A 72,089-nucleotide genomic window follows, 5' to 3' on the forward strand; every position below is an offset into this window, starting at 1 on the left:
CTTTATTTTCTCTTTTCTTAGGAGAAGTAACAGTGGTTTCTTGCCCTTTAATCTTGGAAGTTGGGGAGGAGAATCACTATTCACCACTGGCTTCTCAAAATACAAATTTCCTTCATTAAATTCCCTCTCTTTTAAGTTCTGAGATTGGTCTTTGTGTTCCTGGTAACTCTGACTGAAATATTATGGACATTTCAAACACGGTCTTTGAGTTATAGACAGAAGTTGCAACACTAGACACAGTGCTCAATGTCTAGGCAAAGCTTCATTTGTATCAAGAGTCTGTTGAACTAACTTAACTCAGCATTTCAGAGGTCTACTCACTGTTCTGTTGTTGTTGAGCTACAGTTGTGGCAGTGGCTTCTTGATTCTAATTTTCAAATATACAGATGGCAGCTAAGGCAATATGTTCTCAAACTCACTGTTTCCAGTGGTGACCTCTGATTTTGTAAACACTTTCACTTGCTGCTTAAAAAAAAACAAAACAAAACATTAAAGCCTAAAATGGAGTCTCCCTGTACTAAACCCTAATTAATACAAACTGAGTGTTTAAAAATATACAATTAAGCTCAGGTTAAGATACATTTTACATTACATTTTAAAACAGTTTACATTTTTATCTGATCCATTTTGAACTATAATTTTTAAGGAAACTATTGTTTAAATTTTAGAAAATTTATGAAAAAATATTTTTCTTACAATATAAATTTTCTTCTCTTAAAAATAGTTTCAAGCTATTTATAGCCCTTCAAGAGTTTCATAAAGCTTGGATTGATTAAACAGATAAAAACTAAACCCTTATTTAAAAGGCAATTTCAAGCAGTTATGTTGTCATGAATTTAAAATTATATTGTTAAAACAACTTTTCTCAAGGGTATCCAATAACCTTGGATACCAAACAACCAAATATCAAACAACATGAAGGGTTTAAAGTTTAAATAAAATCCAATTTCTCTTAGAAAGTTTTTTTCCTCTGTTGTGTGGGATCCCAGAATTAAAATGTTAATACATATTATTGTATTTTTATTTGTATTTTAATCCAGCAAACATTTCTTTTAATCACAGTGGTGTTACCAGTAGTACTATGTGATCTGGAAAGCTGAGCTGTCTTGTTGATCTGAATTAGTAAAATTTCTTAATGCTAATTATTATCATATCCAGCAGATCATAAACACCATATAGTATATATTACTAACCAAAGAGTAGTGAAGGACAAAGTTACAATGTGTAGAAAATAAAAATGAGACATGGTAATTTTGAAGGAGATGGATTTAGCTTCTAAGTTTCTTTATATGAACATATAAAGAAATATATAAGTATATATATGAAAGAGAAAGAGGCACTATCTACCTATCTAGAGAGAGAAGCCTATATATATGGATAGATATAGATACAAATAATAGATATAAATATAGATATATGGAGAGAGATTCTTTAGTATTCTTGGAATGTGTATTTTATGTAAATTTAATAATGCAAAGCATATATTCACTCCATTGTAATAAGTCACTTGCATCTTCACAAAAATTGATAAATTTTAATTACTATAGCAATTAAGGGGATCTTAGAAAATACTTATAATGAGCTGAAGTCATATGTTTTGTTGTCACCCTAGAGCTTTAAGGCACCTGCCATATGTTGTCTTTAATAATTGCTACAGTTGCCTTCTGTGTGCAACACAAATACTTATTAAGTTATAGTGGTTTACATGATACATTCCATTGTAACTAATATATGTTTGAAAAATTCCTGTTTTTCTTTTCTCATTTTATTTAAAAATATGCTCCTCTTCCCTCCAAAAAACAAGGATCAAAGGAATATTCAAAGAAAATCATATGGGAAATAATGTAAGCAAACAAAAGCAACCATACTGAAGTGGGGATCAGAAAACCTGGAAATTAAAAAGCTTCGATTGTTTCTTCCTTTACTTCAAGTAGACTAATAGAGATGAATTCTTCTTAAATACATCATAAGCATGACTTGCAGTGGAAAAGTGAAATGAAAAGAAGACTACATTTTATACAAATATAAAGTATAAAATGAAATACAAGTTTAAACTTTCTCTTCTTTCAAGATAGTTTTGAAAGCAAAGAGACATTAATAAATTGCATGATGTCTCTGATGGTCAAGAGAAATACAATGAACGTCTCTTGTAACAGAGCTCCAGAAGCTGTGGAGAAAAAGGATGACACATCCTATTTCTTTTGCTCTCAAATTCTTCTGCCTAGGACATCCATCCTCTCTCCTTGCTTTTGCACTTATCCTAGGACATAGATACTAACAAAAGGAAAGGGTAAGTGGTGAATTCCTTTAGAACCACTTGATAGAGATGAGTTTAGGGGTAACCTTTAGTTTTCTCTAGGTATTAGTGATCCTTTTATATGTGAACTGACTTGCTCAAGATCCTATTTTCTAAGATTCTCTGAATTCTGTGGGAGCAGAAGCTCCCTTCTAGTCAGGTTGAATGGAACTAAAGTTTTAAAAGAATAAAGAAGATGGAATTACATTTAAATTAATTTGAGCCATGTCCTCTAACTAACTCTCTCCACACTGCCACCACAACAAAACATGAGTAAACCAGAATTTTCTTCTGAAATTTTATGCAATTTTGTAGATTTTCTTTAAAAACTGTGAAGATGAACTGCATCTTGAATTATCTCCTTTTTCTTTTCCTTAAGGCTCTTATGCATTGAAAATATCCCTCTACCTTTCAGAGGAGATTTTGATTGACTAGTTACAATTTTTTGCATTTCCAAAGTGGATTACACATTAGCTAGGAGAGAACATACACACTGTAAGCTTGGACTACATTTCAATTTCGTTATAAATTAATTATTGGGTAAAGTTTTTAAAAAGATGGTCACCTAGAGCAAAGGCAGATGCTTAGATCCTTACTACTAATGTAATGCCCTTATCCACCAGAATTGTTATGGGGCCCACAATCTATCTGTGATGCTGAACTCATGAAATAAGGATGTGCTATGTCTAATGACTTCTTTTCTACGTATGCCACTGCCCTATATATACTCACTACTTACATCTTACATATTTCTGGGCATTGACTTTCTCATGTTTTCTGAATTGTGATCAGCATCCGTATGGTCATATTTTTATCTGGAGTGGAGCAGAGGAACAGAGTCTATGCCTAGAAAGTTATGTATCAGTCTGCAAAACCCCAAAATGCAGGAGAGTCTCTTTCCCCCGAGAGCTCCTCCCAACTCTGAGGTAAAACCCTTTTATCTAGGCATTTTTCATGCCAAGTTTTGTCTGAAGAAGACAGTCACAAAACTATTTCCCCAGAATTCAAGGCTTGGCTTTGGTGGGGAGTCTTATATTCCAGCAATGTGGTCTATATAATAATTTATTTTTTAATAATTAGGTATCAATTATTTGATTTATATTGAAATAAATAACTTTTCTCTGACAAGTTTTGTATTGTCTGTTCCTTTTGAGCACCATCAGGGACTTAATAGGTTTTCAAAAACAACTGGTTTTAACAGTATAAAATCATACTTTTTAGATAATATAATTACCAAATAGTATTTAAAAACGTTACAAATATTTTGTACATCTGAAATTAACAGTGAATTCCCATATATTATAAACTTCTAAATAGTAATTTCCTAGACAATTATCTTTCAATTTTAACAGATTATTTTTCTTTGTCTTTGATGAGAAAATTAAAACATTTTTCCCTATGCTCATTGTTACCCAGAAGGAATATCTATATATGACTAAATATTCTCATTAAATGCTATAATTGTCTAAGAAACTGTTTTATATACAAAACTGCTCTTATCTACTCAAATTTTTTTAAAAAATTATACTAACATTCATCAGAATGTATCTTTAGAAATATAATTTGATAAACCTTAATATACTTTGAAAACAGAAGCAAATCTTCACAATCTTTCCAGATAATATAATTTCATTCGAAAGGGTTTATTTTAAGGAGAGCTGAGCCTTGAAGAAAGAATTTAGCTATGACTATTTCAAGATCAATGATACATTCGTAGGAGAGAGCTATTGTTAATTTTCACTTTCAGCACTCCTCAGACGTGGCAATAGATAGTTGCCAATTATACCCATGAGGTGTATTAAACCCAAAACTAATTTAGGAAACGACCAATTAAAAAAACCTAAAACTAACAACAATTATAGAAGTGTGACCCTGGAATAGAACTAACAGTTCAGATAAAGATTCATGCCTATACCTATTTCTAAATTATTGAAGATGGATTGTGTAACCTGTAGAAAAGACTGGTTAACATTCTAGAAAAAGAATTATAAATTTATATCCCAATTGGAAATCATACACTGGTATTCATTCTAACTGTATTAAAATTTTTAATGTAAAAATAAAACTAAGAGAATTAGATGTAAAATAAATATATATTAATTAATCTTGTATGGTAAATTTGTAAAAATAATATAAACGATGAAACTCTTGAAAGTTAACAATTTTATTATTACATGGAAGTTAAATTCTAAATTCATATTTTGCCCAGTTTTGCTCAGAGTAAAATATGATTTTAGAATTTAACTTCCATACCCTGATCAAACCATAATTCAAAAAGTCATGTACCAATATGTTCATTGCAGCTCTATTTACAATAGCCAGGACATGGAAGCAACCTAAGTGTCCATCCACAGATGAATGGATAAAGAAGATGTGGCACATATATACAATGGAATATTACTCAGCCATAAAAAGAAATGAAATTGAGTCATTTGTAGTGAGGTGAATGGACTTAGAGTCTGTCATACAGAGTGAAGCTAAGTCAGAAAGAGAAAAACAAATACCATATGCTAACACATATATATGGAATCTAAGAAAAAAAAAATAAGGTCATGAAGAACCTAGGGGTCAGACGGGAATAAAGACACAGACATACTAGAGAATGGACTTGAGGATACTGGGAGGGGGAAGGGTAAGCTGTGACAAAGTGAGAGAGTGGCATGGACATATATACACTACTAAACGTAAAATAGATAGCTAGTGGGAAGCAGCCGCATAGCACAGGGAGATCAGCTCGGTGGTTTGTGACCACCTAGAGGGGTGGGATAGGGAGGGTGGGAGGGAGGGAGATGCAAGAGGGAAGAGATATGCAAACGTATGTATATGTATAACTGATTCACTTTGTTATAAAGCAGAAACTAACACACCATTGTAAAGCAATTATACTCCAATAAAGATGTTAAAAATAAATAAATTAATTAATTAATTAAATAAAATAAAATCATATTTTGCAGGACTAAAAACACTATAAATTAAAATCAAACTACAAAGCAAAAACGTTCAACATGGACTTCCCTGGTGGCGCAGTGATTAAGAATCCGCCTGCCAATGCAAGGGACACGGGTTTGAGCCCTAGTCCAGGAAGATCCCACATGCTGCAGAGCAACTAAGCCCATGCGCCACAACTACTGAAACCCGTGGGCCTAGAGCCCATGCTCCACAACAAGAGAAGCCACCACAATGAGAAGCCCGTGCACTGCAGTGAAGAGTAACCCCCTCTCGCTACAACTAGAGAAAGCCCATGCACAGCAATGAAGACCCAACAGAGCCAAAAATAAATAAATAATAAAATAAAATAAAAACACTTTCACCATGCCCTAGAGACAAAGTTTTCATATACATATTTAACATGTAAAGATAATGGTAATATAAATTAGAAAATAAAAATGTTATTGATCCAATAAAATAATATAATAATATAATAAAATAATATAATATAATTTCAAGTTATGAAATAAACTTTTAACATAATCTTTTATGTTAAAAGGTTATTATATATATTGGTAAAATACTCAAATTTGCCGATAATAAAACAATTGCAAATTAAAAAGCAAGAGCCAAAAGGTTCTCACTTTGCAGAAAGTGAGACAATGGTGTTTCAAGAAATCAGAACAACCAAGGAACTCTATCTTATCCTTCTTACTAGTGCTAAATACAGAAAGTCTGGAAGCAGCACCTGTTTATTTCAGAGTTTATCCCTTCTATTCACGCAGTGCATTAGTAAGGATACAACCTGAATGAAACTACCAGGAAAAACACTACAGTCTACACCTGTTAGCTCCATAGCAGGTAAGACATGTACTCTGGGTAGCAGTAGAAAGGCAGGCCAGGGCCCTCCTCCTGGGGCCAGAGGGCAGTTCTGAGGATTCCATTCCTTCCCATAACTGGGGCTAGTGTTACTGGTGCAGCCAGCCGTGTCCTGGGGCCCAGGGGACAGGCATGGCCCCACAGACGCCATCTTGCCCCCAGCTCTTCTCTTCCCTGCGTTTTCACGACAGTCCCAACCTGGGCTCTGAGCCCCCATCCAGCCACCAGACAGGTCCCCCAGGGCCAATCACATTGGTCATCCGTCGGCAGACCCTCAAGGACTACCAACGGCCGAAGACCCCTCCCCAGCTGGCAGCCATGCCCACTGACTTGTGACCTCATCCCTGGTCCCCGCCCTTGTCACCATCCCCCACGTTCAGGGGCCCTTGCTGCCCCTCCCCACAACCCCCATTTTATTTCTCTGAAGCCTCCCGTTCTCCATGGTCTCGGGCTGTGTGGCACCACCCACTCTGCCTTGCCCTGGGAGGCCCGTTCAGCTGACCTGCCCGAGGGCTTCTCATCCCCTCTGCAGCCCGAGGCTCCCAGCGAGCCAGGCGTTTCCTCTACCATGCGCAGTACAGCCAAAGTGGCAGATGACCGAAAACGTTTTTTTCTACAAACCAAGCATACACAGTATGTAGCGGAAAGCGTTGAGGGACGTGCAAAAATGAGTGGGTAGATGGGAGCAGAGCCCTGGACTTACCTGGGATCACCTCCAGGGCACTGCTGGTGGATTGGGGTGGAGCAGGCGACACAGCTCTGGGGGAGGAGCCGCCTGCGCCAGTACTAGAGGCCACACAGGAACTCAAACCACTGCCAACACCCTCTCCACCCCCGCCCCCCTCCCCAGGTGGCTCTGTGCAAAGACACACAAAAGAAAAGAAAAAAAAAAAAAAAGCAATCACTTCTAGAGTAGATCACTCATGGGCAGGACCCTGTGGGGCTCCTGGGCACAAAAGCCTTCCTGTGTCCCCCATTTCTTTGATTATAGGAAATAGGCTTCACTCAGCCTCTATGACCTTCCCTGAGTTCCAAGGGGCAGGTTCAAACAGTTGTTAATTGGGGAAGGCAGGGGATGTGAGGCAAGGGAGGAACAGTCAAGAAAAATAATAGTGCAGGCTTGGGGCAGGGTCCTGGTTTCCCATCCAGGGATACATGCAGCAATATCTTTGTGCTGTTTTGCAGCTACTGAACGCCCCACCAGCTGAGAGAAGTTAATGATTAACCACGGTGTGCTGCCCACAAGCCTCCCACAGGCACGGAGACCCCAGACCTGTTGGAACCAGAAAGCTGGTGATGCTGACTCCCCCTTACCTCACCACCAACCCGTCAGAAGAATGTCAGGAGCTGATCACACCCTCTTAGAACCTTTACCATAAAACGTCTCACTACCCCCTCCCAAATGGTACACACAGTCTTGAGGGCATTAGCCCGCTATGTCCCCCTTTCCCTGGCAAAGCAATAAAGCTATTGTTTTCTACTTGACCCAAAACTCTGTCTCTAAGATTTAATTCCGTGTCAGGGTACAGAGTCCAGATTCGGCTTCAATCATTAAAAAGAGTGTGGTAAGTTCATTCCAAAAAGTCATATGCTCTCCACAAGATTCCTCTTTTAATTTTCTCTGAAAATATAGAATAGTAAAATTTAATAGTTGGACAGAGTAGTGATTCCCTCAGTTCTTAGGATCTTTATCACAATACTACCATGCTAATATATCCTGTTTCCTCTTCCATAGGAAATGGCAGTGGAAGCAGGATATTGTAAACCCCCAGGCAAGTGGGATGCGTAGGGAATAGTTGGACTTCCACACATATTATGCCATGAGTGCAGTTTTGTGTATAGGCTGTATAATGGAGTAACTCAGTAGCTGCATCATTCAAACTAAACACTAAAGACTTTTTCTAATCCACATCCTCCTTCCTAAATCAAGTATCAGAGTCATCCTAAATCAAGTGTCAGTCTTCCCTTCATCTTTTTTTTTTCCTTAAAAAAAAATCAGTTTTCACACATATAAAAATTCCCAGAAATTCACCGGGTTTTTACTCTCAGGTGCTATTTTCCAGGTGTCTCCATTTTTAAACAAAGTTAATCTCAACTAAAAAAAAAAGAAGAAAAGAAATAAATAAATACATACATGGAATGGCAAAGAAAACATTCAAAGAAATGAGTATCCTATACAAGTATTCACATACATACATGTGTATTAGGTGCAAAAATTTCACACTTATGAAAGAATGCAGAATTTTTATCTTCTTTATTTTATAGTGTAATTTAAATTATTCTTTTAACCTGATATCATAAGAGACATTCCAATTCCCAAAGCTTTGACATCTGTTCTCTTTGTAAACCTTTGCCCAATGTTTTTATTAACTCAATTTAATGGAATCTTTTTTATGGTGACCTTAAGAATTTAATAACTCCTCAATGCAAGGACAATACCACCTGCAGGCTCCACTAGGATTAAACAATGGTAGTTCAATATGTCTGCTGGAACACATTAAAGACAAAAAGGGGCGGGGGGAAGCAGCTACACAAATCAGTCATTTCCCTCTGACCGACAAGTGCCGCTACTGTTCATGATGGTCAGTCCCAGACACATGTAGAAAATGTCTGTGGTTGCTAAGGCAATAGGCAGCTCACTTGCATCTCCTTAATAATATTAATCTAACTTTGATCATGTCAGATAGGCTAGCGATCTTCAATTCCAAAGTGTCTCTCTTCCTGACAGATGCTCTGCATATCTTACAGATACGATCAATATGTTATTAGTCAACAACCTGACGCTAGCCCATGAATTAATCCCTTTCTGTCAACCTAGCAGTTTCTAGTCTTTTGTAACCTCATCCTCAGTATGGATGGGACCCAGCTTAAACCAATTAAGGTAAAATTAACTTTTTTCCTTGTGCTAATCTCTATCTATGTTAATTTGAATCTCTGTGGACAGCTGCTCCAAGCAAATAATTTTATGCTTGACCTTTTTACGTGCAAGATTAAAGTGGTATAGATGTATGCATGGGACATCAATGAGCTGTCTCTATTTTCACCCCCCCCCTTAACATCCTAGTAGTGTTAGAAAAAAATTCGACTGAATACAGAGGATTGCTAAATGACAGTGATATATTTATTTGGGTTGCAAAAAGGACTCTGTCACTTTAGCTTTGTGTTTAGTATATGCAGTACCTTTGTCTTTTTGAAAGGTAAATTAATAATAAGTGGTGACAGTACTATGCGCAGCACTGTAGTTTTGACAAGCAAAGGATGTTAACAGTTATAATACGCAAAACCAATCATTTATATTCCTGGTACTTATGTGATACAGTGACACTATCTGCTAAGAAATAAAGCACTGATTGGAAAGATTAGCTTTTTCTGAGTCAAGACATTAAAGTTAGGCTTTCTCTATCACTTGACCAATGTAAAGATTATATTAGGATAGTATAGCAAGCTTTATTCTTAAGAACCTAGCAAGTTTAGCTTTGAGCATCAGTGACTATCCTGTTTTAAAGACTGCAGATCTACTAATCCCCAGGCCAACAATCGAAAGAAGTTTGTCTCCTGGGCAATATTATTTCCATTTAATATCCTTTCCTTCCTCTTCTAGCACACCCCACTCTCACCCCTTAGCTGGCTTTGGTCGCTATCTAACCTCTTTTAAGGCATTTAGGGGAATCTTGCTTTCCTCTCCAAATAAAACCTGTTCTGAGGAAAAGATAAATGACAAGTCATTTTCACTTCTGTGTGAATTTTAAAAGAAATAAATTTCCTCCTCCAGCTCTGTGAGAATAAAGTCTTTGACCCTGCTACTGAGAAGTGGAATATTGATAAGGAAGCAATTGAAATATTTTTACTTCAACAAACTCTGGATATTGGTTTTTGTTCACAAGTTATTATTGCATAGGAAGCAGAGTCTACAAATTGAAAAAAGGTCGGCTAAAACTAATGAAATAGTAATTCATTTTATATTTTCTATCATTTGCAGAATCCAGATGTATATATATATAACCTATATGTTTGTAGAAAGTGTTCTGATAAAATAGCAAACATCTATATACTTTGGCTATCTACATTTTTATAAGTGACATTTGCTTTTATTTATTCTGCTTCGAATTCATTGGGATGCCCAAATATTAAACATTTTCTCATCAGTTCTGGAGTCTTCTGTCATTTTCCCTGTAAGTAGAGAGTTTCCCCATCCTCTAACTCTTTCCTTCTAAAATTCCATATAGGTGTGTTGAGTAGTTTCACTCTCCCAAGCCCCTTAATTTGTTTTTCACATTTTTCTGTCTCCTTTTTCCTCTAGACCCTCTGTATGTTCTTCTGCTATGTGGCAGAAGATCTCTACAAGAAAATGCACTCTGTGTTGGGGCTCAGAGCCCCCAGGTTCAGCCTCTGTGGGGACCCTGTGGGGCTGAGCTACACTGAGGGAGGCAGGTCCAGGCCGCCAGCTCCCCTCCTAGCTGCCCACAGAGGTGGACAATTTTTTATGACACTTTTTTTCTTTCTCATATTGTGTCTTTCAAGTAACAGCTACATTGTTTCTTCAAACAAAATAAACATATTTATTTCATGTCCTGTGTCTAATAAACTACAATATGTTAAGTATATGTGTATTTGCTGCCTACTATTTCTGCTGGCTAAAATTCATTGTTCTTTGCTTCCTTGTGTGCTTTGTGATTCTAGAGCTCATGGGACTGTGAGATTTATTTTGGTTTTTGTATGAAGGAATGAATCTTGTATAAAGAATTATTTTGGTTCCTCCAGAAATAAATTTTTGTTTCACCAAGTTTAGACCACAAATTCAAATGAGGGTCATAAAGTTATGAATCCCCAGCGAAGACTTTCTCCCTTCCTCCAAGGGCCCAGTTGAGATATTTTTTGTTGTTGTTCTTTCTTTACATATGTCCAATGTATTTCTATTTCATCCTTACAAGGAGAATGTAATATGTGGGTTCCAGCTACATGTAAATTGTTTCCTATTAGATTCCCCACAAGTTTTCCTAACCCAAGACTTTACCTTCTGTCCTTTGATTCCCATAGAGTCCTCAAAAATTGTAACTTGTGTAAGTATAGAATTAATCTCAGCTAATCTGTAGCAAACTCATACTTACTTCCAGAAGTGCCTGGAGGCTTTGTGTGACCCTAGGCCAAACTTAACTATTTTGTACTAACTAATGATTAGTGTAGTTCTGTGCTGGGATTTGAGACAAACCAGGAGGCAAGTTGCACCCGCTTATCAGCATTGTTTATAGAAAATGAACAGATTGATGGTTTGCACCTCGTTTCTGTTTGTTTCTCTTGGCTTTTGCTGTTACATTAACAGAGGAGTGTAAAAGCCCTCCTCCTTCAGTGAAGCAAAGATGCCAAGACCTAGGTACAGTCTCCCTCCCCACCGTGTAGTGATTAACAATCTGATGACAAAGTGTGAGTTGTATAATTAAGAAAGGACTCTGGGAGCTGTATATATAAGTCTTGGACCAGTCTGATGTTTGCCTGTGCTTTTCTTTCCCCTGCTGTACCATATATTTTACCTTAGTGAGTATATACCCCATGGAGTATTATGAATCCTTTCAATTATCTGACCCTGTGTAATTGCTGCTCAAACATTTGGCAGATGCCCTCAAGGCAAAACCACCTTCAGAACATTCTCGCCTCCTGCTCAAGTCCCAGGTTTCCTGATCTCTTTTTTTTTAGCCTCCTGGAATTTCTTATTTTCTTGCCAGAACAGCTTTCTATTTTTAAATATTTTTAAAATATTTTACTGAGTGGTTTTAGCTGCTTTCAGCTTTTAGGATGTCTGATATGTCATACTGACTGAAATGAAAGTCAGTGAAAATTAATATAGAAAGAGAGAAATTCTAACTAAAGGAGATACCACCTAGTATTTTCTCTTCAGAATATTAAGAATTGTTTCTACTGAAATAAATTGCCAAATGCTCATTTTGCATACCAGCATTACCATCACTACCATACACATACATGCACACACACACAACTACTTAGCATTATGTATATGTGTATACAATTTATGTATAGAATAAATTAATAATTTTAAATGTTGGGGAATTTACAATGTTCCCAAAATAATTTTTCAACTTTGTTGATGTTGCCAGATAGTCCATTATTAGTATGTTTTACTTTGGCCTTAAATATTATCCCATACAAAATGACAAATTACCATAAAAGAGATTAAACCTTATGCATAATTGTCATCCTAAAGTGAATGAATGAATATATCATCATTTTTTTTTACTGATTAACAAGTTGTAATGAGAAAAGAAGCGGGAAATGATGAGTTCATTGGTAAGCCAGAAGTAGTCCTATAGGAACAGAGAAGTATGCTAGCACAGAAAAGGGGAAATAAGAAGAATCTAGGGGACCAAAGGCAAAGTTGATCATGTGCGTTTAGTTCTGGCCCAATATCCCCTGATAACCTGTGAAGAGTGTCATTGTTCCACCTAACACTCTTTCGTTGGCCAGGTTGTATCTATTTGGCAAAGTAAAGGGAAGAGGTACCTTGTTGCCTATGTGTGTCTTACCTGCTTGGCTTCCTTTTAATTAGCACCTGCCCCTTGTCTGAGTGGTGGGTGCCGGAGCCTCAGTGAGTGCTCCACAACTGAGCAGCTATGATGAGGCAGCCTCTTTCAAAAAGATTCTAAGCTTCATTTCTGAGCTTAGGAGATTTTAGCTGGTTTCATTTGTAGAAAATCTACAAATAAACCTTTCACCTGAAAAAAGATGAAAGACATTTCACACAGAGAAATCATCCAGGGATCCAAACAAGGAGACAGCTGGAGATAGACTACTTAAAAATCTGTTCTGCTGGTTCTGATAACTTAAAAGAAGGATAAAAATGTCTGTATAGAGCTGAGAGAGGGTGAAATAAGGCACACAGTTTAGTGACTTCTTTCCATTGGCTTTTAGTCCTTCTAGTTAGCTGAAGAGGCTATTTTGTTCTGTGAGAAATACATTGCTGTGAACTAAAAAAATAAATGACGATAATGATTCAAGAGCAATATTCAATCTTAATTGAATGTCTGGTAAAATACTAAGTCTGCCAAAATATTTTTAGGGTTCAGACAAAACTAGCTAATATCTTAAATTAAAATAGAAAACAATTAACACACTTGTTTCCAGTTTAAGTTTAGTGGTAAAATGGGAATGAATGTTGTCTATCAGTGGAGATTTACATATAACAGCTACTTTACACTATTCTTATAATCTCAGTAAAAAAAGTGTCAGTATTTATAACAATAATAGTAACTCTCTTAACCTCATTTTCTGGGCGGTGGGCAGTGGAAGGCATAGGAGCATCAGATGATTATTATTTCATGTTCAGATACATTCCCATGCCCCCCATAACAGTTCCATATCTCAAGAAAGTGCACACTCTGGAGGCGCTTTTCAGTGGGTGCTCAGATATCTAGAGTTCTCTCCAAGTACAAAGATACCAGGCCTATATAAATTAGACTAACTCTGAATGCCCTGGAAATCTAATATCCTGATTGCTTCATTCATGTCACTCAAGACTTCACTGATGTTAACCTTGTGGGAGATACCACTAGAAATTAAAACTGAGCAGAACTTGAAATAGCAGGGATTAGCACAACCGTAGGTGACTGAGATTCATGAACCGTATTACATGTCTTAGAAGGAAAGAGTGTAGCAATCAGGATCTTAATGGTAAAAATCAGTATGAGCTGTCAGATTCTGACTTTTTAAAGTTGAGCTAAAATCACAATTGTAATTTGCAGGAGTTGTAGCAGGCAAATATCAAAAGGGGTCAGCAAAGAGCTGTCTGGTCTGGTGAAAGCATTCAATTTGAAAAGTGGAGAAAGAGGAGGAAATTAATTTAATGTGGATTAATTTACATGAAAAATGCTATTCCAAACAGGTATCAAATCACATCCAAGGTGACCCCTGACCTTTTGGATGTTATTTTGTCCCTGTTTTCTCCCTATCTCTCTGAACATTTCTCCTCAGTTTTCTTGTCTGGATCTTTTATTTCTATATGTGCCCCTTAAATATTTCTTTTCCAGAGTTCTGGCCTTGGCCTGATTTATTCTTGCTTTTCATATTCTCCATCTCTTTATTTTAATCTATATCCTTTCATCCACTCCCATAGTGATAATTACAAACAATATGCCAACAGACCCCCTGTTAGCATATAAGATAGCTTTAGTGCCAATTAGAAAATGTTGTCATTTCTTGCCAGATGGATTTCAAATAGCTATCCCTGCCTTCAGCATAAAAAGTCTCCTTTTCCTCCAGGCTGATGCAGTCCCTACTGGGGTTGAGAATGTCTTGGTCAAACTAATGGCTGTTTTTTACTATCTTTCAACCAGACATTTACAAGGAAAATACAGTTTCTTCTCTTTGCTATGTCTGGTGCACACTTTCCAGTCCTTACCTTGTCTTTTCAGTATTTGAAAATACTTACCTCTTCTTCCTCAAAATGTTCTATATCAGCTTTAGGGCAGTGTTCTGTCCAGTTTGTTTCTTTTACTACTTTTCAGCTCTGTGTGTGTGTGTGTGCGTGTGCATGTGTGTGTGTGTGTGTGTAGTTTCAATATTCTTTCTATGATAAATAAATATTGGCATTAGAGAGGGGGTCAGCTCTCAGTCTTCCTACTTTTCTCTCTACATCCTCTACACAGATGCTGTCACATCCATGGCTTTAAGAAAGTTCTATATGTTGAAGACTCCCTAGATTTATACTTATATCCACATAGATGATGTCTTCCCTTAGAGGTCACTTGGGCACTTAAAAATAAGCATGATCAAAATATAATGTACACCTGCTTCCCTAACCATGATAATTCTTGGGCTGTATCCATAACTATAAGTAACAGAATCATCTACCCACTTACACAAGCCTGAATATTGGAACTCATTCCTAATTCCTTCCTCTACCTCTCCTTCTTTCATCCCTCACAAAAAGCTAATCCCCTTCCCTCATTTATCTTCCAAAATACTAATACCTTCTCCAATCCTCTCTATTGCTGTTAGAATTACTGTCTTATTAGATCACTACAATAACACTTATAATAATCTGTTCTACTCTACTTTTGGCTATTCCACCACAGCCTTCTATAGTGTGTCTGGTCAGTTCACTATCCTATGCATTTCTTTTTAGCTGCTCTACAAAATCTACGTAGAAATGTATAATATTCTTAAAGTCTGTTATTTGCTCTTCAACTATAGTTCTAGCTACATCTCTAACTTCTCTGTCTCCCATACACTGTCTCCAGCTGTAGTAATAAAAATGTTTCAATAAAAATAAAACCATAATAACTGCAAATATTTACTAAGCATTTACTATGTGCCAAATATTGCAGTTTCCTAAATAAAGGAAACTCTCTCATCTCTTGTCTTTGTGCTGGCTACACTTTCTCTCTAGAATGACTTTGCATTCTGTTTCTTTACCAAAGCCTGTCCTTCAAACAAGGTGCCAGCTCTCCCTAAATTAGGTGCATCTTGTCTGTACTCTCAAGGTATGTTATTCATAATGTCTTAAAATCACAAAGATATACAGACAAAACCATTATATAGAATTCAAAATGGTTAACGTTTTTAAAATATTTTTGTTTTTGAGCACACAGGGTGCACATTGTAGCTTCATGTATGGTGGGAAGTGGGGAGAGTAAGTGTGGGTCCGGATGGAGGGGCAGGGAGAGATTGGGCTAGGATGCACTGAGCATTCAGGGGCAGTTCAGAGGAAGGCAGAATCAGGCTCAAGCCACCGATGCCCTGACCACTTTTCCTAGAAGAAGCCAGACCTGGAGAGAACTCTGAAGTTGTACAGACCAGCAAAGGAGTCCTGGAATGAGAAACACCTGGGTCCCCTGAGTGCCAGAGACCCCTCATCCCAGAGGGGGAGTCTGGCTCACATCACCTATCAAACCGACCCCAATTTGATGCCTCAATCAAGTCACAGTGCAGCAGTGCCTCACCCAGTAATCAAGCCAGGTGTGGAGAATCAGGCTGTGGCCCAAGGGCTATGCAGGGGTAGGACCTCCCAAGGTCAGAAATAGTGAACTTTGCATTCTTGGGAAGGAAGTCAAATGTCTTCCAGGAGGCCAAAGGACTAGTGCAGCAACACAGGCTTCTGGAGTGGCCCCTGGGTTATAGATTTAAAGTTAAACCATCTATTTACAATTTATGCAGCCAAAGCATTTGATATACAGAATTATATCATCCACATTTAGCACACACATTTAAAGACCTCTAAATATAATTGAGACTAAAATATCTATAGATAATTAATGAGAAATGGAGGGGTTATTTTTGGTTTCTTTGTTTATTTATTTATTTATTTATTTTTTGCCTTTAGAGACTTGTCCTTAATTATCTTTAAGGTTCTTTTAGCAATGTAGTGATAAATACTATATTTAACATTTTGATAATATTAATTATGTATTCACTCTATTATCTTTGGGGAGATTACTGACATCTTGCAACCAGGCATTATTGGAATCAAAATAGCAGTTTTGAGTCTATAGTTGTCCTGACTACATATTTTCACTAAGGATTTTTAAAATGAAATGTAAATCCTAACTTTTTCTCTAGTCAGTTCCATTTTAACTGTCAAATTAAATTTAGAACAATAAGCCTAGCTCTTAAGCATGTGATTCAGATATGCTCCTAGCATCAATACCATAGGCAAGTTTTCTCAGCTTCATATGGAGAAAAGATGTGACACCTAAGATCTTGTCTTGAATTTCTATAACATTGAAACATGCAACAATCAAAGGAAAGGAGAGAAGTTATTAATCATATTCATTTTGAGGCGAAAGCTTTGAATATGGAAGAGTTTCTAACTTTTCTTTATATGTTTCAAACCTTTAATACTGTGTAACCCAATTTTGAGCAGGTACAAGCCACTCTGGAACACGGTTTCAACGTTGCTTTTCTTTTGTGGAAAGGTAATCTGACTATAGTATCTGACTATAGTAAGACAAATTATATCAACATTCATCCAAAGGAACTTAAAAAGAAACCCGCCCTCTATTCCATCAATAGTATTTAACTTCCTACTTCTTAAATCCTGGCTTTAGGTTTATTCTTTTTTAAACTGGATCCTGTCTGGATGCCTTTTCCTATGTATACTTTTGGCAGATATTTACTTGTCTGCTTTTCCTTCCATGTTTCAGTTCAGCTTCCAGGTGTTATCCTTGGCCTTCAGTCATACCATCTTGTGTCAAATTTCTAAGAGATCTTTTACTTATAATCCAGAAATTAAAGGAATTCGCTTTCAATCACACATACCTAAACTAGGAATAAAGACTTCAACTTTGTTAACAAAATTTATTAGGAATATATCTGCTTTTATTTTGTAAAAGATAATATTGAAAAATTTTAAATCATATTAAAAGCAAATAGATTAAATCCATTTATTCCAATAACAAGAACTAATGAGTTACTTGAGAAGAGATTTTAAATCATCTTTACTTTAAAAAAGAGATTGGAGTCAAGAAGAGGAGGAACTCAGAATGATCTGTGAGTCCATGAACTCAGAATGCGTGTGCAGGGAAGCCAAGCTGAGCAAAGCAGAGGGTCCTTTTTCAGAAAAATCGGACCCAATCATGGGACAATGCTGAAGCAAGGCCAGTTTGGTTCAGAAAAGAATTTGAGGACCTTTTACTTTCAAAACATATTTCATTTTCATTCATTTCAAATTTTATATTGAAATTATATGTCGAAATGACTGTATCTGCCACTAGTCTACTCTACAAGCATAGGAAATATGTGGTTTTTTTGTTTGTTTTCAATTATTGTATCACCAACATCTAGGTCATGGTTTGGCAGGTGGTAGGTTCTAAAGACAAGTTGAAGAATGAATGGTAGAGAAGAGGCATGGAAATCAGTTAGTGAGTCCTACTATGTGCAGTCTGTATTAGATAGAATATATGTCAGCTTGACAACTGAGTCAGCAAAGATTTGGCACCATGAGGTTACGTGACATTTAATAATCAGAGTCCTGGTTTCATCTGACATTAGCCTACATAAATGGTGACAAAGACGGTTCACATTATTTTCTATGTGACTTGAAACTTTATTTGGTTTGTAATAAATTATAAAAAAATCATTTTTACTGCACCACCTTGCTAAACATATAAATAAAACTTTTATGAAAATTCAGTACTATGATCCTTTTTATATATTCTTTGATGTAGACATGAGATCATTACAAGAAAGGAATAAGCAACAGGATTTAAAATCACCTAAACCTAATAATAATAAATTCCCCTATGAACTCACTGAATCTACTCCATTTGTACACTTAGTATCTGTACAAAATAGTTGACACTCCTTATTCATTTATTCACTCATTAATTCACTGATTCATTTATTCAATGAAAATATGTTTATTATTATTATATATCATTGTGGCAATTGCATTATGTTCATTTTGGGTTGAATTATTGAAAGGGCTCATGTGATTACTGAAAAGGCTCATGTGACCACACAGAATGGCTTTTATTAAAGCCTCCAGTGAGGCTTTACTAAAGGCAATATGTACGATAGAGCAGGAGAAACAAAACACAAGCAAACATCTAGGAGGTCCCAGACATTCAGACAAAGATTTTCAGGGTTTTTCAGGGTCTTCTCGCATTCTCTTAGCACATGCTTCATCTCAACATCACAAACCTTGAAGATATCTGTAACATATCTTGGCATCAGGGAAGCTGAGGCTAAACTTTACTGAGGGCTGTTTGTTTTGTTTTTGTTTTTGTTTTAATACTCCATTAGTCACATAGCAAAACTAGATTGTGTAACTGGTTAAATCAGTTACACATTATCGAGCTACACATTTCTATAAACAATGTTGTAATGGCTCCAGTGGAGTTTTAGGGCTTTAAGGAGCACAAAATAAATCACTAATATAACATTTCATTCCTATCTTGGTCAAGAGTTAGTAAGCTCTTTGGTGGCACAGAGCCACCACAGATCAGCTGCAAGTTAACAGTATCTTAGACACTCTTCTTTCCCTGGAAATTGGAGGTTGAATTGCACTTTTTTCTCTGTGTAAGCACCAGAGTACTGACTAAGGTAAAGGAAAAGGCTCCTCTTTGATTCCCGAGGGAAAAGAGTGCCAATAGAGTCAAGGTAAGCAGTTTGATGCATGTTACTTTTATCTGGGTAGTATGATTTTTATCCTTCCAAAGCCACTTTTCGCCATTGTCCACCCTGCTCTGTCTGCTGAAGGCTGCTCTCTGTGGACTGCAACTCTGGGGTCAGTTGGCTTCTAGTGGAGTTTGGCCAGTGAGAGCCAAGTCATTCCTCTCATATAGGACACTCTTCCCCCACTACACTGACTTTTTCCATGATTTACTTTAACCAAAATAGTTTATAATTTCTCCTTAGAAATTATTTCTTCTAGGAAGCATATCCTGTCCTCCAATAATTACATGGTCTTCCTTATCTGTGTGATCACACAATACTTTATACATCCCCATCAAAATATTTAAAATATTGTACATTTTTTGTTTTTGTTTTTGTCCTAATTCCCCATTAAACTTTTCAATGGAAGAAAATATATGTTTTATATATTTATTATTTTTTCAAAAACTTATTTCTGTGTCTAAAGCATAGTGGACACTAAATAAATATTTATTGAACCGAATAGTTAACTAAAGGATAAATAAAATTGTTAAAGACATTCATTTGAGTTCCAAGTCCACTGGCTTAAATACTTAAGGAAAACTTTAAGGGGCTGAGATATAGGAATGTATTCTCTTAGGTACTGATTATATACAAATTTGAGGCTATCACACTTTCTTTATGCTCTCCATTAGTCCATTAACATGGACTAATGTGTTTTTTACATTGCATTATAATATGATTTAAGGTTAAGATTTTTTCTATTCTTATTTGATTTTCTCCCAATAGTTTATCATTTCCATAACTTGAATTACCAATCACAAGCTCACTTCCACTGTTATGAGTTTAATACTTAATACCTGCACCCTTGACTTTTCCTTTCATGTGAAGGAACTTTCAGTTGATCAATGTTTGGTCTCTTTCTGCCTAAAATAGGAGGAGTAACTTATATGATTGATGTTTTGGAAAAACAACTGGGTTTGCATTGCTTCCTTCATTTTGGGATCTGTTTACTCAAAGAAGAAATACATTCTCATATCCTTTTAGCCATATGATAAGCTTAGCAGGGTAGACATTCATGGGGAAAACCCATGGACTTCAACTACTGCTAAATAATGGGAGGCTATCTGTTTCTATTTTTTAAAATTATTATTCAAATAACCATTGTACTTGTATAATTAGGTTATATCCTTACATTTTGATATCAAAAGGTGACTCCTATTTCAACTGGTTTCAAATTTAGGCAGAAAATATAGGGTTTATTTATTCAGACGCCTAGACACTCCAAGAATTTCAACCATTTTACCTCCAGCCCAGACGTTTCTTCTGAGATTCATGCACAAACGTACAACTGAGAACTGAATAACTACATTTTGATATTTCAAAGATGCATCAAACTCAACACTTTAAAATTTTTGTGCCTCTATACCTCATAGTGCATATAAAATCCATTTAAAAGAAGTTAACTGAACATTTGATATGTAAGAAAAGAAACCAACCACTGATTATTAATTCAAGTGTGGTCTTTGTGCCTGCTGATTCTCTTTCCATTACACTGAGGTACTCTGAATTATAGGTGGCAAAATTAACATCATTAGTCTGATTGGTCCTTCATTTGGACAATCTTAAAAGATAGGCAGACTTTGAATGGTTTAAAATATCCTTCCTGGTCGGACTCCTTTTTCTCTCCTATGTCTCCTCTCAGCTCTTCTGCTTGCCAGTCTGCATTCCAACCACACAGGTCTTTGTGTTCCAGATGAACTGTGTCATCCACAGAACTTTGCCTCTGATATTTCCAGGTTCTTCTCTCCACTTTTATGCCTGACTAAATGCCATTTACCCATTTAGAATTATCATATTTGCTGTGTTCCTTTTAGAATTAAGAGGTTTAGAATTATCATATTTGTTGTGTTCCTCCTGGAATCTTCCTTTATCTTTGCTTTGGATAGGAACTGCAGCTACACCCATACATTTAATAAACTGTTTTAAACTTCTTGATGCACTAATTTTAGTAAATGCAGTTTTCCAATTTTTAAATCTGTGTCAAGATGATGACGGGGTCTATGTCTTCTTTAATATTATATTCCCAGCCCTAACATTACTTTAATCATATATAAAGGTAAATAGAGTAAGGAGTGACCAAATAATTTTTTAAAGTCTCTCTTAAATTTCCCAACGTAAAGCTAACTAATAATTACCATAAATAGTTGGAATCAAGAGACATAAATTTTATTATCCCTCTAATTATATTTTATTTTTCTTTTGGCAATTTCTTTGCTTATTCTAAAAATAAAGATCACTGATCTGGTCTCATTGAAAACACTACTGGGTAAACAAAATAAATAACCACAACTAGTATAATTTCACACGTGACAAAATAATCTCTTTATTATCAATATATTTTAAAGGGAATATTTATATTAAGAATAATACAGAGATGGACCTTAAATTCCTGAAGAGTGAAGAAAACACTATTTAAAACATAATATAGGGGTTATGATGCTTTCCTAGAAAAAGGATTATTAAGTTAATATATAAATGATGGAAAAAAAATAAGATTCAGTGAAATATTAATAGTTGTCCAAAGGAAGTGTCAAATGATAGGAAATTTTTATCTTATTGATGGATATAGAGCATTGTAAAAGCTTAATCAAATAATTTATGAGTAAGTATACACAATGCTGGAAAATAAATATTCTCTACAGTGATATGAATGCCCTGGTCACTTATTATCTCATATATTAGGGATAATATAGCAGGATCTACACATGGCATAGAGAGAAAATTTCACAAGATAAACTAATTCCTCTGCTTCAGTCTCATGCTCACTGAATCCTGTGAATTACTAATTGAGTTCTTAAGCCACTAAATATTGAAGCAGATGTGGTCCAGTTTGAATCTATGGAAAGAAATATATCTAATAAAATTAATCTTAATACTCAAATACCCTTCTGGATTATAGATCAACCTGATTATTCCTAGGTGAACTATTAAACTTGAGTCTGTGACCTACCTCCTGCTGTCTCCCCAAGAATCTGCCTGAGCTGCTGAAAACCCACTTTTACATACCAGAATTCTAACAACACTGCATATGAACAGAAATAATGTTATCTTAACTCAGTATACAAGCTGGTAGCATAGCTCATACTTTAATTCCTTCTTATGAAAAAGTAAAAATATGAAATTCACTTGAAATAATATGTGTTTGCAAATTTCAAATAAATGTATTTTTTGAAAAACCCACAGAAAACAAATTTAGAAGACCTAATGCATATGTCCCACAAACAAAGTAGAAAAGATATTGCATGGTAGATGCATTAGGCCATTTTTGTATTTTAGAGCATAGTTATATACATGAAAAAAAGCATTAATTTTCTTTCTAGTGTTCTAGTGTAAAATATGTTCTGACCCCTTGTAGTTTCGTAACTGGAATGACTTCTCTATGAAGTAATATATATTTCTTCATTCGAATTCAACTAAAGTATTTTATGACAACTACAAGCTGGAATAACATAATCGAAATTAATCATAGTAATGCTAGAAAGTAAATGCATTGGTGGCAGATGTTCATATGAAATAATTTTTGGTACTGGTTTCTTGTAGAATATTGAGCAAAATGCAATGTTATAATAAGAAAATTTCCAGTATGAACTGAATTTCACAAAATAAAGCATTTTATATAGTTTTTATCTTGTATTTTGTACTACTCTTAAATTTGGAATTTTTATAAGATGATACATCTGCTTAACCAAGTAAGATTTTTGCCACATTCCCCTTAATTTTATAGTCATAGCTCTCCTCACTATGCTTTTTCCTGTCCATCAGGAAATAACCCATTGTTCTCTATGAGCCACTAAAGTAGGACTTTTGTTAGCAGGGTACAATTTCTCCATAAATAAGATCACTTTATGAGGTGAGAAGCATGTAAAATTCTGTTGGTATCTTAGTGTGGAGAGAGACTGAAATGCATAAAAACATCAGTAAAGCCGGGAATCCTTCATGTAGTCCTGAAGGCCCTACTGTGTCTGCAGTAATCAAATTACTGAGATATGTGAGATAGAATATTACCTGCTTTAAGAAAACTGGAAAATTTTCCTACTTTTGCAAAGCTATATTTATTCAAGTCATATAACTGACTTCATGATACAGTTATATTCTTGTAATATAGATGCTGAAAAGTATGTGATCGTGACTGATATTTGTGTTCTAAATTCTTTCAGAACAATTTGTCCCTTAAACCTTTCTGCCCTTATAATATCTCATATAGTTTTAGTCTCTGTCAATGTTCACAGAGGTTTGATGATGGTGAGAGATTTATTTTTTAAGGTCCTTTTGACATATGAGGATGCAAAGGGAAAGAGGAAGAATGCTACTTTGTTCCACATAGGACACAAGGCTGAAAGGTTCAAATTGTATTGATATTCATGAAGCAAAACAACCAACTCTTATTTTTGAAATATTGAACGTAAACTTACAGACTGCCAACAAACACATGAAAAGATGCTCGACATCACTAATCATTAGAGAAATGTAAATCAAAACCACAATGAGGTATCACCTCACACTGGTCAGAATGGCCATTATCAAAAATCTACAAACAATAAATGAGGGTGTGGAGAAAAGGGAACCCTCTTGCACTGTTGGTGGGAATGTAAATTGATACAGCCACTATGGAAAACAGTATGGAGGTTCCTTAAAAAACTAAAAATAGAACTATCAGATGACTGAGCAATCCCACTACTGGACATATACCCTGAGAAAACCATAATTCAAAAAGAGACATGTACCACAATGTTCACTGCAGCACTATTTACAATAGACAGGACATGGAAGAAACCTAAATGTCCATCAACAGATGAATGGATAAAGAAAATTTGGCAGATATATACAATGGAATATTACTCATCCATAAAAAGGAACAAAATTGAGTTATTTGTAATGAGGTGGATGGACCTAGAGTCTGTCATACAAAGTGAAGTAAGTCAGAAAGAGAAAAACAAATGCCGTACGCAAACGCACATATATGGAATCTAAGAAAACGGTACTGAACCTAGTGGCAGGGCAGGAATAAAGACACAGACATACAGAACAGACTTGGGGACACAGTTGGGGGGTGGGGAGAGGAAGCTGGGATGAAGTGAGAGGGTAACACTGACATATATACACTACCAAATTAAAATGGATGGCTAGTGGGAAGCTGCTGCATAACACAGAGAGATCATCTCGGTGCTTTGCGACGACCTAGAGGGATGGGATAGGGAGGGTGAGAGGGAGGCTCAAGAGGGAGTGGATATGGGGATATATGTACACATATAGCTGATTCACTTTGTTGTACAACAGAAACTAACACAACATTGTAAAGCAATTATACTCCAATAAAGACATTAAAAAAAAGATTTTAAAAAATGTTCCATTTTACATTTCAAAGAGATTACTAACTAAGTGATTAATTAACTAAAATGCATTCAGACTGTAGAACAATGGCCAGGAGAAGGTTGTTATTTGAGTTAAGAAAATACCTATTGGTATTTTAACATAGGCCAGTGTTGCTGAAAAGGTCAAGCTCCCTAGATGCATGTGACTTCCAGATGTCTTCTCTCGAAGGGTGTAGCAAAGCTACAGAGCTGAATAATAGGCTTTCCTTTCTCTTTGGGAGCTAATTTGATAAGAATTTTTTAAATTGTAGATGTTTGTAGTGTAATGCTCAGATATTTTGTTAAAAATTTTTAGTCCCATTGACACTCCAGTGTCTATACTCTCTTTTCCACATTTCAGATCATGCACAAACTATATCTATCAAATTAAATTCTTTGTGAAACATATCTTCTGCTTTAATTCCAGTTATTTTGGACTCCTCAGCTTCTTCTGTTCATCACATGATTGTTTTCTCTTCCTGAGTGTAAACTCATCCATCCCTCTTTCTTCTTTAAGTATTTCCTGGCCAGCCATCTGAATAGTGACACACTTTATCTGTGCTCCTATAGTACCTGAATATACTCTATGCATTTTTTTTTTTTTTTGCGGTATGCGGGCCTCTCACTGTTGTGGCCTCCCCCGTTGCGGAGCACAGGCTCCGGACGCGCAGGCTCCGGACGCGCAGGCTCAGCGGCCATGGCTCACGGGCCCAGCCGCTCCGCGGCATATGGGATCCTCCCAGACCGGGGCACGAACCCGTATCCCCTGCATCAGCAGGCGGACTCTCAACCACTTGCGCCACCAGGGAGGCCCTACTCTATGCATTTTTATTCTTGATTCATTTATGTCACTCTATCCCAGATTATAAATTCCTTGATAATAAAATGATCATGCATCATTGTACTTGTATTTTCTCAGGAATTAACATAATGCCTGGCATGTAGTATGTGCTCACAAAATGATTAACTGTTCAATAAAGTGCATCTACCTATCTGCTTACTCAAGTCTTATCTGTCCTACAAGAAACATATAACCACCATTGCCAAGAAAAACCTTCATACAGAGTTATCTCCTTTAACTCATTCAACTCCTGAATAGATTAACATATCAAAATAAAAAATAATACTAATTATAATACTAATGTTAACAAAACTATTCTGAAAGAGACAATAGCACTAACAGTAATACAATTTTTGGCATGTATTGATTAACATGTATTATACAGTGTGCTAAGTGCGAGAAAATAAGTGATCTGTCCAAGGCAATACAGCTTGGGCTGAGGCACATTAGAAAGTGAATCTGTTCAAAGATGCGAATGTGCATTTGCATGTCCAGTCACGTAAGTTAGTTCACACGTCTGGTGTAAATTGTCACGTGTGCACGTCCTCTACAAGTGGTCGTGTTTTTGTGTACTTTACTATACAGTACTGTATAGAGTATGGTAGTATAGCATTTTTATTTCAAACCCAGGATGTCCAGAAGCAAGAGTAAAAGCAGTGGGATGTAGCTGGTACTGTACTGTACTTTTCAAGGTACCGTACTGTAAGATTAAGAATGTTTTATTTATTTTTTGTGTTTGTTTTCATGTATTATTTGTGTGAAATGTATTATAAACCTATTACAGTACAGTACTATATAGCCAATTGTGTTAGTTGGGTACATAGGCTAACTTTGTTGGACTCACAAATGCACTCTCAGAACGGAACTCATTTGTAGGTAGGGGACTTGTGTTTTAAGATCATTATGAACGTTGATTATCTAACTGGCAAAAATGTTAAAACACAAATTTAGACTGAATTTTTAAGCAGATACAAAATGATATATATTCTGTAATATAATTCTCTTCAATAATTTTAAAAGTCAAAATTTGTGTCTAAAAATGTAGGTATTTTAATTATTTGGGGTTTAAATTTCATTATATTTCTTGCCTTTGAAAGTTTCTTGCCTAGAAACTTTGAAGATACGTGTTCTAAAAGTTATTTATAGAACCATTCCATTTAATATAAAATAAGGAAAATTATGTTTCTTCATTGACAGTAAGAATATGGCAAGTGTATATGCATTTATTTCAGTTTAGATCTATGTTTCAAGCATTTTCCCAGTGCCTAGGAGTCTAAACTTTCTCCTAGTCACACTGTAGAATTTGAAGTCTTTTTTTTTCCCTTACATGGCTTTTAAATATTGCCAGTTTCAACTCTTTAACCTCAAGTTTAATCAAAAAGTTAGAAAAAAGGAAAACCCAAATATTTCTAGTGTGCATATGTTAGTTTATGAGTCAAAAAAACTAAAACTATAAACATGAACATATTATGAAAGTTCACCAAATTTCTGGATCTATAAACTCTCTTTCACTTTAGGATCAAAATCGAAGGTATTAACAGTATCAATATATCAGTATCAATATATCAGACAATCCACCTAACAGTATATTTTGCATACATAACTGCAGCAGTATCATAAGGATAAAGTGGTCTTCTCTGGGTCACTCACATGGAGAATCTATTATCTTTACTTTAATGGTGCAGAATAGAGAATGATTATAAAAAATACTGCTTATATTTTGGAAACTCCTTTAAAATGGATTCTCCATTTCTTTGGGTGTTGTTTCACCTTCTTTTCAAAAATTTAATATTTGTTGAGAGACATGATTAATGCACAAAGAAGTCCGGAATTTTCAGTAAATATGGGACCCATTATAGTACCTCCCTCAGGAAAATGCTGAAGAAATCAGCCAGCACGCCAAGTACACTTGATCCTTCTGTGGCAAAATCAAGATGAAGAGACTAGCTGTGGGCATCTGGCATCGTGATTCCTGCATGAAATGATAGCTGGTGATGCTCGGACCTATAACACCACTTCTGCTGTCACAGTAAAGTCGTCCATCAGAAGACTGAAGGAACTGAAGGACCAGTAGAAGTGCCACCATTTGAACTTTTCTAGCCTATAATACTGGGTTAATTTATGCAACAAAAAGTTAATATTGTTACACAGAAATTAAAATAAAAAGGTACTAAGAACTGGGTGATTATAGGAAAAGGTAAACTTACAAAAAAAAAATTCAAACCACCCCCAAATTTACTTCTACTTAACTAATTCTGTTTAACTCTAATGTTTAAATAATATATATGTTTCATAATCTACTCTATTTTACAGAAAGAACAAGGGTTTTATGAACCACACACAAGAAAAGAGACACAAATGTAATAAGAAAAAGTAATTTAAGTAAAAATTAGCTACTTGTTATTTAGAAAAAAAATTTTTAATTTAAGATATTATTGTATAAGTTCAAAAATAAAAGAAGTTTCACAACAAACATGATGTGAAAATCATATCTCATTATGAAACATTTGCAGAAACTGTAATGATTAAATATAAACATTGCAGTGCTAAAACGGTAATAAGCATCACCAGTTTAAAGAATTGTGTCATTAAACCACATTTTGAGGTTCATTATTATTTCACCTGTAAGGAAATTGTGCTATTTCAGAAACCATCCACTTTGTTCCCCATCATTACTTACTAGGGATGTCAAAGAAAATATTAATTACCAACAGTTTCATGTGTTATGCATTGAGATATCACAGAGGGTGGACTGTGAAATGTTGAATAATGGCCCATCAAAGATGTCCACAACCTAATCCCCCAAACCTTAAATACCTTACCTTCCATGGCAAAAAGAACTTTGTGGATGTGATAAGATTAAGGATCTTGACATGGGAACATTGTTCTGGATTATATGAGTGAGGCCGATTTAATCACAAGGGTCTTTATAAGAAGGCAATAAGAGGGTCAGACACAGATGGCATTGTGATGACAGAAGAGTAAAGATTTGAAGATGTTATATTTCTGGCATTGAAGGTGGATAAAGAGGCCATGAACCAAGGAATACAGGTTCCCTTTAGAGCTAGAAAAGGCAAGAAAATCAATTCTCCCCTAGATCCTTCAGAAGGAATGTAGCCCTTCTGACCCATTTTAGGACTTCTCATCTTGAGAACTGTAAAAAAAAAAAAAAACTATAAAAGAATAAACGTGTTGTTTTAAGCCACTAAGTTTATAGTAATTTGTTACAGCAGCAATAGGAAACCTGTACATCTCCCTTCTGCTAAAGACTACTTCCAACGATCTTGATGCTAAAGGCATTCCAACTATGTTCCTGATTCAAAATTAGTTTCCTAGGAAACCTGAAAATTAGCAGTGCTCTGAGGAAGCAAAATCTAACGTGGAACCTTTCCAGGAGGAACACACAACAAATGTGCATAGTGATGTTTTCCCCATTACTGCTCCAATGATAACTACAACCTTATATTTAGTTAATTATGCACTTCAGAAAGGAGTGTTTTCAAGTATTTCAAAGACACAGGATCCAACTCGACACTGATACCCATAGACACAAAGTGTTTTCAAGTCCTTTTACATAGATGGAGGATGCATAGGGACTAGGTAATTAAAGGAGACTTGGTTCAGTTAAAACTCACAGTGGGTTCACTTGAGACATAAACTCTAAATGTATAATTGGAAGAGACATATTTGATAATTATTATAACCCCTACATTGGGCCCTTGGCCAGGGGAAAAAGAGCTAGTACAGTACAAATTGGCAGGTAAAAGCTTTTGCTACTGAAATTTTGGCCAAGAGAATGTAATAAAACCTATTTTGTATCTGATGGGAAATAATTCTCCATAACTCTCTCATCTTTCTTTATGCCCACATATTAGCACTCAATTCTCAGGTTCATTTACATTCCAGAAGATAGAGACTGTCTCTTCCCCTCCCAGGTATCTGCTTACTTACATTACAGGGTAGTAAGAATGAAGTCTCACTCTAGAAGGAAATATAGGCAGGTTTTCCAGTACCCCTCTTATAGGAATGGGTAATTTCTAAGCTCAGCTGTGACACGGCCCCACTATGTGCATAGCATCCACATGGACTCCCATCCACATCGCCCCAGTGGAATTTGTGGGTCAAAGGGAACCTATGTCACCTGCTACACCATGAGTAGTAAGATGTCTAAATTTATCTGACTTGTCTCCTTACTAGCTGAATCTATGGAAGTGTGACCAGCCATACTAGTGACTGCCACCACACTTTTATTAGGGAATGTATGATTGTTTTACAGTAGTCTAACACACATTCCAATGATGGTTTGCCTTTCCTGACTACAAGAACTTAACCAGCACCATCAGCCAAAGACTTATAGAAAGTTATATCCACTGACACAGACTCCTTCATAATATTCCCTGTTATACAAAGTCCCTCATAATGTAAAAGACCTATTTTCCAGCAAAAAAAAAAAAAAAAAAAGGTGCTGCAGTGGACACATGAATCTGAGGTTTGTTGGCTCTATCACATTCAGTGCCACCCAGAACACTGTGCTGATAGAATGCAAAAATGATCTCTTGAAGATTCAGCTGAGCTATCCTTTTGGAGATCATGACATGCAAAGATAGAGTACTATTCTCCAGGACACTGTATGCACCTTGTATTAATGATAATGATATGATGCTGTTTCCCCAGGAAGCAGGAAGTAAGGGTTGGGGTAGGGGTGTCTCTGTTTATTATCATACTCAGTGATCCATTTCAGGGAATGTGTGCTGTATATCACCAGAACACTGAACTCTGGTGATTTAGAGAGTCCAGTCCCAGATAGAGAATTCCTCCACCAGGGGCACAGCAAGTGTCCCTCTAAATTTTAATGGGCCATTTGATCATTTAAAGCAAGGGGAAAAAAATACCATCCTGGCAGGCAGGCTGTTAGTACACAATAGGGACAGGGAAAACTTTGGTACTCTGATGATGTATTGGGTTGGTTGGCCAAAAAGTTTGTTCAGGTTTTTCCATTAGATGTTTGAAAAACCCGAACGAACTTTTTGGCCAATACTTATCTCTTGGAACTCCTTTGTCTTATTTTCATGGTAAATGGGCAAGCATTTCAGCTATGGACTGAGAAGGACCTAATGATCAGAGATTCAGAGCACTCGGGGGTGAGGTTCTAGATCATGCCATCAGGGAAGTCACCTAAACCAGCAGCAATGTTGGCCTAGGGTTTAGAGATTTTAGAATGGATAATACAAGAGGCAAAGAATCTCAAGTGTGGCCTTGAGAACAGGTTTAGGGTTCTCACTAAATTTCTCCTTGTATGTTTATTCAAGAAAAGAGACTGACCAGAACACTGGAGGCGATATTTCCAGGACTTCTTGTATGAAGCAAATGAATTCATGAATCATGAAACATGGACTGAAGTTGATGCATTGGTGCACCACCAAGAACTTCCCTCTGGCACTGAGATATTCATTTCCCCAGCTATTGTGAGTAAGTGATGCTAATATCCTTAGCTGAATCCCTCTCCGGACACTGTCTTCAGTAGAAGAGAGCTGCTTTACTCAAGGACACACTCCTATTTCAGAAGCTGCCACATCCAAAGACTAGTTCACGTAGCGTAGGAACCTTGAGAATGATTCCTTCAGAGATGGATAAAGATGAAAGGCCATACCAGCTCTAGAACTCCCAGTGCTATGGTGAGGTCAAATCTGCCCACTTTAGTGACTCTACATGGGTTGATCCCAAGGGTACTTCCAATAGACTTTCTACATAAAAATCTCTATCTCTGGATATTCTATAAAGAAATTGACATAAGACAAGTATGAAAAACCTGTGAAAGCCATGGCATAATTTGTCAGAATATCAAATGATACTTATTACAGACTCTATTGTACGTTCTCTATTACATACTCCATTGTACATTCTCTATTTCCTAATGATGATGTATTTATATATCAGAGACTCTTGTTTGAAGCACCAATGGTTTTCTGAATTACCAATTAGTATGACAACTACTGCCACAGACTCCACTCTTCCCCTGAGCAAATTACCTGTCCTTTTATAGCAGTAACCCAAAGAACTGAAGTGTAAAACTGACAAACCAATTTTTCACATGAATTTGCAGAGACTCCAGCCAAAAGTAAGACAGAGGTAGAAGAAATATTGTTCACACAAGAGAGAAATGGATTTTCTGCTTTGACTGCTTACAAGAACTTGAGATGATAAATGAACTGATGACAATAGTGACTCTTATTTTCAGGAAAAATGTCTTTATGTTTCATTTATCTGGTTATCGAAATACAGAGAATATTTTAATAGTATTCAAGAATCCACTTGTAAAAAATTGGTAATGTTCCCTCCATCCTACCTATATTCCACAAATAATATATGATATAATGAAGAATCTCACAGATACATTTTTAGTGTTTAACTAAAGGATATTATTTTATCCTTCATTCTTGACATATTTGTATCTTTATAGGATTTTTCCTTGACATACTACCTTGATAAATTTTCCTTATAGGATTACTCATTTTTATTTATCTGATTTTCATTTGCCTTTATGTTAATTGTTTTCATGTGCATTTAGTTGTTTGTACTTATAAGTTTCATAATATACATTTTTTTGTGGTACTATTACTTTAACAAAGAAGACAAGAATTTTTAAACTTGGGACCTGGCACTTCCTTTAACACTGATGACTTGGTGGCCTGGATTATTATTATTTCCTATTTACTTCACACATCTACACAGTATTGAAGTTCTGTGCTTTTGCTCACTTACATCTTCCACTTGAAACTTTTCTTCACTAGCCCATAAATTCATGTCTGCTTTTCTGGTAAATTATCTTGTCAAGAACTTACTGACACATCTACATTGTATACTTTATTATTTATAAATAAAATAAATCCTCTTTCAGCAACTTTCCACCATGTTTGCAATTATACATTTTTACTCTATGTAATTTTTTTCTTTAAAAAAATGTAAAAAATAAATAATAAAAACTATCTGGCCAAATTGTTTATATTTTTCATAATAATTTCTATCACTTTCAGTTTTTAATATCTTCTCACCCAAACATTTGAGACATATAGCTTTTCTTTTAATTACATTTGCTGATTTTAAAATGTAATCTTCAATCAAATTAAAATTTATTTTAAAAGATGTGAAATTATTTAAATTAATTCATTTTTTTCAAATTTCAAGCAAATATTTTCAATGTTATTTTATAAATATTATCACTCACTCCCATTAATTTGACATTCCTACTTTATTATTTGTTAAATTCTTTTATATTTTAAAATCTGTTTGAGGGAGGTTATCTGTTCAATTCCTCTGTTTGTTCATGTTATTAAGGGTTTTTAAAAATCGTGTGGTTTAACTCCAAAACACCATGAGGTTGAAACTCAAATGACTTTAAGCAGCTAATTATTGGCATAAGTTTTCTCTTCTATAAAATGTGATAACAATATTTATAGTTAAATCTTACTGTGAGAATGAAATGTAAGCTTATATCATGCCCACCACTAGAAACTGGAAATGATAATTCCTTACTGTTTATCCATTCATGCGTTTATTTAACAGAATACAAATTTATTTAGCTCCTGTTTTATTTCAGACACTCTGCTGAGCATTAGAATATATTAATGAAAGCAATTTTTGAAAGAAATAGCCTCTGCTCCCCAAGATGTCAGAGTATCTTGACAGAGGAGGACAAACAGACATGTTACTACTTGATACATGCTAAGATAGGTGGATGTTCATGTGTTAAATTAATGAAAAGGAGTCTAAATAACCCAATTTGTGGATCTCCAAAAGGGTGTGACCTGAGAGAAGTGATGCTTGAGTTGTGACATGTGTATTCTGATCAGCAGTACACTGTTAACCTAAGGGGCCTAATTCTAAGGCATACTGTTAATGCTCTGATAGTAAAACCTAGGTGCATTCATATGAAAAAAAATGAGATTTTTTACAAGCATCCTGGATTTTGAAACATAGTTCACAATTGTCCTTAGATCTGGTGATTAATTAACATTATCCTTCTTTACTGCCATCAGTTACTCTTCAGGACCACCATTTTTACTAAATCTTTAAACAGCATCTCAGTCGTTGCACTGACACTACCTGCTAGAAACAGCTAGAATGGCCAGTATTCTGTCAGGTTTTGACAGTTTGGTAGGAAATGGTAAGAATAATTTTTTATAAATTTCTTTGCTATCTTCTCCTATTCTGTTTTCTATTTGCATTCATTAATAGTTGTTTCAAGTAAAATTAATATCCAGCATCAGGTTTTATTGAAATTACATTCATCTCTAAATAATTTAACATGAGGTGATATCTTTATAATGTTCAATCTTCTCATTCTAGAAATCTCTTTATTGCTTTACTCAAGCCTTTAATATTTTCCAGGGACTATTTGTGGATTAACTATTTGAGTACCATATATTTTATATTATAATATTTTCTCAAATATTTATGCTTTTCATTGTTGTTATTGTGAGCAGGTTCTGCTTCAACATAATCTACTTGCTGATGAGGGTTGGTTGTAAGTTGCAATGATACAAGAGGCTGAATTATCAGAGAAGACTCACAGAAATCATAGATCTTACCCCAAACCAAACTTTACTAATGTTTAGTGAGAAATAAAAGTAAAAATCACCCAGAGGTGTATAAGCATCTGCTTTTGGAAGGCACCAAATTATCAGATGCAACTTCCAAAAAGCCCCTTCAACGCATTGGGACACATCTTGGTTTTGGAGTACAAGACATTGTAAGTGTAGGGCAAGCTCAGAGGACATACTTAAGGTTGGGGCTTCATAGTTTATATTTTTGGTTTCCAAAAAGCTCTATCCCATAAATCCACATATTCCAGGTTATTTAAACTAAGCAACCCAAATGGATTAAATATGCCTCGCTAAAAATGTTTTCTTATAAAATTTCTTATAAGTTTCTTATAAAAATATAAGAACTCCCTCAAGTAACTTACTGCTATCATATCACATCCAAATGTTCATGGGGGAGTCTGAAAGGGGTGTTTCTTTTTTAGTTGAATTGTTAATAAGTATATACTTTCATCACTCAGAAAATAATATAACGGATACCCATATAATAATATGGAGGAGTAAGGCAAGCTTTATCATTAACATTTTATTTCTTTAAAACAAATATGGCAATGTTTCAGTATTGTTTAAATTTGAGGGCTGACTACATGATTATATGTTGCATTATTTTTTTCCATACTAGCAAAATACTTTTATTATTTTATAATGATAAAACAGGAAAGTAAAGATTTCTTTTTGGTGTATACCAGAGTTAAGGGAAGTGGAAGAATAAGGGAATTAATAGGACATTTTTGTACTTTGATGACAGTAAAAAGTTAACAATACCAGCTGTTTGACATAAAACTTATAGCCCCCCAGAACACATATATAAAGGATTATAGTTTTAAAATCTATAAAAGTAAAATATATATAGTCAGAAGTTCTAATGCTTATTCCATCTTTAATATAAAGTTGTAAGCATTTATTTACACAAAGCAAGTGTGTATAACAAAAGTCCAAGCACCTTTTTCTTTGGAGCATGGCTCCTGAAATATGGAGATTTGCACTGAAGCGAAGTTGTCTCCTTCCCTGACTACCCAAAAACCAGATTCATTAATAAAGCCACAGGCAGCTCCCTGGGGGGAATCCAAGCATCACATTTTATTGCTTTGACACTGCAGCAAGTGAGAAGCCTGCTGTCTGTCTAGGTGGCCGCTGGACTAAGGCAGGGGCAGCCCTCCCTACAAGGGGGAGGCCGAGACACCAGCACCTGGGGATAGAGGTGACCAGCAGCCAGAGGGAGACCAGGAGAGGAACAAGGACCCACCACCAGCCTCTGGCCCCCTATTTTTGGTAGAGAACTCGCTGAAGTCATCCTCTTCCCCTTCAGATCAGGGAGCTCACCGAGAGGGTGGAGTCTTCACTGGCTTTATGATTCATTCCCTTCTTTGAGAGTTATATTCAGTAACTGGGGAAGGCAGGGAGGGTGTTTAAAGGGGAAATGGCCCAAACACTACCCGTGGTGGCAAATGGCTATTAGAGAAGAAGATCTGAGGGTCCAAGTACCCCCATGAAAGGCACTGCTGGTGCAAAATAGTTACCAATGTGTGTATAAGTTTTCGTCCCCTCAAAGTCACTCAAGCTGGTTGTGTGAACATTTTCATTGGCTCAATTCTTTACATATGATACTCCTTGAATTATCCATTTTGAGGCTCCAGGGAAATAAAAATTGGGTTGTTGTTTTGCCAGAGACCACTCTGCATATATGCCACTCTTTTCAGTGTACTATTTTCTCTTGGGCACCCCATTTAACAGGGTCTCACCTTGTGCTTACCATTTTGATTTCATTATATCGAAGTGCTGTGTCTTCATTTCCCACAAACAGCCCACAGGTAATACTTAGTTGTGGACTCTTAGCTTAGTCAAGACTTAAAAAGCCAGAGACCTTAAAAGAGAAATCCACTTGAATCTTTAGAAAGGATGTATCAGTGTCACAAAGCAATTCTCTTTAAAAAGTGCAAGTCATCTGACAAGGAAGTGGCAGAAGTAGTAAAACAAAGTGGAATTCCTTCCTCTGGCCTGGCCTGCATCCTCCCTGCCAAACAGGGCACACCTAGTTTTCTCCTTCCCACAAACCTTTGCTTTCTGGGGAGGGGATACCCAGCTCCTTACTATGCTAGTGTTCCTTAGGGAATTCTAATGACTCTTTTCCTCTCCCATCTAGTAAATCAGTGGCTTGAGGTTTTTCATTTGGGCTGGAGAGAGAAAGAAGGGGAGGCAGAAAGAAAGGTTATGGGAAATGAGGACAGGGTGCAGGAAAGACATCTGTGCATTACTCAACAATGGTCACCTTCCTAACACATTAAATATGAGTTTTCAGGTAAACTGCAAAAGGCAGGAAGTTACAACAAAAGAGGACACAGGAATTCCAATTATTTCATTTCAGCATTTGGCCTGGGGGCCGCCTGGGGTCCTGCTACCAACACATGGGAGGAAGGGATTCCTCAGCCCACATCCTCCTAAATGCCAACCTGGAAGAACAACATTCTGGGAGGAGGAGGAGCTGCTGGAAAGAACACCTCTGTGTCATTGACTGTGCTGTCTCATGGCATCCTGTTCCTTTTTGGCACATACAGTCACAGCCTGCACTTACGGAAATGATTTTCCAGTGAGCCTCCCTTTGCCCTGAAAGCTGACAAAGAGCAGGAATAAAAAAGGCTCTTAATCAAACGGAAACCCTAAGTTTCCAATGCCACTTATCAATTTAAACCACCACCTACCCTAATATGTTTTAAAACTTTAAAAAAAAATTTAAATCTTTTCTACGCTACAAATTGCAAACAGTTCTGCCATAAAGTTTCAACAAAAATTTGTCCCAAAATTGGGGCAAGTGGAGAAATCCTAGATTAAGTCAACATGATAGCACAGATTTTTATAAGCCTGACATCATGGGGTTTCACTGTTGGTTTTTTGGTCATTTGGGTAGAAAACGACCTATAGAACCCTGTCCTGCTGTCCCAACATCAGATAACAAAACCAGCAGATGGGGTGGGGCCAGCCCAACATAGCACAACTGCTGGATGGGAGCCCTGAGCCCCACAGAGCCTGGCAGGACCAGGCCTCAACCCCACATCTCTAGCTCTACCTGCTCAGATCCCCAGGCTGTGGGCTTTTGGTCCAAAATAGTTGCTCTTTCTTGAATTTGAGAACAAAAATATAGGCTGTATGAACACTGAAAACACCACAAATCCTCCCATTACTGAGGCCCTAGAAGGTCGTCCAAATCATTCATCCACTCCTCCGAAGTCCTGTTCTTCAGCAGGGAGTCGATCAGGTCGGCATCTCCGGCCATGCTGGCCACCCTGCTGCTACCTGGCTGCCCACTGTAGGCAAAGGGCAGTTCTTGGCCTGTAGTCTGCACAGGGTAGGCTTGGGCGCAGTGTAGCCCTGCCCAACCACCCACTGTTGGGGCGGGGCTCTGGCTGAAGGCCCCCAGCTCAGGCTTAGCAAGCCCTGCTGTGGGGCTCCCTGGGGAGGTGCTAGGGCAGGGGCACTGGTCCTCTGCCGTGTGCTCACGTGGACCCTGCTGCAGCTGCTGAGCTCATAGGGGCCATGGGCCTGCTGGGCATCGCCTGGGAGAACTGCAGGCTGGACATTTTCAGGTGGGCCTGCTGCATGTGGAAACTGGAAGCTGCAGTGAAGGGGCTTACGGAGTTGTTTCTGGGGTCTGGCCACTCAGGTTCAGCATTCCCTGATGTTGCCATGTGGAATTCTGGCCTCCTGTGGTTGCCGATACCCTTGGGAACTGTGGCTTAGTTAAACCAGAGTTCAGGGTCCCCTTATTGTGCTGTTGGGAGAGACCAGAGTTCCCCAGAGAGTTGAGTTCTGCCCATAGGCAGCTGAAACCGAGGTGAGGTGTTCTGGCCCACACTGGTCTGTTGTATTATTTTTTGAGAAGTTAAAGTATATCAGTATTTACAATTCAACTTAAAGTATTTTGTTTTTCCTCTCTTGCATGATACATTATTCTAACACATTCTTATATCCTACACAATCAATTGCAAATAAGATTAGTTGAAAAATAATCTTAACAATAACCATTCCTTAGTAAAATGAAGAGCATCATGCAAATGAAATATTCTCACCTCCTGCATAAAGTGACAAAAACAGATTGCATGCTCTATTGGTCCCATGAATCTGGTAAAAGAATATCGTCCATGGACACTAATATAAAAACACGGTATTTCTGATAGGTATAACTTGTCCAACTCTATCTTTTACCAGATTTGATAAATGAAGCTCTAACAGCCAAGACCAAGCAAAGATAGAACCAGAATTGTTGTACACTGTTTAGTTAACTGTAGTTAATGCTATAGAGATAAAGTCTGAGACAGCCTTCATTCGATTCTTTGCCATTGTCTTGTTTCCTCCTTCAGTGTTTATAAATTTTTTTATTTTTTTTGTAATTTAAATTTAAAACAAATACATATGTCCATATGAGATTGCTTGCTGTTTTACATTTTCAAATCAAAGCAATCAGTGTTTTCTTTCAGCTCATGAAATTTGTCTTCTCTTATAAGTTTGCATGTTACTTCTGTTTCATTTATTCTGGTATATTCCTTAAGGACTAATTTTAATATTTGTTGCAATTTTTTCTCTATCTTTATTGATCATCGACTGTTATTCTATACAATTCTTTCTTTGTTTATAAAATGGAAATATCACCAGGTTTACATTATTCATTTTGTTTTCTATCTTTTCAATTCTGCTTCTCTGCCTCCCATTTGAATTTTAATTCTTAGGTGTAATTTCTTTACAATATTTAAAAAATGGTTTCCCTTTTTATCTTGAATGTATTCTTATCTCCGGAACATTTGTTTTGCTTTATTTTATATATAACATTTTAGGTCTCCAGTTTGAGAATGCATAGTTTATATTTTCTAGAATACTTTATTTTAGGTAAAATATTTGTAAAAAAAAAAAAAAAAAAAAGCCTGACTTTTCTTTCAGTTGTTCAAATTAATAATCCCTTTATTTTTATTGGGGGAAAAAAGAATATAACCTCATAATTTATTTCTATCAGTTTACTAATGATTTATTTTTTTTTTAAAAAAAAGCATGTATGCAGAAACAGTGTTTCCCAGACAGGTTGCCGTGATTGTGCCTGTGCTGTCTCCTAAGCCCTTTCATGTCCTCTAGGATGATAAGAGAGTCAGTTCCATAGGTGTCCTCAGACTATAGATGTCAGTTCCCAACATTGACAGTAGGGTGTACAACACTGACGTTAGCAAATCCTGATTTCTGCTGCCATGATGGACTGAGATGGAAAGATTTCCCTGCTCCCGGTCTCTATTTTTCTGCAAATGGGGAACCTAATTTTATTATTTTTTTTAATCTGAGGCTGTTTCTTATTTAGAGACAAAACAAAAACAAAAAAATCTTTGTTTCATTAATCATAATATATTCCACATAATGGAAAATATATAAAATAACAGTTACCATCCAGTGAAATTCACCTCATTAAAATTGTGCCATGTTTCTTCAGATTTCTCTCTTTTAAAGGAAAAATATATTACAGATATATTAAACACTATCCTACAATTGTTGCATGTCATTCTCAATAATAATTTTGTACTTTCCCTACTTATTTTTTACATCTTTGTAACCATTTTTAGTGTAAAATACACCTTTTATTTGTTTTCAAAATTTGCACAAATAGCATCATACTGTGTGTTTTTTAACCTTCATAAAAAGGACACATTCAGCTGGACTTGTTCAATCCTTTTTTTAGTTATTTTAAAAATTGAAGTGATAATTGGAGGTTTGGCAACAATGTTGCAATCATGAGTAAAAAAGTAAGATTCTCAGAGAGAGCAGCTTTGATAACACTGAGGTGCTGAATCTACTCCACACTTTTGAAAGAAAAGTAAACCCCTACTTGTTTAAGACACTATTAGTCAGGTTTTCTCTTACTTTGAGCCAAAAGTAAATGCTACCTAAAATGCTCTTTACTGTATAATTCCTGGTGCATTTTAAAATTCTCCACTTGAGTCAGGATTTCTACACCTTACGTTCATTGTGTGTGTGTGTGTGTGTGTGTGTGTGTGTATTCAGCCCACTCCATAACCTTTATAATCAACATGATTGCCATAGCTACTAAAAGCTCCAAACTTTCAGTTCCACTACACCTTGACCTTTATTTACATTCAGTCTCAAACCAGGATCAGCAATAATTTGCAGATTGTGATGATATTATATTCTATGAGCCACCTGTGTTTATTTGTAATATTCAAATAGAATATTGGTCCACTCAAAATATGTAAATGACCTGCAACAGTAAGAAGTAGTTATTGTCCTTAGAGTTAAAGGAGTAAGGGAAAATTAGTGTTATGGAATCTAGAAAGAGCTACCTTTTTAGTAAAGAGGTCATCAAAGAACATATGGCAATAGAAGAACACAACTACTTCCAGAACGACAATCGGATAGGAAGGATCCAGGTATAAATAAATGCAGGACTTCATTCCTTTCACTGTGTTTTCCTCTTGGTGCCTCCCATGGGCAGAAACCAACTGGATGCCAATGGTAAGGTGTCCTTGGTGAAGCAATCAGTAAATACCAGTCCTTCATGACAAATATCCAGGGAGAGAAGCTCCTGACGAAGTGGAGTGCAGAGATTAATCAGTGTATCTGGCATATCTTTCTCCATATATATTGACTGCTTGTTTAGATTTTTATTTTAAACTTAATAATTTTGAACTCCACAACTCATTAGAAAATACATACATTCAGATACATCAGATGTTGTCCTTCCTCAGTGCAATCCATTTATTTTTGCTGGCAAGCTTTTCCAGAATCCACAATGTTCTGAGTACTACCGCAGTGATGTTTATTTCTAGGCAGATTGACCTAGAGAGTTGTGACAGAGCAGAAGAGTCTAGGTTACAATAGAAAAAAATAGCTTTCACCAGGCTTCTCTTGCATGCACCACGTGCCTTGGAAGCCCTAAGACAACATCTAAGATATTCAGCTACCTTGAAGGCTCCCAGCAGGAAAGATCATATGGAGAGACTACAGGAATTCAGTGAAAGATGCCCAGGGCACATAGCTATTCCAGAACCTACCTGGTCATGTCTTTCCTGTCCAAACATGAGACGTGATAACAAATAACTTGGAATGGCCAACATTCCACTAAACTAAATTGCAAGAGTTTGAAGGGCCAGCAAAGGACTATGAGACTTGTCAAAAATTTCACAGGTAGATCTAGGGAATTTGAGAGACATAGTCAACCTTGATAAGCTTTTATATACTCACATATCTCTGGTAGTCTGGAAAGCTGTGCACATGCAGTAGGCTATGAGTACACTCAGGAGTCTCCAAAGAAGTCAGGAACTACCTATAGTTTTTGACTGAATGAGAGACACTGTACACATAGACAGTAAAAACCAAGAAAAAATTGTAAATTCCTGGAATTTTTAAATACATCCCCTTTTTTCAGAAAGGTGTATTGGTAAAGGGCTGAACGCTTACTGGCTCAAGCTGTTTAAACACAATCTCTGGGCAATTATTGGCTGATGCATAAGCTATTTTGACCTAGGAGAAGTACTTAGAAATCTAGGCTTAGTAAACAGAAATAAATAAAAATAAAACCAAGATTTTTAAAAAAATGAGAATATCTCCAAAATACATGAAGAAAAAGCTGGCATGATGGATAGGAGAAATAAGCATTTCAATAAAAATAAGAGGAAAATTCAAAGTGCCATTCATAATAACATATAGAACAACTAGACAGAAAGTTAACAGTGATATAAAAGACTTGAACAACACTATCAACATAAAACATATTACACAACAACAGTAGCATACAGATTTTGTTCTAGCATACATAAAACATTTTCTAGGATATATCATGTATTAAGCCATAAATTTAAAAGACCTTAATCCGTATAAAGAATCGTTTAAAACCCAAATAGAATCGAATTAGAAATTGTCAAAAGATGAAAAAAGAGGACATTTATAAATATTCAGAAAATAAAAATACACTTCTACATAATCCAAAGAAGAAATTGCAAGTGAATTTAGAAGATACTATGAACTAAATGAAAATTAAAACAAAACATTAAAACTTATAGATGCAGCTAAAAACTGTACATATAAGAAAAGTTATAGGGACAAATACATCTTTTGACAAATAAAAATATATCTTGAATAAAAAGCCTTAGCTTTCACCTTAAGAAACGAGAAAAAATAAAATAAATCCAAAGAAAACAGAAGGAAATCATAAAGATGAGAAGTCAGCAAAATAGAAAAAAATAAAGCAATACTGAATGTCAATAAAACCAAAAGTTAATATTTGAAAAGATAAAATCGACCAAGAAATTTTTTAGAAAAAGATGGTACAAGTTGTCAAAATCAGCAAAGAAAAAGGGACATCACCACTGACCTCACAGACATTTAAAATATGCTAAAGGGATAGTGTAAACAAATTTATACAAACAAATTACACAACTTAGACAAAATGGAAAAAATCTTCAAATGAAAAAATTAAAATTGATTCAAGAAGAAATAGAAAGTTCAATTGAAATAAAGAAATTGAATTAATAATTGAAAATGTTCCTATAGAGAAAATTGTAGTCGCAAGAGGCTTTATTGCTGAATTTAATTCGATACTTAAAGTAGAAATATTACCAATCCTTCACAAATTCTATAAAATAGAAGAAAAGGGTATACAAGCCCACACATTTTATGAGACTAGTAATACACTAATGCCAAAGCCAGGTGAAGATATCATAAGAAAACAGTAGCCAATATCTATTATAGATATAGAAGCAAATGTTGTCAACAAAAATTTGCCACTCAAATCCAACAACATATAAAAAAGATTATGAATCCTAACCAAGTGGCATTTATTTTAGGAATAAGTGCAATAAATTATATTAATAGAATAAAGATAAGAAATCAACTCAATACATGCAAAAAAAAACATCTGATAAAATCCAACACCAATTTGTAACACAACTTCTCAAAAACCACTAATAAAAGGATGCTTCCTCAACTTGACATCTACAATAAATCTACAGGTAAATTTTACTTAATGATAAACGAATTTTTTCAGAACTAGGAAGTGCAATCAAGAATAAATAAATAAATAAAGTTAGCATTATAACTGGAAAAAGGAGGAGAAAAGCTCTATTTGCCAATAACAATATTCTGTATGTAGAAAATTATAAAGAATCTGTAAGAAAATGACTATAATAATTGAGTATAACAGGTGCAAGATTCATGACTAAGATACAAAAGTCTATTTTATTTATATACACCAGTAAACAAACTGAAAATAAGTTTAAGAAAACAATTTCATTTCACCGTAGATATATATATATAATTTATTTATTTATTTATTCATTTATTTTTGACTGCATTCGGTCTTCCTTGCTGCACACAAGCTTTCTCTAGTTGTGGCGGGTGGGGGTTACGCTTCGTTGTGGTGCGCGGGCTTCTCATTGCAGTGGCTTCTCTTGTTGTGGAGCACGGGCTCTAAGGTGGGCAGGTTTCAGTAGTTGTGGCACGCGGGCTCAGTAGTTGTGGCTTGCGTGCTCTAGAGTGTAGGCTCAATAGTTGTGGCACATGGGCTTAGTTGCTCCGTAGCATGTGGGATCTTCCCAGACCAGGGATCAAACCCATGTCCCTTACATTGGCAGGCAGATTCTTAACCACTGTGCCACCAGGGAAGTCCCCTGTGATATATTTTGAAGCCAGGGTATGTAATGCTTGCAGTTTTTTTTTTTTTTCTCCTTTCTCAAGACTGCTTTGGTTATTTGGGGTCTCTTGTGGTTATATGTGAATTTTAAGATTATTTTTTAGCAGATAAATAAAATGTAATATTCTATGAAATTTTGGGGTCTCTTGTGGTTACATATGAATTTTAAGATTATTTTTAGCAGATAAAATGTAATATTCTATGAAATTTTAGTCAGCAATTTAAAAAAGAAACTAAATTGATACAACTATGTTCTACAACATGGATGAAACTATAAAACAATATGCTATGTGAAAGAAACAGGTCTCAAAAGACTACGTATTATGATTTTATTTATAGAAATGTTCAGAAGAAAGAAAATTTCTAGAGACAAGGGTGTGGAGATTGACTGCAAGGAGTACAAGGGTGCTGGAAATGTTTTAGGGATGATGGAAATGGTCAAAAATAGTCTAAATGGTCTTGGTTGTGCAACTCTATAAATTAACTAAAAATATTGAATTTTACACAAGAGGCAGGTGAATTATATGGTATGCAAATATATTTCAATTTAGCCCACGCTAATTTTCCCATTCTTATAATACTCCATCCTCTATTATAGTGATTCTTAATCAGGAAATCACATAATCATCCCTACAAAATACTTCAACAAAATTTTGGGTTGGCCAAAACATTCATTCAGTTTTTTCCATAAGATGGAATGGAAAAATCTGAATGGACGTTTTGACCGACCCAATATATACTGAGTCCCTATCCAATAACCAAGGCTAGCACATGGAATTTACATGATAAGAAATGTATACATTCTAGGTTTGTTTCCCATGAGCAATCCTAGACAAATAAGGTAGCTTTTGAAAAGCAGTGTATAGCTAAAGATGCCCTGTTAACAAATGGTAAGAGTGTTTGCCAGGATGTCTGTGTTTAATATATTTATGAAGGAGCTTGGACTAGTCACCTTTCTGTTTCCCAGGACAGATGCTAGTAAAGAGAGAGACTGTACTGTGGGTCCACTACAAAATCTTTCTTTCTCATTATGTACTCAGAAAAAAAATGTTTGTTTTTTTTTTTATAACTTAAGGGTTGACCCCATTTGGAAAACCATGTCACCTAAGACAATATACTCCAGATACAGTTGAGCCTTGAGCATTTGCCTATTGAAATGTATATTCTTCTATTGTAAATTATTTTTTAAAAAATTCTCTATTATTTTCCTCTTTGGGAATTACATTTTTTTCATTTTAAAGTATCTGTGCAGAAAGTTTATATTACCATTAATTTAATTTCAAGAAAGTAAAAAGAGTGTTAGAAATTATTTTTTTCTAAAAAATAGGTGCACTGTGTCTGATATGGATGAGAACTACTTTCATCCTTCGCAAATGCTCTCTTTGTGAGCAACGCCCTTCCTATCTCTCACCCCATCCTTTATCCAGCTTTCTTGTCTGTTTTCATATATTTATGCAACTTTAAAAGGTGCTCATCCTTTAAGTGCCTCCTCTGTGAGACATTTCATTATTTAGTCCATAAGACATCGGTGCTTCTTTTCTTATGTTCTTCTGAATTTAGTAAATGCTTATACTGCTGAATTTCACACTATACTATACTGTTTGGCTGCCCATCTTTCCATTGGAAATCCAAGAGCCCAGAGAATAAGGACAAGGCATTTTAGCCTTATTTCTTCTTGAGTATCTAATATGTACTTAGTGAGTGTCATAGTCCTTAGTGGTAAGTAAATATAAGTTAAATAAACATTTGATATAAAATATTTTGTTAAATAAGTATAAATATTCTGTGTAGTATTTATTCCACATTGTGAAATATAAATGTCTTTTTTGGTATATCAAAAAGCTCCAAAATATATTGAAAATACGTTTTCTTATATTTTTATAACAATGATTAATTATATCTAAGAAATTAAGATAAGACATCTTTACACATAAAATCAGACCTTAATCACATAATCCTCCTTTTAAATATTAGTTCTTAGGTACTATAAAACTCTGGGCACGTAATAACATTCTGTGTAAAAGAATTATCAAAATAATAACAAAGGGTTTGTTTTCCCCATATCCATGTACTCTTACGAATACAAGTGTTATGTATTCAAGTTGAAGTAAAAATGTCACCTTTCACACACATCCAACATTTTCTAGCCTGACTTTTTTATACTGATAATTTTGCATTTCATAGTTTTATAAGTTTTTAAAATGAGGTGCTTACATCATTGCAATTATAAATATCAATATTTCTTTCAAAAATACTCTTTATTCTTAAAACTCAGTCTTTCTATTTTAATATAAATAGTACTTAGTCTTATACTGAACAGTGATAGTGTAAGTTGATAAAAATCTCACCTTTCAGAACCTACATTTCTACTTAGAGAACTAGTAAATTGTTAAAGTAGGAACTATATAATTGATTTCATCATTATTTCTGCCTTGTAATGTCAGCAACTTAACTTGCATCAGCCCAAGAGCATCTTAATCATTATATTCAAAGACAGTTGCTTGACTCTCTCACCCCCGAAGCATTCTTGGTTTCCCTCTATTTTTTTTTTTTTTTCTGATAGTGCTAGATTTTTTTCTATATCATCTTGGGTGAAAACTTGTAGTTAATATGCAGAGCAACTCACTTTGTAATCAGTACTTCTGAAAGTTTGTTACCAATGTTGTCTAAGGACCCTACAAATCCTGAATCAGGAAGAAACACCATGCCAATCTAATTATTCCTTGACCTCAGCTTCGCATCAGTGACAAAATTATACACCTACTATCAATGCAATTAGTGATAGTTTACTAAAGGAATTTATTATTTAAACTATTACAGTGGCATACATATATATAAATAAATACATATTGTATACTTTGTATACACACATGTTGATATACAACACTTTAAAATAGTTATACTGTGTTAAGTCCTACTTACTGGTTCAGCTATACATGTTCCTCCAGGAGATGCCGTTGTTTCATTACGCAGTCCTTCTGGGGCAGTCTATCCTTAGATATTTTTCCTCTAAAGAGTTGCAAACCTCCTAGCCTTGCATTAAGATCAAGATGCTTCATATTATTTAAAATACTGTCACAAGGAAGTACAATCTATTCAAAATCCTTCACGTCCTATTTAAGTCATTAATTACCTTCTTTTTAAAAGGAACATTAAAATCAGAGGAGAAGGGTAGAAATACATTGACAGGGAAAATTTGTAAACTCTTAGGAATTTAGAGTTCCTTCCGTTTATACTAAAAGTCCATGAGCATTATAAAAGCATAGTTACCTTACAAAAAAATTTCATAACCGACTATTTGGGAGTATAAAGACTATAAAATAATAAAAAATGCTGAAGTTTTAAGTGACATAAATTTGAGCCCAACACAGAGTGTTATGTAGGTTTAATCTGAAAGGAGAAAAATAAGAAGGAAGTGTTCCTATGTTTGTATAAATTTACAACATTCTCTGTCTTAAAAAAAAAAAAGAAAAGAAAAATCTAGATTCTATACAGTGGGTTATTTAATATGCTATTTTCTCCAATTCATGTTATACTGTTTTGTGGTGTCTTGTACTAGTATTTAGTAGCAGTGTAGCCAAAAGTGTTTTATAAATTTTCTTATACAAGCTGATGGTATTCTCTTGCATTTATCATATTTTGCCAAAAAATTAGTATATAAGTAAGCATGATGATAAATCCTTAGTACTCTATACAGAGGAAAAACATACTTGAGAGGCAAAAAGACACATTATTAGCTGGGAAAGGCCAAGAGGCTAACTCAGTTCATAACAGAAACAGTGCAAGTAACCAACATCATACCATAATTAAAGAAAACAAACCACATGTCAAGCTAGAAGGGGAAAATGTATTGAAAATCTATCATGCTTGGCATTAATGCTTTCCATGGTCTCAAAGAGTATAAATCTTGCAAACTGAAAATAAGAGATGCAATTTTAAGTAAATAAATATTTAGGTGTGAAGTTGGTGTTCTTTATCTTTTATCTTTTTTCTTTTTTGCCAAACATTCAGCTTCTTCAATTTAACAAATAAAATATGCACTTTAAAATTATTAAATGGCATTCTTGTATTACTAAAATTATTTATAATAAGCTAATGATATTCCAAATAACAAAGTAAAAATTGCTTTGGATATAATAAAACCTTCAATTATGTTGGATTTTATGGATTACTTCTTTATGAATTGATGTCTATTGGAAAATGAATTAACTTAAGATTCAGCACTTGCTTATCTCAACATGGACTTCAGAAATAACTATTCTAGATAGTGGATCTTTAGCTTAGTGTTTATGCCTTTTTTATCCTTTTCCACCATGAGTAAAACAATTTTAATGTCATTTTGAACTGATAAAACAAATTAGTAGAATGACCTTGGATAAACGGGTTTAGCAAAATTTTACTTTTTATTTTCTATTAGGAATATAGAAGAGAAAAATTCTAATTCATTATTCGGCTATGTTAATATTTTTATTTAAAAATAAGTATATGATCATTACACAAATAAAAATGACTTTTATATTTATATATTTATTCATATACATTCATATGTATCATGATCTCGATCATCCTTTAGTAGTTCTTTTGGGAATGCCCTTGTGGGAAAGGTACTGTAGTTGGTCTCTGACTTACAGACAGAAAAAAATGGTGCCCCTCAGTCTGACAGCCCAGAAGAAACACCTCTGGGAGTGTGGAAGCAGATCCTTCTTCACATGTAGAACTGAAGAAGAGACAGCATCCTTAGCTGACACCTGGATTTCAGCCTTGCAGTGGCCCAAGTTAAACTGTGCTTGGACTCCTGATCCACAGAAACTGTGTGATAACAAACATATGTTGCTTTAAGACGCTAGGCTTGTGGTATTATTGTTATGCAGCAATACGCCATCACTCATACCCTAACAGTGAGAGCGAACAGGATTACTAAATTCAGAAAGTGAATGGATACTCCTGAGGTAGGAGACAAGAGAAACATCTTGACTTTCACTCCCTGTTATAGGGGTGAAAAGCAGAGAAGTCCATCATAAATTGATTTTCCTCCTTCCCTACATCTCTTCTCCTTCCTTCTTTCCCTCCTTCCTTTCCTTCTTCCTTTTTCCCCTTTCTTTCATTTTATTTTTTCTCTCTCTTTTTTTACACACTCTGTGCTTTCTATACAGAACAGCTAATTTACTCTCATGATTTCAATGATCATATCACAAAATCTAATCTTAAATTCTGATATTTCTCCCAGTAACCTGATTTCTCTACTAGATTTTCAACATGAAAACTGCTAATGGTAAATGCTCTAGAAACTTTTTCCACATCTGTTAATTTTGAAAGAAAAAATGTTTAAAGTTTAGAACTGGAATGTATTTAAAACCCATATTAAAACTCAGACACGACATTCAAGCTGAGTTATATAAATTTTCAAGCAAGCGCTTTGTGATAGGTACAGGTTTGAAGGGGTTTGCCAATCCAACTGAAACATGGGAAAAAACAACAACAATATGTTATTCATTTGAGAATGTGTCAGTAAGCTTTAGTGGAAAAATATTTTTAGTTGTAGATACATAAATATTGTTTTAATAATTCCAGTACTTAATTTAATTACACTATTCAGTATTTTGATTTGCCTCAAATATTCAGAATTATGATACAGAGAATTCTTACAATAAAATATTCTTATTGTAATGTATTATCTCAATAAATAAGTGAAGAAATTCCATGTATGATCAAAATAATAAGTATACTTATTTAATAGTTATAGTCTAAGAACTGACCATATTCTAAAATCAGAGGTCTTCTCTGAATAAAATTATTAATTGTAATCCATTATTAGAAACATGATTTTTAATGACAATATTACAGAGTGAAGACTTTATAAAATATATTAAAGTTCTCAAATCTTACAACTAATTTGCTCCTTTATTTTGATACATTGCAATGAAAGAAAAGCAATCTGGTTTATTTACTCAACAGGTGAAAAGTATAATTATTATGCATGCTAACATTAGTTCTTTTGAATACAGCCTTGGAAAATGGTTTACAACTATATCATTTATCTACCTACTAAAAAATGTGGGTATTTCTGAGTGCTTGCTATTATGGAAGTAGTATGACAAAAAAAAGTGAGACTTAAGGATCAGAGAACATATTGTATAAATTCTGTACTACAAAATGAACTGATCGATGTCTGCCATTAAGTAATACAGATCCACTAAAGCTAACATTTGTCTTAGCCACAAAAGAAGAAGGATAGAAGCTTAACACATGGACTACAGTAAGCTATAACTCTTTGTAAGAAAGCATTACTGTGAAAACATGGACAAAAAAGGAATCATACATAGGCATTCATGAGTAAATTGGGATATACTATCAAACATGTGGCTCTGATCCTGGTTGATTTCACATTTTCAATGCCTATCCATAAACTATCTTGACTGATAGCTTAACTGATTAGTCATCACAATATTCTTTTCATACCTCCTATATCTGAAGGTTGTTTTTCAGTCTTATTGGCGATGATTTCATGAAGTTTCCACTATTAACCCACTCACCTTTTTTGTTCTAAACCAAATATTGATATAAACTACCATTGGGACTTTATATTATGCACATTTTGTCCCACTGTTTCCTTTCCCTTCTCTACAATTAATCTATACACATCTTTCAAGTGGAGGAAGTGTCTTTATCATCATTGTTACCACACAGTGCCTATTGAAATTCCTTACACGATTGGAATAAAATATACAAATTAATCAAGTTTCCTAATGATGGGCCCCCATTAAGATGAACATTTAGTGTGAATAGAAATAATTTCTATTTCTTCCTTGTTTATAATTGGCAACTATAAACAAATTTGAATACCTTTTCCACATTTATTCTCCAAACAAGAACAAGCAGGCCCTTTATGTGTTAAATAATCACCATTCCAAGGGCTATATTAGCAGAAATTGATATATTTGTAAATAATGTTATTCATTAGATGGTTTATTGAAAAAAGTTGTAATATTTGCAGAATAGTTATGCAATATGTGAGTTTGCATCAAAATACAAAACAGAATAGCTTATATTAAATCCGTTGAAGACAACTGGTTTTTTCTGTGCATGTTGCTGTATTCTGAATTTAGTAAATGGTATAGATTCTGATCTCAGAATTAATATAAGAATATTAATTTGTTTATAAACTCTATAGTTAGTATGATTGTTATGAAATTCACTGCTGAATTTCTATCATACTACCAAAATACGAACAATGGCTGTGACAGGCAACTAATAACATTGAAAGAGGACTGGGCTTAAAGTCAGCTAATCTGAGTCCACCTCCTAGTTCTGCTGGTACTAATTTAGTGTAACTTTGAAACTAACTTCTTTGGGTCTCAGTTTACTCATCTACAGAATGGCAATCGTAATGCAACCTCTCTCCCCTATTCATATAGAATTCCTGTGAATTTAAAATTAGATAATGCATGTGAAAACATTTAGAATAGTACATAATAGATAACAAGAATTAGTGAATCTTGAATAATGAATATTTCTCTTTATTCTTAGCACATATTAAGCAGTGGAAGTGAGCATCCTTGTTGTTATGCCACAAGTAAAGACTGATAACTCCCAAACCCCTATTTATATCCCTGAGTTCTAGACCTATATATTCAACTACATGCATCTTTACCTCACTGTCCTCTAGCATTTCAAACTCAATATACCTTAACTGAATTACCTTGTATTACCCTCCTTCTACTGGACCTTCTCTACGTTCCCAAATCTGATCCTCCAGACTTGCAATCTGTCCTTCTATAAATGATGTCACCATCTATACTATTCATTTACTTGAGCCAAGTAATCATTCTCAATTCATTTCTTTTTATTACCTCCTACATCTCTATTTTATTTCTAACTTTTTGATTTGCCTAAATTATTGCAATACTCTTTTAATTAACTATCTTGCCTCTAACATATCCCCTTTTATACTTTCTACAAAATGTAACCAAAGTAATCTTTCTTAACTTTACATATGATCATATATCCCCCCAATCAACATCTTTATGAATCCTCATTGTCTTCAAAATAAAATATAAAAGACTAGGCACAATATACAAGAAAATTTCATTATGTTGAAGCCTTCCCATCAACACGGTATTGTAAGTGACTAGAATTATTTTAGTCCTCTAGGTATATTGTATATGTTTTGCTTTAAATGGGATATTTTGTATTTTTCCCATCTTTGAAGACTTTATTACGACTCAGCTCAGGTATCTTCTTTAGAAAACATATGGTTATTCTCTCCACTTACCCTTTTCCTTTACCAGCATTTGCTTGATTAAGTATCATTCCTATGTGTTCCCGAAGCACTTCTGTAATTTATTTTAACTCATAATCCTCTATATTGCAACTGTTGATCTCTAGCATTAATCTGTGAGGTCTTTGATTGTATAGAGCCATATCTTATTTATATTTGCCTGTATTGTTGAATGAATAGAATAATTACATGAATAAATGTATCAAAGGGCAATGCAGTAAAAATCTGAATTTCTGTCAGACCTATGGACTAATTCAAAGGTGAGCAATCAGAGTACAGTGCTAATTTTAACACAAAATATGTTATAAACCATTTTATTGAATCAATCAATTTGCATTTTTACATGCAAACAGAGAATTTTTGAATATCTGTTTGCAGACAATTAAGAAATAGGTGCATAAATGGAGGAATCAATCCCAAGAATAATCCAACCCTGATCTGCCTTTAAACTACACTCCACTTGTGTGTTAATAGGCAGCTCAAACTTAGCATGAACATAGAAGAATTCTAGACTTTCTCTCAAAACAAACACATTCATGTCTTAATCTCTCTCAACTCAGAAAATGGCACCATGATTCATTTTATGGCTCAGGTAAAATGGTTAGCAGTTTTATATGTACCTAGTTTCCTTTTAATCCCCATATGCAATTTCAATAAACAATTATAAATCATGAACTGTATGATTCATCATGCTGTGGCAGGAGATTGACATAAAGATAAAATAACAATTTACATTTCAAGTTACTGGATGAAGATAGTATAATAAGGACTTAACCAGAGAAAGGTGCCAAGTGCTCTTGAAGTGTAGAGGAAATCAAAGATTTGACATGATCAGATCCATATGTAAATTGCTTTACAAGGAATACAAGCTAGAGAATATAAAATTAGTGAGGAGCTTATCATCATTTTCTAGACATGAGAGTAAAATAATCAAACTAAGAAGGAAGGTCATTTTCAATAGGTTGGCTTGAGTCAAATTGAGACCTTTGTCAATGCTAAGACATATAATAGTGAAACAGAATATCAGTGTCCTTGAAGGTCCAGGTCAGGAAGATGAAAATCTGGAACTGGGCAACTCAAGTATTCTGATAATTGGAGCAATCTAGAATAAACAGAATGCTATAATTCTAAGTCTTTTGGGGGGCCCAGGGATCACCACTGAAGTATCAGCTCTTCATGTCTCAGCACATAAAGAAGCTTGTAGAAGGTGGTATACAAGAATAAAAAAAGAAAGAAAGAAAAGAAAAATAGAAGAATGCTTACTAGTGATGATTTAGGCCCCAAGATTTTAAAGGCATTAGTTTAACTAAATTTATTGCTTTAATAAGTAGGGAAAACAGAGGTTATAGATAGATATACATATAGGGGATTCTTGAATTTGCAGTGGATACACTGAAGATTTAAGAGGGCAGATAGTTAAGCCAGTGTTAACTTGTATGGTGAGCTATGCAATTTGAGGACAGATAATTATGTTATGGAGAAATAAGATTCCAATTTCAGAGAACATGAGCACAGGGAAAATATTTAACTCTTCAACTTTACAAAACACAAATTTGATTTTTAATTTCAATTTTGGCAGAATGCATTACAACTTCTTCCAATACATTGAATTCCTCATTTTAAGCTATTTTATGATGCATTACAGCAACACATTCTTGCCAATAAACTGAGATTTCTAGTTGACAGAATGTCAGCTGATATACAGTTTTTGAATATGTATTTGATAATATGGGGCAAGCATTTTCTAAAAAATGGAGTTATCTATGTCTATAACTTTCCATATTTTTCTGATTCCATCTGTTATAATTCAGAGACTTCAATTTCACAAATGAAAAACTAGTTGATAAAAGCATCTACTGAAAAAAGCAGACTGCTGAAAGATATTTCTTCTCTAAACAATATGATTTAGTTGTTTTCTCAACAATATGTTCTTGATTATCTCAGCTATAGAATAAGACACAATATATTTTACTGCCATTTCCTTACTGAGCCGAATTTACCATTTGCCATCACTTAGAAAGAGGATATATATAACCAGCAAATCAATCTAATCACTCACTAAGGCAATTTTCATCGTGGCAACAGAAAGAAATGGTTTCATTCCAATGATACAATAAGAAAGATAATTGTCACAAAACATACATAATGCAAGGAAAATATACTCAAAATATTATTGGAAAAGACCCAGATTATATCTCTGAGTTGCTGCCAAATTGATTTTTGCTATTTAATATAATTCCTCTGTCATAATAACTCATTTTATCATTATCAATATGATCAGCTCTTCAGTTGATTTGATTCCATCACTAAGCCACACAAAGCGACAGATTGATGGTTTGCTTTGCAGGGTATTGTATCATCTGAACATGGCTCTGATTGTCCAAAACTTCTGCTCAGGATGCTAAGGTAGAATTAATACCTAGAGATAAGATGGTAGATTTTTTAGTGAATAGTTTAAGTACTACCGAATATTTTATCAATTTATTTTATATTATGAGATGTAAAACATCAATGTCAATATAACTTGGATTTGGGGATCAGATTGTGCTGCATACAAATCTTGATTCTATCTAATTAGAAGCCATCTGTAAAATGAAGATAATAATTCCCATTTTCAGAGATATTTTAGGATAAAGTGAAATAATGTGTGAAGAGTGTTTCTTACTGAAAGAATTTCCCCAGCATCACATTCCTTATAATCACACAGACCCTACTCAAGTTGTTTGTGTGTTTTGCCAAATTAATTGATCCCATTGAACATATATTTTCTTATACATAAAATGGAAGTTATTCCTTCAATATCCACTAAGCACTTGTAGTGCCCTCATGGAGTTTATAATCTAGTACAGAAATAATAATACCTAACATTTAGTGATTTTTTGAGTATTATAAGAAGCAATGCATATACAAAACTTAATAGACACAAATAATTATTTTGTACAATTGTTGGCTATTGCTGTCCATATTACATGAGAGAAACCTTAAAAGTGTGAGAATTTAAAGTGATAAAAATGGTGGAGTGGGACTTAGTGAAAGAAGACACCTTAGAGAGGGAAGGAAATAGAAGACAAATGAGACAAGAGTGGGTAGCTGGTGGGGGGTGGGGACTGTGATGAGTGATGTCTCTAACCCATTTGCCTAGAGTAGAGTGTCTGTGTGGGGAAGAAATGATAGGGAAAACAGTACAAAAAAATTGATTGCACTTTATGCAAGACATTGAGGAATGTATGCTTTATGTTCTGGGCAACAGGGATTCATAGTGCCTTCTGAAGTGAGTAATATTATTATGTGAGTAATAGGGTAAGTGGCCAAATAGATTTCATTTTCCTTTCCTTATAGGATGTGGAATTCTTTAAATCCCATGAAGGTCAAATGATTTTAGGGTATGTGGAATTCTTTAGATCGCATGTAGATCAAATGATTTTAGAGTATTAGTATTTTAAAATGCAATGAATTAGTTCTATACCATGTTATATATTATAGTTCTTTGGTCTTCTGAAATATCCCTCTTAGAGGAAAATAGCCTTGAGCAAAGTTATACCCTTTCTGCATAGTAAACTATTGCTTACTGCTCCTTGTCTCTATTTTGTATTATCTGAAAATATAAAGCTGCAACTTCAAAGTCATTAAGAATCGAGAGTCTGTCCTTCACTTGAATATCCTTCATATGAAGTGCACTCCAGAGGAAGAATTTAACGATTATAGTAACAGACTGATGCTCTCAATGCCCCTGAAATTCTGGCATGAAGGTCATTCTACAAGGAGTTACTAGAAGCAGAGACACACAGCTCTGCTCAAAACTCAGAGTAAGCTCTTCAGTAGGCTGCTTCCAGAGGTGAATCGGATCCTTAGTCTTATTTCTTTGTCAGGCAAACATCACTCTAGTCTTATTCTGAATTTAGTACTGTTGCAAACATCAAAAGGGGGAAATTTAAACAACCTCTGCTTCCAAGAGGAAAGATACCAAGGTTGCTGTACTGAGCTAGAAACTGGATTTATAATTTCAACCTAGCAACTAATTTGGAAAGTTGAATCCTCTCCCTTCTATAAGTCATGTCCTTCCTCTCCAGAGTATGTGCAAAAGAAGTACACTAACAGCTTATACAGAGTCATAGGATTACTGCCTGGGTCAAAACCAAAATGTGCTCTTCTGAGCTTCACTGAAGATGTAGCTATTATACTCATAATTTTATACTTTCTCCTCATTTTACTAAGAAGCAATTAGTTGCCTTGTGGTATTTTTTAACCTTTCTAATAATAATGTGTTTAAACAATCAACTAACTCAGTTAAATAGAACGAGTATTTCCTTAGTGAAAAGAGATTAAAAAGAAATACGAGCATACTGGGAGAAAAAGAATACCAGACAAAATTAATCAGGAGAGACTAAATTTTACTGGAAAGATTAGAACACCATCCCAAGGCAGGCTGTGAATGACCTGAGGACATAAGAGCGAAAACATTAAGAAAAATAAATGTTCCTAACTCTGCCAAAGTCAGCAACACTAAATTTATAACTCCAAGTAAATCTGCAGTTTTACTGTCTAATTCTGACTTGAAATGTTTGAATGTGTAAAGTATTGATACATCACACTCAAGCCCACAGTAAAGCAACTGTTAGATGCATAGCCTCCTAAAAAATAGAATCTTTCCCAATTTGCTCTACAATGAACACTTATTCTGTATACAGCTGATTGAGATTTTTGAGATCTTTGAATTTTAATCCCAAGAATGCTATGTACATTTGTAGTTCTTTTATATTTAGTTCTACTTATTTATTTTATTATCACTAAATAGTACCAACCCAGTTATCACTGAACATTACTAATATGAATATATTTAGTAAATAATGTAACATTTTTTTCATGATACATATACTATAATCCTAGTCTTCCTAGTCACTCTGTCATTAAAATAAAATAATGTAATCCCAGAATTTCCTGCGCAGACGCTGACAATAGGGATACGTTATTAACAAAGTAAAAATGAGCTACACATTTGTTTTCAGAGCCATTACCTGCTAGCCTTTAAGACCATAATTATTTCTTTTAGCCTTCAAGCAATGTCTATTAACATTCAGGGTGTTTGTTAACACAGGTAAACATGTGCTTTTCTCAAATCTGAAGTCTGTTTATTTATGAGTAAGCAACTAGATTTAAATTCAGATAAAATAATCTCAGTGTGATCCTATCAAATGATTTTAACCTCCAAGAAAATGAGTCTCCTCATCTATAAGACAGAGAAATTGATATTGATCTTTTAGGGAAGATCAGGGTATGTAAATGAGATAATACGTATCAAAAGAACTATCACATTTCCTGATAAATAATATGTGCTTAACAAATATATATTTTCAGGAAATACATTTTTTGTGTGTCTCTGTATCACTGTAGGGATTATGATTATTATTGTAGGGATTAGGATTATCAGCTTCCTTTGTCAGTAGGGTATAGGAAGACATTTCTAGTCTTGGGAGACTATGTCCATCAAAATGTACCCATTAATCCAGCTTTATTTTTTGTTGTATTTTATAAAACATTCTATCTCTAGAGGCTATGTAAAAGCGATTAAAAAGAAATATAAATTCATATGGTACTCAATATTCTGTTAACAGAAGAGAAAAACGTTTCTATAACCAATAATACAATGTTTAATTAAATGACATCTTAAAGTTAAATTAGAGTATAATTCTAGGCTCCCAATTTCAAAATACCAATTATTATTATAGTTAAATGACCTCTATTGATTTCTTTGGATAATGTATTCAGAGCTTATATTATAGGTTCTAAGCAAAATAATCATTAAGAATACTCCTCATGGGCCTCCCTGGTGGCGCAGTGGTTAAGAGTCCGCCTGCCGATGCAGGGGATACGGGTTCGTGCCCCGGTCCGGGAGGATCCCATATGCCGCGGAGCGGCTGGGCCCGTGAGCCATGGCCGCTGGGCCTGCGCATCCGGAGCCTGTGCTCCACAACGGGAGAGGCCACAACAGTGAGAGGCCCACATACCGCAAAAAGAAAAAAAAAAAAAGAATACTCCTCATTTATTTTCTTTTTTTTTTTTCTTTTTTTTTTTTTTTTTTGCGATACGCGGGCCTCTCACTGTTGTGGCCTCTCCCGTTGCGGAGCACAGGCTCAGGATGCACAGGCTCAGTGGCCATGGCTCACGGGCCCAGCCGCTCCGTGGCATGTGGGATCTTCCCGGACCGGGGCACGAACCCACGTCCCCTGCATCGGCAGGCGGATTCTCAACCACTGCGCCACCAGGGAAGCCCTATTTTCTTTAATAACCTATCTTGGGAGGCAGCTGGGAAAGAGACTAAGAATATAACTTCTGTATCCAGACTTCCTGGTTTGAATATTGGCATGGCCAATGACTAGTTTGATGCTCTTGAGTAGTTACTTACGTTCACCTTCTTTGATTTCATCTGTGTAAAACAAGGATATTAATAGAACCTATGTCATGAAATTATTTGAATATTAAATAAGTTAAAATATCCAAAAGTGGAATGTAAACCTTTTTGAGAAGATTCCTGCCCCTGTCATGCAATTATTTTCTGATCACTGCCACCGCCTGTTTAGGAAAAATTTTATACCCTAAAACAAACTGTATATTTTAAAAAATATAAACAAATAGCAATCTTTATCAAAAGCTATCCAAGAGCATACCTTGAAGTTTTCTTTGAAATATTGATATAGGGATTTTTGATTCAATGAATACAAGTTAAAAGCTTTGGAATTTTGTTAATTAAAACTCCTCCCTGGCCACCAGTTTAAGATTAAATAGTGCAAGGCTTCTTTTTTTTGGTTTATTTAATTTATTTTTTTAAACTTTTTATTTTGTATTGAAGCATAGTTGATTAACAATGTTGTGTTAGTTTCAGGTGTATAGCAAAGTGATTCAGTTATACATATACATATATCTATTCTTTTTCAAATTCTTTTCCCATTTAGGTTCTTACATAATATTGAGCAGAGTTCCTTGTTCTATGCAGTAGGCTCTTGTTGGTTATCCATTTTAAATATAGCACTGTGTACCTGTCAATCCCAAACTCCCTAACTATCCCTTGCATCCACCCTTCTCCCCTGGTAACCATAAGTTCATTCTCTAAGTCTGTCAGTCTGTTTTTGTTTTGTAAATAAGTTCATTTGTATCATTTCTTTTTAGATTCCCTGTATGATACCATATGCTATTTCTCTTTCTCTGTCTAACTTACTTCACTCAGTATAACAATCTCTAGGTCCATCCATGTTGCTGCAAATGGCATCATTTCATTTTTTAATGGCTGAGTAATATTCTATTCTATATATGTATCACATCTTCTTTATTCATTCCTCTGTCAATGGACATTTTGGTTGGTTCCATGTATTGGCTATTGTAAACAGTGCTCCAAAGAACATTGGGGTGCATGTATCCTTTTGGACCATGTTTTTCTCTGGATATATGTCCAGGAGTGTGATTAAGGCTTCTGATTTCCATCTTGAATAGAAAAGCTAGAAAAAAAAGTGTTATTTCTACTTTAACAACCAGAACAAGTCGGATAGTATACTAAATCATGAATTCAGAGTGCTGGAGTCACAGAACAACTAGCTAGACTAGAATTAAAAGAAAGAAAAACATTTCAAAGGAGATATGGGATATGAACATTAGCCAGTCTGTGGCAATAAGAGAAGGAAAAGGTCTCCACACAAGTAGACAGGAATAAATCAGCAATTGTTTTTAGTGAATTGCTAAAGGCCAAGTGTGAAATAACATGAGGATGTAGAATCTAAAAATGTAGACACAAAGGAGTTTGCACATACTCATAGGCTCTTTTCTGTAGAACACACTGGATCCTCACAAAGAGTGGGACAGGGCAGTATATAAGACAATGCTTCCCTTGGTGATGCAAGGCTGGATGAGTGGACGGACCACAGCTACTCTACCTGGTACTTCCACTAAAGAACAAAATATTAAGTTAATAGCAAATGGAAAGGCAGCAAATGCTTTTGCCCAATAGCACATGTGAAGACCAATTGCATCTGGAAGAAAATATAAGAAAAACACCCTCTAACCCCGGAGAAGGAGAAGTTTCCTTCTCTCTTAGGCCCAGACCACTGGGGATCTCCTGCTGCTCTAATGTGTTGATGTGAGATAAATCCAAAAAGTACCCATTACATTGTATCTATTGCTTGTACATCAAAGGGATCCAGAAATATTCAGTTTGACAAATTTCCTTTTCCAACATTAGGCCATTGAGCAATTTTAGAGGGAGGCTATGCCTTTTTTTTTCTTCCACTGAACCCTTTATCCCACTAGTTATCCACTAGTTGAAGAGTCTAGATGTCAGCAATATGTAGTATGATTATTCCCATTGAGGTTAGAGAGAAAACTAGAAATAAGATCAAGTATAAATAAGACTAAACATTAGAAAAATATTGGAGTGCTATAAGTATTCAGACATATCCATGTTTCTCCCTTAAATGCTATTTTTCCTTAAAATGTATGATTGTCTTAGAATAAATAAATTCCAAGGAGTGAGCGTTTAGGAACATTATTACCTTTATGGCAACTAGTAATATATATGTATTAACCTTATTGAAAACTCACTAGGATTTAGTGTTTTAAAAAGTCTAATATTTTCTAAGTTTGAATATAACTCTAAAGAGTTTTCTCAGAAAATTATCCAGAGTAACTATTTAAAACTAGGTTTTGTGAAGTTTTAGGGGAACAAAAAGATGCCAAAATGGATTCACAGTAAACTAGTAATATCAAACTAAACTACTTCTCTCTTTCACTGTTCATCACTCCCTTCATATTTTCTCTTCCTTGCCTACAAATATTAGATCCTATGTTGCAACACTTCCTTACACACATTATTAATACTTTTGACGCTTGCTCATTAATTATATCAAGTTGATAAAGCCTTAATTTTAGTTAAGCTCAGTAAACTGTTTTCAAAAAGCTATATATTACGTGAAAAACCTCTCAAAACAATGTTAACTGCTCTCTTTAAACTCATAAACCTCAGCCTCACATTGGCATTCAGCACTAATAAATTATACAACTAAATTTCTGTAATAAATTTGTTTTCGCATTTTCCATACCCAAACCACTTCTCAACATAGTCTCACTTCTGTCTCTAATGATAATATCATCTTTGATAACAGAAAAATCTGGGTGATACGGAGGATTATTCCTTTATCCTTTTGGCACTTCAGTGGAGAGCTTTTTCTTCTGGGCAGCAAAGAAGGCTTTTGGCTGATGTCAGCATTCCTGGCTTTTATCAGAGTCCTCAGTGTGCAGAACTTGGACCTGAGTGTGCACACTCTCCTGTATTCTTTAGGTTACCTTGAAATATTTGTTACTTAAAGAAAATAGAAGTTTTGTAGTCCAGTTTAGGCTAACCTATAAGTATGTAACACAGTGTAGGACAGGTTTTTTCATCCTCTTGGAGTACCTTCTGGCAAAGGTCCATCTGTAGCCCACCCAGGATCCTCTCTGCTGGAACCTTGGCCTCTCTGTGTATGGAACTTTGTTGTCCGGCCTGTGCTGTGGAATAATGAGAGTTCTGGGGGTTGAGTGAACTCTAACATGCTTCTACTTATAAGATTTCCCCCAATAAATGTTAGGTTATATCTGGTCTTTAAGGCAGTGTGTTTATGATGCTCTTGGGTGACAACCTCGTTTTTATTGATTAAAAATGGAAACAATCTTTTGGAAACTCATTTATCTTTTTTCAACTAAGTCGGCCAATAGAGGCAGTTAAGCCTAGCGCTTAACATGTTTTCTGGAACTCACGTAGTGGGCGTTAAATCCCAACTCCCAATCAACAACTGTGCGATATTGAGCAAGTCATTTTTCTTTTCTGTGCCTCGGTTTCCTTATCTGTAAATAACACAGGGATAATATAACTTTGTAGGGTTGTAGTAAGGATTCAGTTAACATATATAAACTACCTAAAACAAAGTCTTACATATAATAAACCAATATTAGTGTTTGTTAAATAAATAATGCCTATCTATAACTAAAACCAAAGTCTCTGTGTTTTCTACCATTACAATGAAAGATGGAAGAAGTGGCCCTCTCAAAGGCCAACTCCATCTGTTTGTTCTGGATCAGATCCTATCTAGTTTGTAAGAACTTCATTCTTGCATGCATTCCCTTTCTCTGCTATCATCAGTTTTTCTAACTCTGAATCATTCTGACTAGCATAAAAAATTCTTATTGTCTCTCAAATTAATAAAAATGTTTTCTTACCCCTTATCCTCTACCAAGTCAATTATTTTCCCTCCTTGACAATAAATTCATAGAAAGAGATTAGTTGTGGCAGATTGCATTTTACAGAATTGTCCCTTGAGATATTTCTGGTTTCACTCCAGAATGTTACTGGTCTCATCAAGAGAAGAAAATTTTCCCTTCTCCTTGAACTCAGTGGGATCTTGTCATTGCCTCTATAAATGGAATATAAGAAGTGATATTGTGTGACTTCTGAATATAGGTAATAAAAGATGATATGGTGTCACCTGACTCACTCTCTCTTGGGATAGTTACCCTGTGGTCCAGCCACCCTGCAGTGAAGAAGCCTAGGCTATATGGAGATGCCAAGTTTAGGGGCTCTGTTCAACAGCCTCAACTAATGTAAGCCACCAGTGAGCTTCATCCTCCAAACACGTTGTGAGTAGTCAAAGCATCAGATAATCCTAGCCCCAAGCCTTTGAGTCATCCAGTTTGAGGTCCCACATATTATGGAACAAAGACAAACTACCCCTGTCACGAACTGTTCAAATTCCTGACCCACAGAATCCACAAGCATAATAAACCATTGTTTTATGTCATTGAGTTATGAGGTAATTTATTATGCAGCCATAATAACTGGAGCATTTGTTTATAATAATTAGAGTGACTATACATCAGGGCACAGCAATTTCCATTAGGAAGTGCCAAATTGATGGAGATATGGAAATTACAAGAGAAAATTTAAAATAAATGAAGAAATTAGCCAGAGTTTCTGAAATCCATCTAATAGAATTTCTAGGAAAAGATTATGAGAAAAGCAATGAAGAAATATATAAAGAAGAAATCCCCTAAAAGTGAAGAAACACTCTTCATTGTATGTGGGATGTACAGCTTTCTCCATTATTATTTTCCAAATTATCCAACCTACATAATTAGAAAATACAGTGATGGTAATTTTATTCCTGATAATTTTCTGTTTTAAAAAGTTATTTTAAACTTTCTCACAATCAGGATGAATTAAGCATATAATATAAATAAAAATAAAAATTCAAAACAAGTGTAGTAATGTTTAAAAGGGTTTATAGTAGAGTTTTACATAAAATTTATTTTTCTTGAAACACTATTTTAGGTTTTTATCTGATTGCTACGAATCTTAAAAAAATGGAAAAATGTATGCTTCCTTCCCTGTATGATTCATGACATTTGATATAATTATTATTGACATTGACAAGAAAATTAGTTTTTGTTTTCAAAAAGTAGGACATTGTCTATTCATAATTTGTAAACACACTGTAATTTAAGTTTTTAAAAATTGTCCACTTTAAGCAAATTATGATGGATCTCTATAATTTTCTATTTTCTTTGAACAATCTCTTTATAGCAAAATTTCACTTAATATTTTGGATGGAATGCTAGAAATTACATACTTTTTGCTAGTGACAGTTATGTGATTAGTCATTACTTTTACCTACATAACCAGATATATGTCCAAAATTCTAAACTAAATAATTTCCCAATTAAGTGAAAATGGAAACCTCTTCCTATCCTGATATATGGATCATTTCAAGAGTTTTGTATCACCTTAATATTTACCATTATTTATAACAACACTATCTATAAATTTGTGATTTTTGTATTCTTGTCTGTACACAAATTATTTTTTCCAGGTCCCTTTTGTTAGTAACTACATAACAACATTTCTTTGACCTTCTCAGCACCATAAATCTGTTGACCTTAATCACATTTTCTTTTTTCCTTTTATCCCTTCATTGACTTTCTTCTCTTTCATATAATTCTATTTCATGTTCCATGAAATCTATCAATTTTCAATTTCATCTCTCTGGCCTCTTTATTCTTCCATTGAACACACAAGGCAAATACCTCATGCTGGTTAATTTGAACTCTATGCCAACTTTATATCTACATATGAAGAGCAAGCAAGTCAATATGGCTGGGAAAAAACAAACACCCAATCATGATGGCTGATCTTGTTTTAGACTTTAAGCACATCTCTCTAGTGGCCCTGAGAAACTTCAAGCAATTCTACTCCATTTCTCAAGATAATTTATCATCAAATATTATCAGATGACCTCTTCACATGTTTTCATCTTTACTCAAACTTTGATGCCTCCTCTCTCATTTTTATTTCAGCTATTATCTTGTTTCTTATTTCACTGAAAAATAAAAGCAGAGGAGAAATGCTCTTATCTCCACACCACTGGACAGAACAACTTTTTGTATCTCTCTTCATAGTCTCTATCTTCCCTCACATTAGGATGAATGAACTGTCTCATCTTTCAAAACCAAGCCTTCCAATCACGTATTCAATCTCTTCTCCTTCCTCACTCATGGGATTTTTGTTCTACAATTATTTCTTCACTCTTTTGTTGGCTTTCTATACTTGATTATGCTATATAAACAGAGAAACATATAAAAATAGTTCTTTAAAAAGAAAACCTTTTTTCATCTTATATCAAACCCCAGCTATTGGAATATTTCTCAGCTCCTTTTAGATCATAATCTTCACAGTAGTTAGCTACATTTATAGTCTCTACTTCCTCACATCTGATTCTATGTTGAACACACCACAACTACCATAAAATTACCCTTGTCAAGATTAACACTAATGACTCTGCTTCCTACATAAGAATTCTCAGAACTCAGATAAGATGAGCAGAAGCTTTTGAAGAATTGATCACTGCCTCCTTCTAGACACACTTCTTTCAGTTGATTGCCAGGATACTTCTCTCTCCAACAATTTTACATATGTTTAATAGCTAAGTGTATGAATTAAAGTCAAGAAAAATATTTTCCATTAAGTTAAAACATTTAAACTTACTGCTTTTGGGCTTCCCTGGTGGCGAAGTGGTTGAGAGTCCACCTGCCGATTCAGGGAACACGGGTTCGTGTCCTGGTCCGGGAAGAGCGGCTAAGCCTGTGAGCCATGGCTGATGGGCCTGCATGTCCGGAGCCTGTGCTCTGCAATGGGACAGACCACAACAGTGAGAGGCCCGCATACGGCAAAAAAAAAAAGAAAAAAAAATCACTGCTTTCTTTTGCATTTTACTTCTCTCAAGTTTATAAACGACTTACTAGATTATAAATTTAATAAATATTCTGTACAACACTATTCAAGAATACAAAATTTAACTGTGCTCATGTATGAATATTTAAAGTTGGTAATTGTTAAATTTGTCCAAGTTTTATTATGACTTTTGCAGTAAACAATGATAATGTGTCAAATAGTTTCTTTTGTTATTAATATCATTGTTTTTTGTTTAATTTTGAAAGAAAATTTCATGTTATCAAAGATAGTATCATAAAGGTAGAATTGTTTAAATCTCCAAATAAGATCTCTAATCAAGCCCACTGTATTCAAATGATTTAGAATTCATTTGACTCTCATCTTTAACATGAAAGAGATGTTTTTTCTATTATTCAAACAAATTTTGCAGAGTGGGCATGAGAAGTACATCTTCAGGTTGTTCTCTAGCTCTCCTTTTATTCTTCTGAAAGGATATAGGTAACAAGAATGTAATTTAATGATGTCAGAAATCAATTTTTTTAAGTTGTCTATTCAGTAGATTCTGGCAAATATTCTGGCAGATTCACTCTTTCTACTTCCTTTGTGCCTAAACTTCAGTCCTCTTTACTGATCATGTGGTACTCAACAGGCAGACACAATTCTGTTGTCTCTATGTTTACTTTCTTTTCTAGAATTAATACCACTTTGTAGGTAAATATTCTCTCATGTTGGATTAGGTGCTATAATAGGAATAAGAAGAACTGTGAATGGGTGCTAAAAATAAAGTGAACATGTGATTAAACAAATAAAGAAGCATTCTACATTAAGCATACTTTCTCATCATTCCAAAAAAGAACTTCCAAAAAATATTTTAAAATTTCATTACTTTTTTTTTTCTTTTTTTTTTTTTTACATTGAACTCTATATTAATCAGATTCTACCTGGGAACATCTAGAAAATATAGACCCATAAGTGAATGACAGTAAAAGATGAAGAAAAAAATGAACAAAACCCTTTTTTATAAGATTGTGTTTTGTTCTTTGACCAACAGAGTGATTGAGAGTATTGAAGGGAACAAGCAGATGAAGCACATTCGAACAAATGAGTACTAAATACCAAACCTAAAAGTTGAGGTTGTAGATCATATGGCTATTTTGAAAAGTAGCATCCACAGACAGAGGGAAGAACAAGGGCAAAGGACCTGAGGTAGATTCATGACTCATGCATTAGAAGAGTAGTAAGAAGGCCAAGCTGAATGGAGCAGACTGACCAGGAGCTGTGTAGGACATGAAATGTGAGAGAGGGGAGAGGATGAGCATAGATCATTGTTAGAACTGTGCCTTTTACTCATGCTGAATAATACACATTGTTTTTCCTCATGATCATAGGACATTTGAAAACTTGAATTCTCCTTGACCACAAAGAAAATACAGTAAAGCTTTTCTAGACCACAATTTCTGATCACAGTCCAGAAGTTTATAATTCAACAGTAGATTTTAAAACACTTAACTGTCTGTAAATAGAGAACCATTTCTTATCTAACAACTGGATCAAAAAGGAAATGAACTCAAATTTAAATATCTAGAAAGCAATGAAAAGTAAAAATAACTTGTATGGGTCACAGCTAAATCTACAATAAGAAAATAAATGCTTTTAATAATTTATTATTTACAAATAATCTGTTTTAATGACAATATTTTAAAATAAAAATCTATAAAATATGGGTTAATGATTCAATTTAGGAAAAATATAAAATGAAAAATAGAAGTCAGGAATTGATTAAAAAATCTAAATAATGAATAAAAAATCAGGGCAAAAATACAAAAGTTTTTTTTTTTAATGTGTTTCTTAATAACACTAAAACATACAAAAACCTGGAAAATATAAATAAAAAGAAAATAAAAACACAACATTCAATATAGTATAGATTTTTCCACATTTAGAATTCTACAAATATAATTTATTTAGAAACATATGTAGAACAAAAAATCTTATAAGAAGAGAAATTTAAATTATAAATCTAATTAAATAGCTCCAGAAAACTGTATTTCAATAAAGAAATATAAAAGAAAACCTGGACATTGGTTAAAAATAAAATAACTTATTGAAATATAAATCAATCACAAAGAGACATGATTTCACTGCAATTTTTAGATAAAATTCTTTAAATTTCCACTTAGAAAAATGATTTGTCTATAGTAGCTAAGAAATCATGATCGAATTCTGAGAATTATATAGAGTGAACTGCATCAAATCATTCATATGTGCAAGGAGAGCCATTAGCAGTTAGACTTAGTTTTCTTGACAAATCACACAGCAATATCCTACTGCAACACAACATAATGGTGGTGGTTCCCAAAGAAGAGTGTGGGTGCTATTTGGAAGAGGAAAAAAAGAAAATTGATGGTTGATAAACAGTCAAAAATGTCTAGTTCACCATGTAAAATAAGACATTTCTAAGGATTAAAAATTGTCATGCAAAATGTAAAACAATAAGCAATACGAAGTATGTGTAGGAGAGTGTTTGAATAAACTTGTAGTGCTAGAGACCTTCCTAGTATTTCTTTGCAGTCATATCTTTTTTCTAGTTATACATAAATAATTTGTTTTCTACCTGCTTAATTTCACATCTAAATGTTTCAGTTATATCATCATTTTCCTTTTCAAGAAAATAATGTGAGTGACAATTCAATTCTTTTACCTGATACAGACTAAATTTGCTAATATTTTTCATTGTGGGTATTTGATATCTGGCTAGACATTTTGGTTACTGACAAACAATATTTAATTTCCTCTGAATTTAAACCAATTAGAAAAATAGAAAGATGTTCCCTAAAAATGGGCATAAGTATACTGTGTTTTATGAATTGTTAGATACATTTGTTTCCAAAATTTTAACATTTTGGAAATCAGGATGAGTTTTTAAAATATAATATATCATATTTTAATTAGGGGAATTGTTTTCTTTCATTATAGAAGCTTAAATGATGTGTCCTTCAATTGATTAGCATATATCTAATCTAAATGTCTATACTTTAATCTAAATGTCTATATCGTTAATCTAAATGTCTATATCTATATCTATATATTTAATCTATCTTTAATCTTTAATCTATCTTTAATCTTTAATCTATCTTTAATCTTTAATCTATCTATATCTATATATTTAATCTATCTTTAATCTAAATCTAAGTCTATATCTAAATGTCTATATCTTTAATCTAAATGTCTATATCTATATATTTAATCTATATCTAATCTAAATGTCTATACTTTAAAATTGTTAGAACTTTTAAATAAATTCAACTTTTGATCAAAATATTTTTACCATGTTCTCAATGATGCCTTTTTATCTAAAGCTATTAGTTTGAAAGTAAAACAGTTTTATTTATATTTATTTCTTTAGCATGTATTACAATACTGAGCTAATCATAAAAACTCAAGATATTTTTGTCAAAGGAAGATTACACTTATTTATCATTTATATATAAAAGACTGATTTTTAAGTGACTCTGAACTCAATGTAAGATAATCATCTTTCAAGTCAACATAAGAATATTGCACAGCATTGAAACATTTAACCATTGATGATTAGTCAGGATACCTTATTTCAACCTGATTTTTGGCATTTTAAGCACTATTACTTTAAAGACTTGGATTTTGACTCTTGCTTTATTATCAGCTTCTTCTACCCTAGCCTTTGTAACTGGTCTTTTGAATGTTAACTTAATATATTTTAAGACGTTCTGTTTAAGGACCCTAGATTAACATTTTTAAGATTGCCCTCCATGAACTAATTTCATGCTCTTGGTTCAATTCTACCCCCTTGCAGTACTTCTTGTCTAGTCTACACATACCTGTTTTGCTGGCAACTCAACGTACAGAGAGAATTTCCAATTAGTTCTTTGCTGCCACCTCTTGGATTGTGAACACTATGATTAGTGTAAGTTTAAGTGATATTTCTTCTAGTTACAGACAAGTTACTCATTTGGAACCAGGAGTTTAAAGTGGACCACTATAAAATAAAAATACTGTTAACAGCAACAGGTTTCACTAGTAATTAATACTTCTAGAAGTATTGCTAAATTATCTTGTGTGGCTAGAAATAGCCATGCAGAAAGAAAGGGTAGAGACTGTTTGTCTAAGGGTATGATATGTATGGTCACATTTCACAGGTATGCAAATTAGATATAACTTTGTAATTGGAAAAATAAGAATAATAAAAAGATATATACTAAGAAAATTGAAATAAATGGCAATTTAACCAAGTGAGCTTGGTTTGTTTATGTCTTCAGACCATTACTGTGATCTTCTCTAGGTTTATTTTAATTTGCTTTGCAGGGCAATGAGTTTTGGATAAATGCTTGCTTATTCTTAACTGATACAACTACTTTACTCGAAAAATCTTTCAAAATAATTTTCACATAGCCAACAATAGCTACCCATTATTTGTATGAATCTGTGGCTGACTGGCAATACTCTCATAAATGTAAGTATCACTTAAGTCCACCATCAGTCCTCTTAGCTATACAGGCCTTTATAAAAAATATTTTACTTTTTCCAGTGAATGGTTAGTAAGAAAAATACAGCTATTGAATGTGTGTTTAACAGGATGAATAGGAGAGCTGGTATTAGAGAGAGTGTAATTGAAATGTAAGTAATTGAAGGATAACAAAAATTACTGGTAAATGCTTTTTATCATTCCAGTGAAGAGTTCAGTCTAGCCTTCAATTGCTTCGTATAATTTCTGTTTATAAGACTTCACTCACTCGCTTTCTCATAGGAAACATTTGTGATTTCAGAATTACAACCTGAGCTTACAGCACTATGACATTTTCAAGCTCTTCAAGGTTTGTCAAGCACAGTAATTATATTTCCTAGAAGTCTCTCACCTCTCATACCCATGTACCTTAATCACACAGTGGAACTCTGTAAAGTGTGCAGGCCTGCAATAAAAGGACTGTGTTTAAATACTGCCTTTAAGACAAAAAGATGTCTGAGATTTTGAAAATAGGATAACCATAATTTTGTATGCTTTTAGTTTTTTTCAACTATCATGAAACCTAACGAAGGGATTTTCTGCATGGATTGCTGTAGCTCAAAAATCTATTTAAAGGCTTTAATCATTTAAGCATATTTTAACTGAGTTCTGAAAACTTTCTATATATCATTTTGAAATATTGTATGTTTTCTGTAACTGAATGGATCAGAATTATTTTTATATAGTGAAGTTAGCAATAGAGAATAACAAGTACTTCTAACTGAAATTTGTGATGCTTTCAATGCAAAAGATGCTGTTCAGAAATATTTTGAAACCACTATTTCTGAAATTTTGTTAAAAATTATAAAATTAATTAGAAAAATAATTAATAGAATTTAATTCCTTTTTAAATTAACAACTATAATCTCTGTTTTGAATGGTGTGTATATTGGGAATATAAAAATTTGAAGGCAATTGGATATGGAGCTTCCATTTGTGACAAGAAACATAAGAGAATTTATAAAGCAAACAGCATCTGAGTGACCATTTGGCCACTTTGTAAACATTAGTTTCTAAAATATAATGTAAACATATACAAAGATATGCACAGATATAATTTATTATTAAAGTATTTGGGAAACTGCTTTAAATATTTATTTATTATCTGTTTTATTTTTAGTAATAAAAATAACCTATATAATGAAGATAAGAATACAATATAGAATTTTAATTTAAAGATGTTAATAATATAAAAGTAAACATTTTTGCTCTGTGAAAGACAGTTAAGAGAATGAAAAGACAATCCACAACCTAAGAGAAAATATTTGCAAAATATACATGACAAAGGATCATATACAAAATATACAAAGAATGTTTAAAACTCAACAATAAAAAATATCCAGTTAAATAATGGGCAAAACATCTGAACAGACACTTTATCAAAGATATACAGATGGAAAATAGGTATACAGAAAGACTCAACATCATTTGTCATTAAAGAAATGCAGACTAAAACAACAGAGAGGTACTATCACACACCCAAAAAAAATGGTTGAAATAAAAAAAAAAAACTGACAGTCTCAACTACTGGTGAGGATGAAGAGCAGCCAGAACTCTCACACAGTGATAGTTGGAATGCAAAATTGTATAACCACTTTGGAAGACAGACTGGAAGTTTCTTATAAATCTTAAACTCAATCTTAACATACGGTACAGCAATCTTGTTCCCGTATTTACCCAACAGATTTGAAAACATGCTCACACAAAAACCTGAATGTGAATGTCTATAGCAGCTTTATTCATTATTGGCCCAAACTGGAAGCAACCAAGATGTCCTTCAAAGAGAATGGATATACAAATTGGAAACTGTGGTACAGCCATACAATGGAATATTATTATGCAATAAAAAGAAATGAGCTTTCAAGGCACAAACAATATATATTACTAAGTGAAAGCAACCAGTATGAAAAAGCTACTTACTGTACAATTCAATTTATATGACATTCTAGAAAACATAAAATGATCCAAACAATAAACAGATCATTGTTGCCCAGAGTTGCAGGTGGGGTTTGAATAGATGAAGCACAACAGAGGATATTTTAGGGCAGGAAAACTATTCTGTATGACACCAGAATGGTGAATTAATGACACTATGAATGTCAAATGCATTGAATTTTACAGCACACAGAATGAACCTTAATGTAAGCAAATAAAAAAATTAAGTGGTCAGGAATTTCCAAGATGGAATGCAGACTGTGACAAGATAATCTAAATGCATTATAAATGTGTGAAATAACCAAACTTAAATGGGAGGTAACTCTGTAAATGAATGAAGATGGTAAGATTAAAAATGAAT

The 72,089-nt window shown here is 34.5% G+C and overlaps 1 pseudogene; it reads left to right on the forward strand.

Moving 5' to 3' along the window:
- Positions 1 to 6,671: 6,671 nt before the first annotated feature.
- On the forward strand, positions 6,672 to 27,533 carry LOC132503423 (large ribosomal subunit protein eL43-like; annotated as a pseudogene).
- Positions 27,534 to 72,089: the final 44,556 nt, after the last annotated feature.

Source organism: Mesoplodon densirostris, chromosome 2, assembly GCF_025265405.1.
Source record: "Mesoplodon densirostris isolate mMesDen1 chromosome 2, mMesDen1 primary haplotype, whole genome shotgun sequence".
In the NCBI taxonomy this organism is placed as follows: Eukaryota; Metazoa; Chordata; class Mammalia; order Artiodactyla; family Ziphiidae; genus Mesoplodon; species Mesoplodon densirostris.